The sequence below is a fragment of the Schistocerca serialis genome, chromosome 1, assembly GCF_023864345.2.
Source record: "Schistocerca serialis cubense isolate TAMUIC-IGC-003099 chromosome 1, iqSchSeri2.2, whole genome shotgun sequence".
Classification (NCBI taxonomy): domain Eukaryota; kingdom Metazoa; phylum Arthropoda; class Insecta; order Orthoptera; family Acrididae; genus Schistocerca; species Schistocerca serialis.
The window spans coordinates 145,401,719-145,473,807 of NC_064638.1; the positions used below are offsets into that span (position 1 = coordinate 145,401,719).

Sequence of the window (72,089 nt, forward strand, 5' to 3'; positions counted from 1 at the left end):
TATTAGAGGTACCGGCGTGTACGGTAATCTTGACGACAACCTCTGAAGGTCTCGTTGTAATGGTGGTACAGCATGCAATGTGTGGTTTTCATGAGCAATAAAAAGGGCGGTAATGATATTTATGTTGATCTCTATTCCTATTTTCTTTTCAGGTTCGGGAACTCTCATAACCGAGGTGATGCAAAACTTTATTGGATGTGTATATTTCTGTAGTCCTGTGCACATGTCAACTTCTTCCCTTTAAACTGAAACAGTTCGTATTTTTATAAAATCCCAATGGATACTGCGTAACTCCACAAATTGGTGATAATCTCCTGTTATATACAGAGTGTCCGATATAGAATCGCGACTGTTCCTCACGAGACCCAGAGGACTTTTGACAGCTTTAGGACTCGACGTCCCTTTTTGAATATAGAACCATTTATCTCTGCATCTGTCCTTAGCTATATATGTTTTTGCATTAAAATTCTCCAAACGATTGTCAAATTGCAATGCTGATACTAGAATCTTTTTTACTGATTAGCAAAACTGCGACTTTGTTTGAATCTGTGATCTAACTCGCCATGTTTTCGTAGTAGCTATCTATCATTGCTATCCAATCATATCAAGACTTTTGTTATTCAGGCAAAAATTCACATAATAGCTTTTTTTCATTTTTCACTATCTTACACAGAATGTATTTACTTACAGGGTGCCAAACGATACAACTGATTTTAAACCTCAAATTTTTAATGTTTCCGTCTGCAAATCTGGATGTTGGTTACAGGTCTTGTCGGAGCTACTGAACAGATATTTTTCCGACCTATGTCACAACTCTGTCAATACCATTACACAATAATTCTACAACGGCCATAGGGTAATTGATTGACTGTTCAGTGTACACCAAATAGAACAGTTCGGTTCATTGCCAGGAGATACACCAGTTAAAAAACAGGTGTGGTATGTAACTAGCAACCCTGGAAGATTCCGTAAACAGAATTTTAAATCAGCGTCACAGGAATGCTCGGGACATCAACTACACTAGTAAACAAAATGTTGAAAAAACTTTTTACACTACCTACGAACATGTGAACGTGGATATGCTAAGAGAGGATATACCTTATGGAATTAAATAAGTAGCTCGAATGTGAATTAAACTGCCTGACAAATAATGAAGTACAGAGAGAATATGTTCAAATGTCAACGTAACTTCGTACACGCACACACGTCGGCGGGTATGTAAATGAATAGAGCTCAATTCTCTGTGTAGAACGGACACCAGTGTGCATTAAAGTTAGTTATTTCTAGTGTTGTTTCCAGGCTTGGTAGGATATATTAGGATATATAGGGGCGTGAACAGCGTCAAATGTTGAGTGATCACTGTGTAGCATATTGAGATGGAGTGTACTCATGAGACACAGCGGTATCAGAAACACTTATAGATGGGTGTGACTTGATGGTGGGTCTCAATTTGGCCGGATGATCCAATCGTGCACTGCTTAGATTTGTGGAGCATTGGTATGTGACAGTGGCCCGATGTACACTACACGGAAACCTGCCGAAAGATACACTGTGTTGAAGTCCCGTTTCACCACTGCATCACCATATTGTGCAACAACCCCCTTCACATCAGCGCGTGTCATTCTAGAGGAAGTAATGGACTCGTTGCAATGTTCTGTATCAACCTGCACCACTGGCTAGAGACTAGCAGTAGGAGTTATTGCCCTATGGGCAGGCCGCCATTAAAACCACATCACAAACTGCTGAGTTTGAGCTCTTGGCCATGACAGGGTTGCACGGACTGATGATGAGTGGCGTCGCATTGTCTTCAGTGATGAATCGCAGTCCTTCATTACTCTTTATAACTATCCTGAGCGAGTTCAGTGGTCATCTGGCGGAGTTGGGGGGGGGGGGGGGGGAGGGGTCGCATTCCTTCCGAAGTTTGACCATGATGGCAGGACACGGCACATGGCATGTATGTTCAGCGTCCATATGTGTTACCTCTCATACAATAGTACCGTGGTGCCATTTTTCAACAGAGTAATGCTCGACTGTACGTAGCAGGCATCTCTGTGAACTGTCTGTGTGACGTCGAGGTATTCTCATGGCCAGCTAAGTCCCGGATCTGTCCCCAGCATATGACACACTTCCTAACCGAATCAGTGCATGCACACAAGCCATAGCGGGCACAACGTCATACTGACTGGCGTACTCATACTGCCAAGTTGTTAGTGAATTTTACTCTACTTTGTAATCACTGAATTAGCATCACACAGCCTCTCCACACATTAATTACATTTTGTTTCCTCCATCCCTTCTGGTCGTTTTATTTTCCTGTCAGTCAGTGCAGTAACAAAATTTAAACAGAGGAAATCTATGCACATCAGTGTCATGAAAATCTGATGCTCGGAAACATTCAATACCCTATTTTTTAATCCCGTTGAGGTATAAAATACCAGGAAGCTCCACACAAACTGTCGACGCACAGGCGGAGACGTTATTGTGCACTGCTGTTCCATTCTTCAACGGCCACTCTTCTTTGTCCCTTTCAGTATGTGAGGAGTCTCAACTGGTACCAATCAGATTCGGTCCTCTGGACGTCAGTAAATATCGCAAGCCATTCTATTCTTGTGGAGGAAGGCGTTCTTGAGGTTGCCGCGATGTGCTCGAGCACTATCGTGTTAGAAGATGAATCCATCGCCGAGGCATGACAGTAGGACTATCGCTTGGTGGATTCTGTCCTGATACTTCGCAGCCCTCTAACTGCCATCGACCGCCATGAGAGGCATCCAACAGCCCTGCCTGAAACCGTCGTGAAATGTAGCTGGCCGACCTTCCTGCTCAAACCTTGTAACTATTTGGGAATCGTCCAATCGTATTTAGCAATCTTCACACTCTTCTACGACTTTAGTGAGCCATCAGATAAATCCTGAACCACGCGAAGAAGGGAGAGTGATGTCAATGATACACCTGACGCACCTCCTTCGCGCACCATGGTGCTCGGGAGGGATTCGGGTTGTTACTCCTAATGGACACCAGAGACTCAATTGATTGTGTGCATACGGTTGTGTGCTATCTACGTCGATACAGCCCTCGCAGATCTTGCAGAAAGGCAGAGCAAAGTTATGTTGCATTGAAGACCTGAGACGTTTCTGCGATGTATGATTTACTTGCATATGTGGAGAATATCTGCGGCAGTATAGTCAGGTCCCCTATGAAGGAAAAATTTGTATTTAGTAGACTAATAATGTTTTAAATTACAGACTCGTACAGGAGGCGAAATTACGATTCCAGCGACACTACTGAATTAGTCAGAAAACCTAATAGGCAAGTATCAGTAATATAATGAGCTATCTTTGAATGATTTTACTTTTGTGTGGAACTACAGTCACGTAAAACAGTCTGAAAGAAATAACCGCCATTCGATTGTATAACAGGTTTTATTCCACAATCTAGATTTCGGCCTTAATCAATTATTAAGTATTACAACCCATTATACTTAAGCAGAGCACAATTCATTGTCAAAACATGCATCTTCGGTTACATAAATGAATTTTGTCAAAAGTAAATGCCAGAACATTTGTGTAATAGTCTAATTTACTGGCAGTTAGCATGGTTTCTTCACTTGGTACGTTTATGGAATAAAATAGATGATCAAATCATAAGTTTTAAACTTTGCTACACAGTATAGGAAAGTTTAAAACTTGTGATTTGGTGATCTGTTTTATTTCACAATGACATGTTTTGGTGATGACTTGTGTTCTACTCAAATCTAATGATTTTTACTATTTGTAACACTTGATAATGGTCTAAGGCCGAAATCTAGATTGTAGAATAAAACCTGTTGTACAGTCAAATGGCGGTTGCAGCTTTCAAAAAGTTATCTTTGACCTTATGAACCCACCAGTGCGATGCCTAGATGCCGGACCACTGGTAGGAGCGATTCAGTTTTAATATCAGCCGAATAATTAAACTAAACAAGTGAGAAGGTGGTGTAAATTGGGGAAGAACTACGCCGTTGCATTCAAAGTCGTTATGCAGACACAACAGTGTAGAACCAGATCGCTCTATCGCGGGGATCGGCCTCCTGGTGCCATTTCAGAAAGGCAAGCTTCAACGCCAGTGAGTCTTTGTCGCCCCTCCGGTGAAAATGTGTTGGAGTGGTCAGCGCTATCTCCCCAGAAAGGTTTGCTAAATAGAATAGTTTTGTTCAGGGAAGAAATGGCTCTCAGCACTATGGGACTTAACATCTGAGGTCATCAGTCCCCTAGAACTAAGAACTACTTAAACCTAACCAACCTAAGGACATCACACAAGTCCATGCCCGAGGCAGGATTCGAACCCGCGAGCGTAGAGGTCGCGCGATTCCAGACTGAAACGCTAAGAACCGCTCGGCCACAACGGCCGGCTTTGTTCAGGAGTGGCTGGCCGGGGTGGCGGAGCGGTTCTAGTCGCTGCAGTCTGGAACCGCGCGACCTCTACGCTCGCGGGTTCGAATCCTGCCTCGGGCATGGACTTGTGTGATGTCCTTAGGTTAGTTAGGTATAAGAGTTCTTAGTTCTAGGGGACTGATGACCTCAGAAGTTAAGTCTCATAGTACTCAGAGCCATTTGAACCATTTGTTCAGGAGTTCAGGAGTCGGCACTCTACTGTGTTTGCTCCGAGACAATAAAATCGTGGAGACCTGCTCTCCGAGCTCACTCTTAGGCAGACTTCGGACAGAGTCTGTTCATTTTGCAGATACACGACTGTGTTGTTAATTCAGAAGCATGGACGTCGCCGCCACCTATAGTTAACATGAAATGGTTTCCACTACATTGGAATCAGTCGTGTGTAAAATCAAGTATCTCCTTGCGTCGTGGGAGTATGTACAAACTTACCTCACCAGCAGAAATCACGGTCGCTTGCTTCTTACCTTCTGAGCATCCTGCACGTGGCTCGTTGATGTTGACAGGATAAGATGTGTCTCACTCATTGCTGTTTGTGTCCGAATCTCTCATCTCGCATTATCAGTCACAATTTCTACATTGTTTCTAATAATGGTTTATCGGGTTTCACTCTTAAGGAATTTTTTGTTCTGGCGTTTTCTCTAATTACTATTCAGTCCTCCAGAGGACGGTTAGTCGACTATTCGAGTAATCCAGACCTGTGCATTAATATCGTTGCACTTCTCACATTTAAAATTGATTTCGAAAGATTAATACACTGAGGTCATGGGGTAGCGATAGACACATATACAGAAGACGGTAGTATCGAGCTCACAGGGTATAAAAGGGCAGTGCATTGGCGTAGCTGTCATTTGTGTTCAGGTGATTCATGCTAAAAGATTTCCGAGGTGATTACGGCTGCACAACAGCAGTTAACACGGAATGGTAGTTAGAGCCAAACAGTTGGGTCTCTACAGTGCTAACATACAAGTAATACTGCGTGAAATAACCGCAGAAACCAATGTTGGCGGTATTATGAACGTATCCGTTAGGCAAGTGCGGCGGACTTTGGTACTAGTGGACTCTTGTAGCAGATGGACGAAGCGAGTGCCTTTGGTAACATCACGACATCGCCTTCAGCGCCTCTCCTAGGCTCGTGACTGTATCGGTTGGTCTCTAGACGACTGGAAAACCGTGACTTGTCAGACAAGTTCTTACGTCAGTTGTTAAGAGCTGATGGTAGGGTTAGAGTGTGGTACAGACCCTAAGCATCCATGGACCCAGATTGTCAAAGAAGCACCATGCAAACTGGTGGTGGCATCATAATCGTCTGGGCTGCGTTGATATGGAATGGACAGGGTCTTCTGGACATTTGGCCACTTGGAAACCATTTGCAACCATTCATGGACGTCATGTTCTCAAACAGTGATGGAATATTTATGAATGACAATGTGCCATGTCACCAGGCCGCACTTGTTCGCGATTGGTTTGGAGAACCAACTCGACGAAAGATCCGTACCCAAAGACTGGAAAGTTGCACAGGTCACGCTTAATGCAGCAATGTAACAACAGTCTTTAAAATAGTATCGAATGAGTAACGAGCGGGATTTCAAATGACGTGGTTCTGGAATCAAATAAAAAAACCGAAATAGTTAGAGAAAAGTGGGGAAGTCAAAAATTCAGGTTTTCATCTACATCCACACGATCACACTGCAATTCACTCTTAAGTGCCTGACAGAGGGTCCTTCGAACCATCTTCAGACTATGTTTCTACTGCTCCATTCTCTAACAGCGAGTGGTAAAAATTGAACACTTAAATCTTTCTGTACCAGCTCTGATTTCTCTTGTTTTATAACGAAGGTCATTTCTACCTAGATTGGGGAAAATAAAATATTTTCATATTCAGTGGAGAAAGTTTGTGACTGAAATTACGTGAAAAAATCTCGCCGCAACGAAAACCGCCATTGTTTTAACAACTGTCACCAAAGATCGCTCAATTTATGCGTGACACTCTCTCCCCTATTTCGTGATAATACAAAACGTGCTGCCTTCCTCGAGACGTTTCCGGTGTCCTCCGTCAATCCTATTTGGTAAGTATCCCATACCGCACTGCACTACTCTAGCAGACGGCGGAAAAACGTAATGTAGGTAGTCTCTTTAGTGAAATTGTTGCATCATCTAAGTGGTCTGACAATAGAAGGTAGTCTTTGGTTTGCCTTCCCCACAACATAATCTATGTGAGCTTCCAATTTCAGTTGTTCGTAATTCTAATTGCAGCCTATAAATTTGTGGGATTTATTGTGTGACCGAAATTTAAAGGATTCGTTATTCAACATGTGGATAACGTCACACTTTCCATTATCTAGAGTCAACTACCACTTTTCACACCGTACAGCTATTTCATCTAAATCAATTTGCAATTTGTTTTGATCTAGTGATGACTTAACTGTACAGTAAATGACATCAACATCTGCAAACAATCTAAGAGAACCGCTAAGGCTGTCTCCTAAATCACTGATTTAGAGCCGGGTGCTGGTGGTCAAGCGGTTCTAGACGCTTCAGTCTGGAACCGCGCAACCGCTACGGTCGTAGGTTCGAATCCTGCCTCGGGCATGGATGTGTGTGATGTCCTTAGGTTAGTTAAGTTTAAGTAGTTCTAAGTTCTAGGGGACTGATGACCTCAAATGTTAAGTCCCATAGTGCTCAGAGTCATTTGAACCAACTGATTTAGATTATGAATGGGAGAGGGCTTATAAGACTTCCTCGTGGAATATCGGATATCATTTCCGTTTTATTTGACGATTTTTCGTCGATTGCTGTTTACTGTAACCTTTCTGACAGTAAATCACGAATCCGGTCGCACACTAAAGCGATACTCTACAGACACGCAAAATGATTAGAAGTCTCTTGGAAGGAACGGTGTCAAAAGTATTGTGGATATCTAGAAATATGGTACCAAGTTGATACCTCTGAGGATTGCAGTCATTACTTCAACGTTATTGAAAGCTCTACAAAACAGTAGCTCGGGAAAAAAAGACCACCAGTGAATAACATAGTATGGAACACCATTGTCATTTTATTCTTGTAACTGTTATCTGAGAAGAAGTAATGGATTACTACATACTATGTAAGTCTCATGTGAAACATGTATTGTACTTTTTTCAGTAGTTAAATCCATGCAAAATAACTTAGTCACCTTTACTTCAACACTTTAACCTCACACAGTCTTATGAGCTACAAAACAGTATAAGAATAGAGTACGTTTCATAAGCTTAAAGTTTATTGTTTCGAGTTCTCGTAATTCTATTGGGAATGAGTGCAGTAGAATCTTAAATAATCTCAAAACGCTCAATCGCAGGAAACATCACTTTGTACTGAGCAATGTCTGTGTAGCTATACAGCACACGCAGTAGATATGGCGAAAGCAGTGCCATTTTCAGGCAAAGAACGTGGACCGCAGCACTCTGGTGACGTCACTGGCTCCCCTGCTGACTGTGACGTCACCCGCAAGCCGCGGTCGCTGCTGCGGGACGAACTGGTTCTCGTGGCGCAGTTACTCGCATCACGGCCCTGCAAAAGACAAAAACACCAGGGCATTACGTGAAGGCATTTGTGTAACGGCAGCTGTCCTGCCGAATACCTTGCTAAATTGTTCACAGTTAGATAATACAGCAAAGAAAAATATAATGGAATTTTCGGATTGAACCGCACAGTACTTGACCTGCTATGTCATTCAGCTGCGTAAGGTGAAAAAGCTGACCATAATACTATGCGACGGAAAGACAATCCTTGTAGAATGGCGTGATTTATTTGTATTCGACATTAGTAACAAAATGTGTTTATGAGTTTGAATGTATGAGAATATTTCTAATATTTTTTCTTTCCTGTCAAGTCAGTTATATTATCTTAAAGAGACATTGTCGTTATAGAATTGAGGGTGGAAAGCAGCAATCCAGGTGTTCTCTGTAAAAATGTATTGAAGCTGGACGGAAAGAATGAGAAACGACAAATGAAGAGTGGTCAGTTATATGAAGTAATGCTGGTTTACAGCTCTTTTCCACAAACTGCAGGATGTCACTTAAGTTTTATTCAGAAAATAGTAAGTATTTTACCTAAGTTTACAGCTTCCAACTTGTCACTGTTCAACCTGTCTATCAATGCGTCATTGTTTGTTACATGACCTATATCGTGAGAATAGCGAGGAAGAGAAAGTTCTCCTTGCGAAATTTTATCGCGCACAACCACAGACATACACACTTAAACAGCACAACCCTCAAACACACACACACACACACGCACGCACACGCACACACATACATACACATAAATGTGCGCTGTTGTCTGGGACGGTGTTCTCGCGGTTCTAGGCTCGCAGTCCGGATCCGTGCGACTGCTACGGTCGCAGGTTCGAACCCTACCTCGAGCATGGATGTGTGTGAGGTCCTTAGGTTAGTTAGGTTTAAGTAGTTGTAAGTTCTAGGGGACTGATGACCACAGTACTTGAGTCCCATAGTGCTCAGAGCCATTTGAACCATTTGGTTGTCTGGGGCAATGGATAACCCTGTCGCAAAAACAGATTTAAAATATTTCTTTGTCTAGTACATGCTTTATATTGGCGACATGCCATCCTTAACCGTTCATAGTAAACAGGAATAAATGACAGCTCCAGTTGAATAAAATACGTTCTCTAATGCAACCCGTTACGACGTTTAGAACATTCTCAGGTTAACAAGGGTTGTTGAACAGAATGTGTATCCACGAAGTTTAGGAGTGTTTTACACCTTCCTGCCTAAAGACGCCATTTGATCCCGTTTTTATGATACGTTCCTAGGACAGACAGGAATCCAAATCTCCAGGTGTGAATGCATTACAATCTACCATCCTTATCCGAATGGCCGAGCGGTTCTAGGCACTACAGTCTAGAACCACGCGACCACTACGGTCGCAGACTCGAATCCTGCCTTGGGCATGGATGTGTGTGATGACCTTAGGTTAGTTAGATTTAAGTAGTTCTAAGTTCTAGGGGACTGATGACCTGAGATGTTAAGTCCCATAGTGCTCAGAACCATTTGAACCATTTTTTGAATCTTGTCCGAAAACGTCTGCCGGAGATCGGTATGATGTCGACCAAGAGCAACATCCTTATCTGATGTTAGCTACACACCGATATCTCCAAGATAACATTGTCTGTAGCGCTAACAGCAGCCTCAGTACCTGAAAATTTCGTGCATACTGCAAAGCGACTGAGGCTCAGAGAAAACTGACTGGGATGTCACGCGTCCAGCGTGTTTACTCGCTTCTGACCGTGAATGGTCGGGCTCGATTATCGTGCTTATAATACCTGTAGCGGCTGCTGTGTAAGAGCACGAGGGGATGTGAACGCCGTAACTTTCGACACCTTGCACAGCTAGCCCTAGCCACTCATCTAGAGTTTTACGTCAGTGCTTCCAGATGGTAGTACACTGCGGCAGAATTGTATCCCCGTTCGCTCGTCATAAATCCCGCAACACGATAACACTCTCCTCAGATATGCTAATTCACTCACTATATACTGTAGTAAAATTGTTTCGGACGTCAGAATATGTTAAAGTTGTGACAGAAAAGCTATTTTGTGGGTTTCCGGATGAGTTTCAGCATATGAAGTTATGAATTTCATCAGTCCCATCTGAGGCGCTAAGAATCATAAGGACCTTAAGCACATCACCGTCGATTGTGAGACTGTAGCATTTATTCATACTTCTGAAATCTGTTGATCTTGCGGTGAGTCAGGTTAATCTGTGCTGTAGTCCCACATTTTATATAATTTACGAAAAGCTGTATCACTGGTTTCGCTGATACTCATTGAAATGTGGGATCGTCGGTGGCGTGCTTTTGGTCCTTGTGTTCTAATCAAGTGACCAAGTTGGTAGATGTTACTACTTGAGTTTAATCATTTGCACAAACGGCAGTTTGTGTTTGAAGTTGGCTGTTTACTGTGCGGGAATGGGCTTTCGTGTGCAGTGTAAACATGAACTATGTTGAATCTCACAAGTTAAAACTTCCGGGTTGAGAGGCCAAAATAGATCTGTAAAACTTCTTCTTCCTGGTGTTTCGTTGCCAACCGCGGGCAACGTCTTCCGAGGTGAGTCAACGACTCAAATTTTTAAAATTATTTTCAGTAATTAATAACAAGCATTCAAAAATCTCTGCAATTATCCACGCTCTTTCAAATCCGAACTAGATAGTTTCCTCATGGCTCACTCCTTCTATTAGGTCGACGAATTCCTTGAAAAATCAAGCTGATTCCTGTGTTATATTGTTGATTGCGTTTAAATAAACTTACCTATAGCTTGACGTCTTTTTATAATTCATAAACGTTTTATTTTGTCTGCCATTACTTTTCTGTTGTAATTTCGTGTACTGACACGTTCCATGACCACGGAGATTTGCTCGTCAGTGTGGACCTAGACGTGTAAAATAAAGAAAAAAATTACGGTTCCAAAATGAAGGTGCCCCACCACAACGCTCCGTTGATGTCAGGGAACATTTAATAGCGTTTCCCCCAGTCGGTTGATTAGGAAGGATGGACCAGTACTGTGGCCAACACCTCTCTCCCGACCTCACTACTACCGATTCAATTTTTTGTGGGGAAAAGAGGCTTTTGGTGTGTGAGACACCAGTAGACACTCCGGAAGAGCTGGTTGCCGGTTTGACTGAAGCTTCAGCCATTATTAGAGAAACACGTCCTTTTTGTTAGGGTATTAGACAGTCATTAGTATTCCGACGCCACATTTGCAGCAAAACCTCTAAAAAAATACTCATCGTACTAGAGTTAGAACACCATCTCTGAACATCACTAGCGTCAAAACCTTCATGAATCTCTTCATCGCGGGCCGCTGTGGCCTAGCAGTTCTAGGCGCTTCAGTCTGGAACCGCGCTGTTTCTGCGGTCGCAGGTTCGAATCCTGCCTCGGGCATGGATGTGTGTGATGTCCTTAGGTTGGTTAGGTTTAAGTAGTTCTAAGTTCTAGGGGACTGATGACCTTGTCCCATAGTGCTTAGAGCCATTTGAACCAACCTCCTCATCGTCGTTGGTGAGATGCGCCTTCTAGGCGCCGGTCCATGGCAATCTCACTGTTTGTCAAAGACGCTTAAGGCAGTAAATTTCAACAAGTGCGGCCCGTACCGCCGCTATTATGATTACCGATTCGTTTCTGCTTCACTTATTTACTCGTACACTATAAAATATCCACCACGAAGGAGTCATCCAAAAGGGAGGAAAGGCTGTAGACGTGGCGTAGGTGTGCAGACAAACAGATGATTACAAATTCAGAAAAAACTGAATGACTTATTCAAGAAAAAGAGGTTCACAAATTGAGCAAGTCAGGAACGCGTAGGTCCACCCCTTGCCCATATGCAAGGAGTTATTCGGTTTTCCATTGATTGGTAGAGTTGTTAAACGTCCTCGTGAAGAATATGATGCAAAATTCTGTCCAGTTGGCCCATTAGATCCTCAAAATCGCGGGCTCGTTGGAGGACTCTGCCTATAATGCTCCAAAGTTAGCTATTGGGGAGGCATCCGGTAACCCTGCTGAGCAAAGCAGAATTTGGCAAGCACGAAAGCAAGCAGTAGAAACTCTCGCCGTGTGCAGAAGGATTTATCTTGCTGTAATGTAAGCTCGAGATGGCTTGCGTCGAAGGCGGACAAAACGGGGCGTAGAATACTGTCGACGTACCGCTGTACTGCAAAGGTGACGCGGACAACAACCGAAGGCGACCTGCTGTGAAACTAAATGGCACCAAAGACCGGCTGTCGGGACGTGTGGCGAGCGACAGTCACGCTGGTATCCCACCGCAGATAGGGGCGTCTCGTGACACGTCTTCACTTCGAAGAGGTAATCATCATTGGTACTTTACATGCTTACCAACAAACAATGTAATACACTTTTACTGGTATGAAAGAGAAGCTTTCACCACGGATTTGACTGGGAAGATGACGAGAACGCAGCGGGTGAATTCAGTTGAGCTTGATGTCTTCAAAGGGACTGGGGGGGGGGGGGGGGAGGGGTGGAGGGTTCTCTAACACACGAATTATTACTATATAGCAATGGAAGTGTCACTTGTGGCTTGTGAATGAGAATGGCAGAGGATGAGCTCGCTAAGACAATGGCCGTCTTGGTAGTAAACATTCGGCTACACTTCCGTGACCTTTTCAAATACGCTCATGCTCATAAATTAAGGATAATGCTGATACATGGTGAAAAAACGCTCTTTTGGGCGATTTGCGGGTTTAAAACACCCCGGGGTAATACCATGCGGTGCATTTGACCTGCGGTCGTCGCACAGTGGCGCTGGCAGCAGTCCACATATGCAGAGGTGTGTTGATGCATATCAGAGTCCGGTGCAGCGAGAAAGACTGCAGACGTTTTCAGACGTGCTAGTGGTGACTGTCTGTTGAAAATGGCTCAAAGAACACATATTGATGACGTTATGAGGGTTAGAATAATAGGGTGACTGGAGGCTGGTCAAACACAGCAGGTCGTAGCACGGGCCCTCCGTATGCCATAAAGTGTGATCTCAAGATTATGGCAACGACTCTAGCAGACAGTAAACGTGTCCAGGCGCTACAGTGCGGGACGTCCACAGTGTACAACACCACAAGAAGACCATTACCTCACCATCAGTGCCCGCAGAAGGCCACGGAGTACTGCAGGTAGCTTGCTCGGGACCTTACCGCAGCCATTGGAACAGTTGTCTCCAGACACACAGTCTACAGACGACTGAACAGACATCGCTTATTCACCCGGAGGCCTGCAAGGTGCATTCCACTGACCCCTGGTCACAGGAGAGCCCGTAAAGCCTGGTGTCAAGAACACAGAACGTGGTCACTGGAACAGTGATCCCAGGTTATGTTCATGGACGAGTCCAGGCATAGTCTGAACAGTGATTCTCGCCGAGTTTTCATCTGGCGTGAACTAGGAACCAGATACCAACCCCTTAGTGACCTTGAAAGGGACCTGTATGGAGGTCGTGGTTTGATGGTGTGGGGTGGGATTATGATTGGTGCACGTACACCCCTGCACGTGTTTGACAGAGGAACTGTAACAGGTCAGGTGTATCAGGACGTCATTTTGCATCACCATGTCCGCCTTTTCAGGGATGCAGTGGGTCCCACCTACGTCCTGATGGACGATAACGCACGGCCTCACCGAGCTACCATCGTGGAGGAGTTCCATGAAAGAGAAGATATCAGGCGAATAGAGCGGCCTGCCTGTTCTCCAGCCCTAAACCCCATCGAGCACGTCTGGGATGCTGTCGGTCGACGTATCGCTGCACGTCTTGAAACCCCTACGACACTTCAGGAGCTCCGACAGGCACTGGTGCAAGAATGGGAGGCTATACGCCAGCAACTGCTCGACCACCTGATCCAGAATATGCCAACCCGTTGTGCGGCCTGTGTACGTGTGTATGGTGATCATATCCTATATTGATGTCGAGGTACATGCGCAGGAAAGAGTGGCGTTTTGTAGCACATGTACTGCGGGACGGTTTTCTCAACTTATCACCAATACCGTGGACTTAGAGATCTCCGTCGTGAGTGTTCCTTATGTGCCTATGTTATTAGCGACAGTTGTGTGCAGTGCCACGTTGTGTTGCACCACATTCTGCAATTATCCTTAATTTATGAGCATGAGTGTAGATCTGAAGATGGTAGGTAGTTGGTAGCCGCAATGGAGCTTGCACTAACGTAAAATTTCGATCGAGGTGATCAACTGTTCCACTGTGAAAGTGAAATACCGGTAACTCATCTGTTCAGTTTTCAACACGTCAACATGCATAAATCAGGGAAATGTATCGGATGGCAACAACAAGTAAAGATCTTGTAGTAGTTGTACACTACTAAAACTACTCAAAATTACCAAGAAAAATCATTAAAAATCAAGAAAGATGGACGTTATGTTAGAAATCAATAACTCCGAAAGCAGACTTAAGACTGAAAGGAATGGAGCACAACGAGAGACAGGACAAGAAGCCACACAAGAGGAAAACATCATTATTAATATAAATGGAAGGAGTACAAACGATGGTCACAGGCACCAGATATGTTTAATAATCATTTCTTAAATGTAGTAGAAAGTACTAAGAGAGAAATCAGAAGAAAAATGAATAGGGCGTGTTGAAATAGTAACTTACACGAAATTAAATCTTATAGATGTCGCACCCACTACTCCTTCTCAAATCAAGAAAAGCATTGTGGTCTCTCGAAGATAAAAGCTCATCTGGATTTGAGGTGTTCCCAACAGACTATTAAAGACTTGTTTCCGAAAAATAAGCACTGTCTTTTCAGAAATGTGTAATGCTTCACTAACTCATTTTCCAGACAGACGACACGTTTCACTACTGTTATCATTTCCCAAAATTTTTCAAAAGATCATGTGTTTTAGAATAATATCCCATCTCAGTAAGAAAACATACTCATATATGACACGGAAATGTAATTCTGCCTTGGGCAAACAATTTAATACCAAGACAGGTTTCGGAGATGGTTCTCATCTTGAGTCGGTTCATTTACAATGAGGTGACAAAAGTCATTGGATGCCTCCTAATATGGTTCAAATGGCTCTGAGCACTATGGGACTTAACTGCTGAGGTCATCAGTCCCCTAGAACTTAGAAGTACTTAAACCTAACTAACCTAAGGACATCACACACATCCATTCCCGAGGCAGGGACCTACTTTTGCCTGGCGTAGTGTAGCAGCTCGAGATGCCATGGACTCAACAAGTCGATGGAAGTTCCCTGCAGAACAATTGAGCCATGCTGTCTCTATAGCCGTCCATAATTGCGAATGTACCTCCGGTGAAACATTTTATGCACGAATTGACCTCTCGGTTATGTTCCATAAATGTTCGATGAGGTTCATATCGGGCGATCATGGTGGCCAGGTCATTCGCTGGAGCTGTCTAGAACGTTCTTCAAACCAATCGCGAGAAATTGTGGTCCGCTGACATGGCGCATTGTTATCCATGAAAATACCGTCGTTGTTTGGGAACATGAAGTCCATGAGTGGTTGCAGATGGTCTCCATGTAGTCTAACATAGACATTTCCAGTCAGTGATCGGTTAAGTTGGCCTATAAGACCCAGTAAATTCCCTATAAACACCACCCAAAACATTATGGCTTGCTCAGTGGCTTGTTGATAACTTTGATCCATGGCTTCGGGGATCTGCGCCACACTATAAACCGAACCTCATATGACCAGTCAACGATTTTCCAGTATTCCAGGGACTGTTAGCAAAGTCACTCGCGTCGGTCGTCTGCTGCCATAGCTCATTAACGCTAAATTTCGGCGCAGTGTCCAAACGGGTACCTTCGTCGTACATCCCACATTGATTTCTCCCTTTATTTCACGCAACGTTTGTTGTCTGTTAGCACTGCTAACTCTATGCAAACATTGCTTCTCTCGGTCGTTAAGTGAAGGCCGTCGGCCACTTCGTTGTCCGTGGTGAGTGGTAATGCCTGAAATTTGGTGTTCTCGGCCCACTCCTGACACTGGGGAGATCACAATATTGAATTCTCTAATGATTTCTGAAACTAAATGTCATAAGCGTATAGCTCCAACTACCATCCCTGTTCAGATTGTATAATGACCTTTTTCAGAAGGCCCTCTTTAAAACGCTGGGAAATATTCGTATTCTGCCTGAAAAAAGCCTGTAGATTATTAAATAGCTTACGCGAGTTCTTGCAAGTTCGAAACTGAATAATCAAATGTTTGGTGTGTGATATGTCCCTTTTCTGCAGAGAGTTCTGACATCGATGACAAAGGCGAACAATATGATTTTCGCGCACATTACGATCCACAAGAAATTTCTGTTGTCGCAGTGCTGGTTTAATTTAGTAGGAGCTACAGTAATAGACTGCTCTGTGATCAGAAGTAGTGGCACATTTGTTTCTACAACTTTAAATACATAATGGTAGGAAAATGTTACACTAGAGAAGTCAAGTGGATGACTTTGTTCCTCTATGGCAACTAAGCTAGACTCATATCTAGCTAGTAACATGGACGAGACACGTTGATTGTAGCTTTTTCATAACCTGTTGCTCGCCGTTGGTTGGAAAGTCGTGAAATAACTCGTTATTCTGTTTAGTGTTAAACAAGCGCTCTCTGATTCATAACTATTAGGCTGCTCGAAAGACATTTCTGATGAAATTGTATCTTTATTAATAGGAAACGTGTCGTCGTTGTTAATTTACAGCCGCTTGGAAATATACTAACCTCTCTTTCACATATGCTAACTGGATACCGATACGTAATTGCGCTTGCTAACGTTGTGTTGTATATCTCGTCCACGGTGGTAAAAGTGAACCACCTTTGCAGAAGGTAAAACGTGCAAGTACATGCAACAGAGGGAAGTATGCGCTCATAATGCAGCCCCTGGTGGACGTTTACGACGCCCGTTACTTATGTCTGCCCTTCCTGTTCGACTGGAAGAGTGCGAAGGGAGCAAAAATTAACGAAGTCGTGTTTGCAAATAGTGCATTACAAAAACACTAGAAACCTGAAGAAAGTTACGAGAAAATATTGAAAACATAACATAATAATTTTGTACGACTGCTGTGGCGAAAATTTATCTTAGAGACTGTACTGCAGCATTTTTCACAGTGTTGACATTTAATGTAGAGGCAGATTCTTCCTCATCGTCACAAAACAGAAGGACGCGTTAGTTCGGCAACACTTCTCTCTCCAGCGTGCCTTTGTGGCCACTCCTACATTCTCCCACCCCTCCTCCTCCTCCACCTCCTAACCGTGCTCAACTTGTGATTTAATGGCTCCGCTTATTTCACATCGTTTATTCAGTAAATGACGGTGTAAGTGTGTCTTAAGGTTTACGGGAGAGATAATGCAAGTATCCATAAATACGCTAGGTAGAGGTTCAAAAATGGTTCAAATGGCTCTGAGCACTATGGGACTTAACATCTGAGGTCATCAGTCCCCTAGAACTTAGAACTACTTAAACCTAACCAACCTAAGGACATCAGACACATCCATGCCCGAGGCAGGATTCGAACCTGCGACTGTAGCAGTCGCGCGGTTTCGGACTGAAGCGCCTAGAACTGCTCGGCCACAGCGGCCGGCCAAGAGAGAGGAAAAGGCAGAAATAATTAAATTTAGACTTCAGTTTTATGGAATAAGTCGGTTGAAAACTTTATAGCAAATGGATGAATTGGGACTGAACATTCAACAAGAGAGTTGTGGCTTACGTGCATGAAGAACCATTACTACTAAAGTGATGACCGTTAAGCGAGATAGGTTTTCATAAACGTTGTTTTTTGCACTGATGACATATAATCAACGATAAGGTTGAATCTAATTGATCGATGACTTGACGCCATTGTAATGGCATATAATGTGACTCAAAAATGACTTTACAACTTTGAAAATATATAGAAATTCATTGAGATAACATACAAAATCAGAACGTGTGTCATTTTTAGGCCGGCCGAAGTGGCCGTGCGGTTAAAGGCGCTGCAGTCTGGAACCGCGAGACCGCTACGGTCGCAGGTTCGAATCCTGCCTCGGGCATGGATGTTTGTGATGTCCTTAGGTTAGTTAGGTTTAACTAGTTCTAAGTTCTAGGGGACTAATGACCTCAGCAGTTGAGTCCCATAGTGCTCAGAGCCATTTGAACCATTTTTGTCATTTTTAGCAAACAACCTGAAGCTTGATTCACGTACGGCATCAATACAACCAGCGTAGTGCACAGTTGAAACGCCTCCTTTCACTGGCGCGGAGCGTGCTCGCAGTGTGACTAAACAGCACCAGATTTCTTTCTATGGACATCCACCGAAGACCGTGCGTATGTTCCTCCCCTGCCAAACAATTTAGCTGGCCTGCATAATTGAAGCTACGCTGCCGTTGCACAAGTTACGCCCGATTTTCTGCGACGAGCGATACACCAACGGAAAGATCATGTCTATTCAAATTTCACGCCAGTCCCACAAGAGTGGCGCAGGCAGCGCCACTATGCGGATACAAGTCAGGTTTGTTTTAAATACACGGTGTAACGGTCGAGAGCGTTAGTTACCTTTGGGACTAGACGTGGTGGGTTGGCGTTAGTCAAGAATGTCTTTAAGGGGGGGTAGGACGTCAAACGGGCCGACTTGGAGCGGGAGAGGCACCACAGGACATTACAATTTCCACTGTCTATACTTTTACAAATAAATTTATAAAACTTTGTCAGCATGACCAGGAAGGATTCAGAATTCACACTCTTAGCAGTGGAAGGTGGAAAACATTACGAATTATTTTTTTTACAAGTGAAATTTCATCATTTTTTTCACTTACTAATGGCAGCATTTGTTGCTATAGGTACAGTTTTCTTCATAAGTAAGAGAGATTCTTCGATGAATTTGGCACAGCATACAAACCACACTTAAAGGTGTATGAAACTCTAGAATTATCCAAATCTGTTATAAACTGTGGTAAAGATTGAGGTAATTAATTACAAAATTTGTGTTTTTTTCTAAACATGAAGTTTAAAATGTAACAGCTCTTTCGTTTTTTCATAAATTAAATAAATTCTAGACTTTCATACACCTGTAAGCATGGCATGTATGCTGTGCAAAATTCATCGAAGAATCTCTCTAACTTATGAAGAAAAGTCTACCTATAGTAACAAATGCAGCCAATAGTAAGTGAAAAAATGATGAAATTTCGCACGTAAAAAAAATTATTTTGTTATGTATTGGAACTTCCACTGCAATGGGTGTGAATCCTGAATCCTTCTTGGTGATGCTGACAAAGTTTTATGAATTTATTTGTAAAAGTATAGACACTGGAAATTAAAATGTTCTGTGATGCCTCTCCTGCTCCAAGTAGGCCCGTGTGACGTCCTACCCATCTTAAGACACGAAGACGTCATTATCTACACCTCACTGAGTTTGATCAACGTTGTATCGTAAGAATACCGGGTTCCGGATGGCAACGTGGCATTGCCGAGACGGAAGACCACCGTGTTGGCGTATGGCTCTGGCGAATAGTACTGCACCTGCAGCAGTAATTTCAACAGCTGTTGGCACCACAGTGACACAACGAAGTGTTACGCATCGGTTACCTCGAGAACAGCTCCTAGCCAGTCGTCCTGTAACGTGCATTGCACGGGCCCCAAACCACCGCCACTTGAGACTTCAGTGGTGTCAAGTGATAAGTCATTGGACGGCAGGGTGTCCGGTCTGTCTTCAGGTAACAGCTGGTTGTTTCTCAGGCCAGTGATGGCCGTCTGTTGTTGGTCAGGACGCCGTGCTAGAGACACGGGACCTACACCTGGAGTGATGGTCTGGGATTCGATGTGGTATAACAGCAGTACCACTCTTGTGGTTATCCGACGCATCCTGACTGCAAAATTGTACGTCAGTCTGGTGATTCGACATGTTGTGCTGCCTTTCAAGAACAGTATTCCAGGGGGTGTTTTCCAACAGAGTAACACTCGCCCACATACAGCTGATGTAACAAATCATTCTTCAGAGCGTCGACATGTTGCCTTGGCCTGCTCGATTACCAGATCAACCTGTATCTCCAATCGAGCACGTATGGGTCATCGTCGGACTACAATTCCAGCGTCATCCACAAACACATGTATTGACCGACCAAAGTCAACAGAAATGGCACTCCCTGCTACAAACTAACATACGGCACCTGTACAACACAATGAATGCACGTTTTCATGGTTGGATTCAACATTCTGGAGGTTACTTGGGTTATTAATCTACAACCATTTCGTATTTGCAATGGCTTATCTCCCGCTCACAGTAACCTGTAACCTTGCGATGCTCAACACTTAAATACGCTACCTAGACGAATGTATTCTCGAAATTTTTATTCCTCTACATTAATTAATATTTGGTTTTGCGTTTTTTTCCGTCATTGTGTTTTTATCGGTGACTGAGGACAGTGTACTGAACAGTATTACGTCGGTATTTACTTAACTTTCAATTATAATATAGCTATTAGGAGTAGTACCTTTTAGACTGGTTTATGCCTCCGAGTACAGTATCGCTGGAAAGTCTTCTTTAGCTGAACTAGTGGGTTGGTAGGCATTTATTTTATACGAAGAATCAAATCAAGCGATTGTTCAGACTGAGAACTACTTCACTACGTCGTGATTCCTTGTATTGGCTGCTGAGTGCAGGTAAGCATGGACTTTAGCCATAAAAAGTGTTTCCAAGGGGCTCATAAATATTTTGTAGAGTGAGAAGGCTGTAAGAAACTTAACTACAAACAAATCTACTTACAGGATACCTTAAACGAAAGATTATTTCGTAGATTTCATAAGAGCTGTCCTAACAGGCGTGAGTCGAGGCCGAACTCAGTCTTTCGTTGTGAAGGTGTTTGGCATCCCACAACAGCTTTTGAGTGTCCGGACGCAGCTGCGATAAAAAAAAAGGGTGGACGAAAGACAACACTGCGCGAAGTGATCGCAATCGGAAAACCACCGAAAAAGAAGATAAGATCATCCGTAGGCCGTCGATGGCTGATCCCAAGAAATATGCCAGGGCAACACGTGACGATGTATAGGTAAAACACTTAGTGAAGTTTAATGTTTTGACATTTATACATCGCTTAGCAGCTACAGATCTGAATGGCAGTCGATCTTCTCGAAAACCTACGACAAGTACGAAAAAGGCCAGACTACAGTTTGCTAAGAAGTATGCGTCATGAACCACTGAAAGTTGGAGCGCTAAAAGGAAGTTTTATCTCTTGTCCTCAGACGGATTACGGTACGTTTGATGGCCGAAAAACAAGAAGGAAGACAGAAGGTACCAAGTAGCCACAATTAAGCACGTAGGACGAAGTATCACAGTGTCGGCCTGTTTCTCACGAAGTACTTCACGTAAGATGAAATATGCCTCGCAATTGGCAATTCGAGCGTGACAACGATGCGAAGCACACTTCTGGCCATGTGAAGACAGTTCTGAAAGAATACAAAGCAAAGGTATTCGAATGGCCAAGCCAAGGTCCAGACTTAAACCCCATAGCACATCTTTGGAGCGTGCTAGATAGACTCTTTCGCCAGTGAAACTGCACCAATAAGGAGGATTTCTACAGAGAGTCGCGCGAGAAATAGAAGAAGAATCCTCAGGTGCGACTGATCAAACTCTTGGTTTCTATGCCATGCAAGTGTGCTGTAGTAATACACGCAAAGGACTGTACAATCAAGTATTAAGCTAAGAACATCATGGATCAAGTATCCAGTATTGTTTTTCTTCTGTTTAGTGTTATCAAAATACTCTTGAACCTCTGTAAGTTGCTCATTTGTGTTTGATTATTGTTGCAAAGTCAGAATTGTGTAACGTATGTAAGAAAATATAGTTTAATTATAAAGATTTGGTACTTTAGTCCTTTCTTTTTAATTTTCTCCTAAAGAATTTTACTTCCGAATTTATTATCTCTACAGATTACTTTTGAGCGATACTATAAGTGTGACAAAGGGACTTCAACTGCTGTGTTCGGATGCAGGCTGAGTTGGTATCCCTTCGCTCCCAGCTTCAGGCAGTGTTGGCTTCGGTCACACAGCTTCAGGCTGTTGCCAATGGGCATCACTGTGGGGGTCCGGATGGGGGTTTGTCGGGGACGGCCAGCTCGTCCCACGCATCCTCCGATCGGACTACGACTGTGGTTGCCCAGGATACTGCCCGCATTGAGGCTGATCCCTCACCTGTGGTAGAGTGGGAGGTCGTCCCAAGGTGTGGCAGGGGGCGAAAGACATTCCGGAGGGCTGAACGGAAGGCCTCTACAGTTTGTCTGACGAACCGGTTTCAGGCTGTGTCTCAGGCTGATACTGATCTTCGGCCTGACGTGGCTGCTTGTCCTGTTCAAGAGGTTACCCCTCAGTCTGCAAGATCCGGGCGGTCGCAGAGGGTGGGCTTACTGGTAGTTGGGAGCTCCAACGTCAGGCGCGTAATGGGGCCCCTTAGGTTGGTTGGTTGGTTTGGGGAAGGAGACCAGACAGCGTGGTCATCGGTCTCATCGGATTAGGGAAGGATGGGGAAGGAAGTCGGCCGTGCCCTTTCAGAGGAACCATCCCGGCATTTGCCTGGAGTGATTTAGGGAAATCACGGAAAACCTAAATCAGGATGGGCGGAAGCGGGATTGAACCGTCGTCCTTCCGAATGCGCGTCCAGTGTCTAACCACTGCGCCACCTCGCTCGGTACGCCCCTTAGGGATATGGCAGCAAGAGAGGGGAAGAAAACCAATGTGCACTCCGTGTGCATACCGGGGGGAGTCATTCCAGATGTGGAAAGGGTCCTTCCGGATGCCATGAAGGGTACAGGGTGCACCCATCTGCAGGTGGTCGCTCATGTCGGCACCAATGATGTGTGTCGCTATGGATCGGAGGAAATCCTCTCTGGCTTCCGGCGGCTATCTGATTTGGTGAAGACTGCCAGTCTCGCTAGTGGGATGAAAGCAGAGCTCACCATCTGCAGCATCGTCGATAGGACTGACTGCGTACCTTTGGTACAGAGCCGAGTGGAGCGTCTGAATCAGAGGCTGAGACGGTTCTGCGACCGTGTGGGCTGCAGATTCCTCGACTTGCGCCATAGGGTGGTGGGGTTTCGGGTTCCGCTGGATAGGTCAGGAGTCCACTACACGCAACAAGCGGCTACACTGGTAGCAGGGGTTGTGTGGCGTGGGCTAGGTGGTTTTTCAGGTTAGATGGCCTTAGGCAAGTAGAGAAAGGGCAACAGCCTCAACGGGTGCGGGGCAAAGTCGTGACATGCGGGGACCAAGCAGCAATCGGTATTGTAATTGTAAACTGTCGAAGCTGCGTCGGTAAAGTACCGGAACTTCAAGCGCTGATAGAAAGCACCGAAACTGAAATCGTTATAGGTACAGAAAGCTGGCTGAAGCAAGAGATAAATTCTGCCGAAATTTTTACAAAGGTACAGACGGTGTTTAGAAAGGATAGATTGCATGCAACCGGTGGTGGAGTGTTCGCGGCTGTAAGTAGTAGTTTATCCTGTAGTGAAGTAGAAGTGGATAGTTCCTGTGAATTATTATGGGTGGAGGTTACACTCAACAACCGAACTAGGTTAATAATTGGCTCCTTTTACCGACCTCCCGACTCAGCAGCATTAGTGGCAGAACAACTGAGAGAAAATTTGGAATACATTTCACATATATTTTCTCAGCATGTTATAGTCTTAGGTGGAGATTTCAATTTACCAGATAGAGACTGGGACACTCAGATGTTTAGGACGGGTGGTACGGACAGAGCATCGAGTGACATTATACTGAGTGCACTATCCGAAAATTACCTCGAGCAATTAAACAGAGAAGCGACTCGTGGAGATAACATCTTGGACCTACTGATAACAAACAGACCCGAACTTTTCGACTCTGTAAGTGCAGAACAGGGAATCAGTGATCATAAGGCCGTTGCAGCGTCCCTGAATATGGAAGTTAATAGGAATATAAAAAAAGGGAGGAAGGTTTATCTGTTTAGCAAGAGTAATAGAAGGCAGATTTCAGACTACCTAACAGATCAAAACGAAATTTTCTGTTCCGACACTGACAATGTTGAGTGTTTATGGAAAAAGTTCAAGGCAATCGTAAAATGCGTTTTGGACAGGTACGTGCTGAGTAAAACTGTGAGGGACGGGAAAAACCCACCGTGGTACAACAACAAAGTTAGGAAACTACTGCGAAAGCAAAGAGAGCTTTATTCCAAGTTTAAACGCAGCCAAAACCTCTCAGACAAACAGAAGCTAAACGATGTCAAACTTAGCGCAAGGAGGGCTATGCGTGAAGCGTTCAGTGAATTCGAAAGTAAAATTCCATGTACCGACTTGACAGAAAATCCTAGGAAGTTCTGGTCTTACGTTAAATCAGTAAGTGGCTCGAAACAGCATATCCAGACACTACGGGATGATGATGGCATTGAAACAGAGGATGACACGCGTAAAGCTGAAATACTAAACACCTTTTTCCAAAGCTGTTTCACTGAGGAAGACCGCACTGCAGTTCCTTCTCTAAATCCTCGCACAAACGAAAAAATAGCTGACATCGAAATAAGTGTCCAAGGTATAGAAAAGCAACTGGAATCACTCAACAGAGGAAAGTCCACTGGACCTGACGGGATACCAATTCGATTCTACACAGAGTACGCGAAAGAACTTGCCCCCCTTCTAACAGCCGTGTACCGCAAGTCTCTAGAGGAACGGAAGGTTCCAAATGATTGGAAAAGGGCACAGGTAGTCCCAGTCTTCAAGAAGGGTCGTCGAGCAGATGCGCAAAACTATAGACCTATATCTCTGACGTCGATCTGTTGTAGAATTTTAGAACATGTTTTTTGCTCGAGTATCATGTCGTTTTTGGAAACCCAGAATCTGCTATATAGAAATCAACATGGATTCCGGAAACAGCGATCGTGTGAGACCCAACTCGCTTTATTTGTTCATGAGACCCACAAAATATTAGATACAGGCTCCCAGGTAGATGCTACTTTTCTTGACTTCCGGAAGGCGTTCGATACAGTTCCGCACTGTCGCCTGATAAACAAAGTAAGAGCCTACGGAATATCAGACCATCTGTGTGGCTGGATTGAAGAGTTTTTATCAAACAGAACACAGCATGTTGTTATCAATGGAGAGACGTCTACAGATGTTAAAGTAAGCTCTGGCGTGCCACAGGGGAGTGTTTTGGGACCATTGCTTTTCACAATATATATAAATGACCTAGTAGATAGTGTCGGAAGTTCCATGCGGCTTTTCGCGGATGATGCTGTAGTATACAGAGAAGTTGCAGCATTAGAAAATTGTAGCGAAATGCAGGAAGATCTGCAGCGGATAGGCACTTGGTGCAGGGAGTGGCAACTGACCCTTAACATAGACAAATGTAATGTATTGCGAATACATAGAAAGAAGGATCCTTTATTGTATGATTATATGATAGCGGAACAAATACTGGTAGCAGTTACTTCTGTAAAATATCTGGGATTATGCGTGCGGAACGATTTGAAGTGGAATGATCATATAAAATTAATTGATGGTAAGGCGGGTACCAGGTTGAGATTCATTGGGAGAGTCCTTAGAAAATGTAGTCCACAACAAAGGAGGTGGCTTACAAAACACTCGTTCGACCTATACTTGAGTATTGCTCATCAGTGTGGGATCCGTACCAGATCGGGTTGACGGAGGAGATAGAGAAGATACAAAGAAGAGCGGCGCGTTTCGTCACAGGGTTATTTGGTAACCGTGATAGCGTTACGGAGATGTTTAACAAACTCAAGTGGCAGACTCTGCAAGAGAGGCGCTCTGCATCGCGGTGTAGCTTCCTCGCCAGGTTTCGAGGGGGTGCGTTTCTGGATGAGGTATCGAATATATTGCTTCCCCCTACTTATACCTCCCGATGAGATCACGAATGCCGGCCGGAGTGGCCGAGGGGTTAAAGGCGCTACAGTCTGGAACCGCACGACCGCTACGGTCGCAGGTTCGAATCCTGCCTCGGGCATGGATGTGTGTGATGTCCTTAGGTTAGTTAGCTTTAAGTAGTTCTAAGTTCTAGGGGACTTATGACCACAGCAGTTGAGTCCCATAGTGCTCAGAGCCATTTGAACCATTTAGATCACGAATGTAAAATTAGAGAGATTAGAGCGCGCACGGAGGCTTTCAGACAGTCGTTCTTCACGCGAACCATACGCGACTGGAATAGGAAAGGGAGGTAATGACAGTGGCACGTAAAGTGCCCTCCGCCACACACCGTTGGGTGGCTTGCGGAGTATAAATGTAGTTGTAGATGTAGAAGAGCAAGCCATTAACTTTTATTTTCCTCTAGGCAGCAGGTAAGGTGATACACAATAGGGACACATGGGCGGAAAACGGTTAGTCTATACTGACAGGCATAGTCCACTTAGTGGTGCAGTTACGACCATGCAAAAAACTTTAGATAGTAAACTAGGTGACGTATTTGCGGGTAGACTGTTATATACAGAAAAACACAATTAACACATTGAAGTGCGAACATATTAAAGCACCAATTATCACAACATCTCCACTTATATCCATAACACCCTGATTATATAACTCTTTGATTACATTGTCATCTAACTGGGCCTCAAAGAGCATCTCTGGTCCATGGTTGGGAGATGTGCTACAAGCATGACAGGCCAATCTGGCATACTTCGCTTTTGACGCATGGCACGCAAGACGACACTTCATGCGCCAGTGTGGTGCAAGATTGATAATCGAGAAAGGCCTGTACCTTGGCCTCCAAGATCCTCTGGATTTTTCTTTCTGGAGTCATCTCAGGAGTTAAGTGCACAGCACTCGTGCTGACACTTTTAATGAATTTAGCCACGTGTCTTACAGTTATGGTAAAATTCACAGGATCATTCTGGGTAGCTCATGGCAGAGGCGAGTGCAGTACTGCATCCAAATATGGTAACAACACGTGGAACACCTTCTTTAACCGTTCCTCACAAGCGTCTTCTAACCAAACTGAGTGCCTACGGAGTATCGCCACAGTTGTGCGACTGGATTCGTGATTTCCTGTCAGAAAGGTCATAGTTCGTAGTAATAGACGGAAAGTCATCGAGTAAAACAGGAGTAATATCCGACGTTCCTCAAGGAAGTGTTATAGGCCCTCTATTGTTCCTGATTCAAAACAACAACATAGGAGACAATATGAGTAACCGTCTCAGATTGTTTGCAGATGATGCTGTCATTTACCATCTTGTAAAGTCGTCAGATGATCAAAACGACTTGCAAAGTGATTTAGATAAGATATCTGTATTGTGCGAAAAGAGGCAATAAATAAAAGTGTGAAGTTATTCACATGAGTACTAAAAGAAATCAGCTAAATTTCGATTACGCGATAAATCTCACAAATCTGAGGGCTGTAAATTCAACTAAATACTTAGGGATTACAATTACAAATAACTTAAATTGGAACGATCACAAAGATAATATTGTGGGTAGAGCAAACCAACGACTGTGATTCACTGGCAGAACACTTAGAAGGTGCAACAGATCTACCAAAGAGATTGCTTACTCTACGGTCGCCCTATTCTGGAGTACTGCTGTGCGGTGTGGGATCCGCATCAGGTGGGACCGACGGATGACAGCCAGAAAGTACCAAGAAGGGCAGCTCGTTTTGTATTATCGCTAAATAGGGGAGATAATGTCACAGACATGATACGTGAATTGGAGTGCCAATCATTAAAACAAGGCGTTTTTCGTTGCGATGGGATCTTCTCAAGAAATTTCAATCACCAGTTTTCTCCTCCGATTGCGAAAACATTCTGTTGGCACCCACCTACAGAGGGAGAAATGGTCATCACGATAAAATAAGAGAAATCAGGGCTCGCAGAGAAAAATTTAAGTGCTCGTTTTTCCCGTGTGCCGTTCGAGAGTGGAACGGTAGAGAGACAGCATGAATGTGGTTCATTGAACCCTCTGCCAGGGACTTTATTGTGAAAAACAGAGTAATCACGTAGATGCAGATGTAGATGTAGAAACGGCTGACGAGTGTACAGTAAATTGTAATATAAACATGTTGAAGTATTCTTGGATTACTTGTCAGTGGAGGTTGTGGAAGAAATTTGAGCTCAATTAGTGGGAGTCAACTGAAAAATCTACAATTAGACCACTTTAGTAGTCACAACTCAAACTCCGCCTGGAGACCCTTCGGAAGGTTCAAGGACATCGAACGGAGTATGATCCTCAGGTGATAGACGTCGCTGGATATGGATATGGAAGGACATGTGGTCAGCACACCACTCTCCCAGCCTTTTCAGCTTTTCATGGCCAGGGCCACTACCTCACAGCCAAGTGGTCAGCACACCACTCTCCCAGCCTTTTCAGCTTTTCATGGCCAGGGCCACTACCTCACAGCCAAGTAGCTCCTCAATCGGTTTCACAAGGGCTTAGTGCACCTCACTTACCAACAGCGGTTAGCAGATCCAGACGGTCACCCGTCCAAGCGCTAGGCAAGCGCAACAGTCCGTAACTACGGTGATCTAAAGAGAACTAGTGTTAGCACAGCAGCAAGGCCTCTCTTGTATTAAATATTTTAATAATTCATATGGAGGTCAGTGGGGGTTGTAACCAACAGAATAGCTATTATATTTTTGCCACGCTTTGAAGTGTGCGTATATATATTGAAGTGTGCGTATATACATATATATATATATTGATGTGTGCATATACAGTGTGGTCAGAAAATGTCTGAAACGCTTGGAGGGATGTTGTAGGGCAGGTTGTACTGAAATATGAACGTTACAAAAAAAATTCGATACGTTGCGCCGTTTCGGATTTATTTAACATTGAAGTTAACCAATCAGATCGTCGCGCGCGTAAATTCAAGTTTCAGCTAACGAGACAAAGCACTCGTTGGGCAACACCGCCCCTGGCAGGCCGCTTGAGGGCAACACCGCCCCTGGCAGGCCGCTTGAATGCGTGCGCGCGACGCCCCGATTGGCTAACTTCAATGCTAAATAACTCGGAAACGGAGCAACGTATCGAATTTCTTTCTTAACATTTATGTCTCAGTACAACCTGCCCTGTAACATCCCTACAAGCATTTCACATATTTTCTGACCACCCTATATATATATATATATATATTATTATTATTCACGTTTGGGCCCTACTGGACCACGCGAAGTACAATCGCGGGGCATTCAGTTATTTTCTTTTAGACTTTCTCTCTGCCCAAATTGTTTTCATTCTCTCGGAATGAGCTCTTTTCCTTTCATCAGACCATGTGGTTCCAGTTTTCTTTGGTTTTTCAGCTTGACCAACTACCCAGTCATGAATTTTTTGCCTAAATAATTTTCTGTCTTGAATTTCATCTTGTTTTATATCTGCCTCTTTCATGTCCTCTTTTATAGCAGCAATCCATTTTATTGTCTCAAATTTAGCTTTACTTCGATTTTCGTAGAATTCCACCACTTGTTTAGTTAGTCTGGTAGCATCCATTCTTTTAATATGCCCATAAAATTTTAATCTGCGTTTTTTCATATCCGAATATATGCTGGTGTAGTGTTGAATTTCACTATTTGCTCTTAGCCTGTATGTTCCTACTTCAGTATATTTTGGACCTAGAATTTTTCTGATTACTTTTTTTTCTCTTTTTTGGATTTCTTGAATGTCCTTTTTTCTGTTTAAAATTAGCGTTTCAGCCCCATAAAGGCACTCTGGTTTTATGACCGTGTTGTAATGTCTCAATTTAGAGTACCTCAAGAGACATTTTTTGTTGTAGATGTCTTTTGTAAGTCTAAAAGCTGTCTCCATCTTTTGACAACGAATTTCATTTCCAATTTTTTCTAGACCAGTCTCTGAGATTGTTTCACCTAAATATTTGAATTGTGAAACTCTTTTGATTTTTCCATACTTAGTTTCCAAAAGTTTGGGTGCCAGTTTGTTGCTAGTCATATACTGTGTTTTTTCAAATGAGATTTGGAGACCTACTCTTTCTGCTGTTTCTTTAAGAATTTCTATTTGTTTCTGAGCAATTTGGATGTCCTGCGTTAGAATAACCAAGTCGTCTGCAAAGGCCAAACAGTCTATTCGAATATTTGTTCGTCCTAATTTCACTGGTTGGTCAATTTTGAACTCCAATTTTCGTTCGCGCCACTCTTGTATTACTTTTTCTAGAACGCAGTTAAATAGCAACGGAGAGAGTCCATCACCTTGCCTCACCCCTGTTTTTATTTCAAAGGATTCTGAAATTTCTCCTCTGAACTTTACTTTTGATTTTGTACCAGTTAGCGTGTCTCTGATAATTACCGTGGTTTTAGGATCCAGGCCTTGTTCTTTCACAATTTGGAAAAGAGATTCACGATCCACTGAGTCATAAGCCTTTCTAAAATCTATATATATATATATATATATATATATATATATATATATATATATATATATATATAAACACTAGTTCTCCTTAGATCACCGTAGTTGCGGACTATCGGGCTTGCCTAGTGCTTCGATGGGTGACCGTCTGGATCTCCCAAGCGCTGTTGGTAAGTGAGGTGCACTCAGCCCTTGTGAAACCGATTGAGGAGCTACTTGGCTGTGAGGTAGCGGCCCTGGCCATGAAAAGCTGACAAGACTGGAAGAGTGGTGTGCTGACCACATATCCTTCCATATCCGCATCCAGTGACGCCTGTCAGCTGACTATGACAATATATATATGCTAGGCGTTACCTTATTTTCGTCGTTTCCCAGTAAAACAGCAGCAATGCCACGGCTATGGTAAAAGGGTCACAGAAGGTGCCCATGGGAGAGCTGACCAAAGCACCGGTACATTAGTACACCAGGGGTACTAATGCACTGCTCATTGTTCACATGTCGCTCCGAGCCAGGGGACAGCGACTCAGTAACTCCGATAGAGCTCAAAAATGGGACCACTGTGGCATAGCAAAGCTAGTTACTACACTTCAGAGCTATGTGGTTGGAAGAAGTGCTTCCGCATAACAAGTAGCTGCCGAATCTCTATAAATACTCATCGTTTTCGGTAAAGGCATTTCAGTCTGGCAGCACCATCTACGAGAAGACGTTTATACTTGCCCATGGGGTAACATGGTTTTACAAGCAGCCACATTTGAACTTCGCCTGCAGCAACGACAACCCTATTGCTAGTTTTATCTTCACCAACGCGGACTTTGCGCCTTCTAGCTGGTGGGCCACCTGCAGGCTCACACTACCCGCAGCCAATCTTCTGCCTTCGATGGCAGCCATTCGAGTTCCAGGTCTGTGCAGCTGCTTTGTCATCTACACCTCCACTGATGCTGTACTCCTCTGCAACGTAAAAATGGTGGTTTACCCGGAGCTGTGGAGTCATGATGAGGGGGTACACGTGCTGCCACGGACTCCACGCGTCAGCATTCCTGCCCAGCCACCGGTGTCGAACTGGCCACTGGCTGCATGTTGCATCAGCGCCGCCACGGCCGCAACTGTCAGCACAGGCCCACCGGGACGTTGCCACTGCAGAATTTCGCCAAGAGTATTGTAGTTTGTTTGCTAATAAATGCATGCCTAGTAATGAGTCTTCCTTGAGCATGTGATCATCCTGGCGACAACCCACCGAGTCGATTCAACCGTTCAATCACAGAGATCATCCCTCCAAGACCACTATATTTTTATGTCAGATGTGGGATAGACGGCTACAGCTGGACCGGGAATCTTGTCTCTAGTGGTAACTGGAAAGGTCAACATGCACTGGGTTGAGTACAGTGCTTTTTATTTTCTTTTATTTTTTCGTATTGACCTGTTGGGACAAGGTAACAACTTCAATTCCTCTTCTTTCCTTGTTGTTTTCTGTTTTTCCAGCACGTCTTCATCTCTTCCCCCTGTTGTCTATTCCTGTTTCAGTCCTTGTTGTTCCCAATTTCTTATTTCCTCTGCATTGAAAGCTTTCTAAAATTTACGTTTATTATTAAATTTGTTTCTGTCTGTTATTTCCGATTCTTTGATGTTCTTTCCTTATGCATGTAATCCACGCAACTGTCGGTTTCTTTTTCATGATATACCGAATATTTCTTTCGTGATCCTCATCTCATCTACTTGATGTAGGTGTCCAAAAAAGATTACGCTTCTTTCAGCCATTACTTCTGATATTTTCTCTATACTTTTGAACTTCCCCATTTCCAGCCGGCTTATAGATCATCATTAGGCGTTCACATCCCTATAAACATTCTGGTCGCACCACGGTGTTCTAGTTTTGTTTTTGTAGATATGCATTTCTTGTTGTAAATATTCTTTCTCAAACCATATCTTCTTTCCATTTATTTAACTCTTACATCTACTCCAAATTTTTCTAGTCCATTCTGTTGTATAGTTTCCCCAAGATATTTAAATTTACTTACTCGCTCTGTTTTACCTGTTTGTATTGATGTGCACTTTGGTACATATTTTACATTTGTTTCTTCAGCTGAAATTTTGATAGCAGTGGTACTTGCTATTTCTTTCAAAAGATTTATTTGAATCACTGCATCTGTCAGACTTTCTGGAAGCATTGTAAAATCGACTGCAAAAGGCAGGTTACCTTAATTTTATTATTTTACCATCCTAGAATTGTTGGTGCAATTTGGTGATTTTTAGCTCCAAATTCCAGATTCATACAATTTTTTCTGTCCACGGCTCGTGGTCTTGTGCTAGCGTTCTAGCTTCCCTCGCAAGGGGTTCGGGGTTCGATTCCTGGCGGGGTCAGGAATTTTCCCGGCCTCGAGATGACTGGGTGTTGTTGTGTCGTCTTCATCATCATCATCATCATTCATCCCAATTACGGTCTGACGAAGGCAATGGCAAACCACCTCCGTTAGGACCTTACCTAGTGCGGTGGTGCGGGTTTCCCGCATCGTCCCGTATTCTCCTCGGAGTATTGGACCTCACCATCACAATATATTCTAGAACGCAGCTGAACAATAAATTTTTAAACCATCCTATTGTCTATCACTAGTTTTTATTAAAAAAAAGCTCGGATAGCTCTCCCATAAACTTAACTTCAAATATTATTTCTTAACTTTATTTATTTAACCTCAGATGAAGGGCTTATTTCAGTAGTGGTAGAAGTCCATTACCTTTACTTTTCTGAGCCGGCCGCGGTGGTCTCGTGGTTCTAGGCGCGCAGTCCGGAACCGTGCGACTGCTACGGTCGCAGGTTCGGATCCTGCCTCGAGCAGGGATGTGTGTGATGTCCTTAGGTTAGTTAGGTTTAAGTAGTTCTAAGTTCTAGGGGACTGATGACCACAGCAGTTGAGTCCCATAGTGCTCAGAGCCATTTGAACTAACCATTTACTTTTCTGTCTATAATGCTTCTGAAATTAATGAGCCAAACAAACAGAAAGAAAGGTTCATCTCTAGCAAGAAGCCATATGCTTGAATATTTCTGATATCTCGACTGCAGATTTTTCAGCGCTCATTTAACTTTAGGACTCTGTATCTCAATATGAACAAAAATGGACTATTAAAATAAGTCCTTCAGATGTCACTTATGTATTAATTTTTTGCTAGAGTGCAAGTGGCACGGTTAGTCAGTGGTTCTTTTTCCAGACATTAAATTGTATTTTTAGTTTCAGTATGTGGAAAGTAAACTCTGGCGCGTTAGGTGGACGTGTGAAAACAAATGTTAGTTTTCGCCTGGTTGACGTGGGCAGTATGTCGTATGGCGCGCAAAAAATAATTAATCAGGCAACGACGAGTAATCTGGTATCGTAATAGTAAACGGCCTGGACTACTGCTTCATAGTGGTCGTAAACTTCACACAACGTTAGTAAATAAATTCTTTATGATAGCGCATGATGTTCACCTTCATCCACGTCTAAGAAATGTATGACGTCATCCACTTTAGATAGCTGCATTAAATAACTGTGTTTGAAAAAGAAATATTTGCAAGAATCACGTTCACTTAAAGTTGTAAGCTAATCAAAATTTCCCGCAATTTCTTAGAAATCTACGAGATCTGTCACTCTACTTTTATGATGATAGTACAATATGATTTAGTTTGTAATCGTTGTATGTATCCTGGCAGCTAGTATATTATTCACGATCACCTGTTAAAGAAGTTGTTAAAGGTTAGACTTTCTTTCTTTTATAGACTTTCTTTCTTTCCGTTCAAAGAGAACCACTGCCGAAATTTTGCCGATTATATTTTTTATTCTAAGTATATAAATCATTTGTTGCTATCCATTCGCACCAATTTTAATCAGCTTGTAGAACAATAGTCCTGTATCCTTAGCAATTCCTGTTCTGACACGGGTAGCGTGTTACAAGCATAACGCAGTAACCTCAAAACAGTCCATCAGCTGCAAACAGCCCTTCTCTGTGTATATTGAGCTAGCTGGTTCGTGCCGCTCGAACGACCGACTTTTGCGGTCGGTTGAGAGATGGCATTACGAGAAGCCTCATGCCGCCATCTAATTTCGCGAAATTGCGCGGTTTTTGCTGTACTAGTTCCTTCACGCGTTGCTTCATTTTCTCAGGGCACCTATTTCATAAACGTGTTTGAACATAGACAGTTGTAGCTCAAACATTTCCTCTAACAGGCGATATTGCAGGCTCGTTTATGTCACACGGTTCGTATCATTTGTTTTATTTTTGTCCGTTCTATGTATAGCATTGCAGTGAAATGAGATTAATGGATACGTACATGACATGTGCTGCTCAAAGCAGGGCCGAAGCTATTCTACAGATGCAAAAGTCTTCTGTTTTTGCTGCAGGAAAATAACAGCTATTACCAGAAGCTTGCGTAATATTTCTTCCGTCGAATTAGTCTTGATTTGTATGCTTCCTTCACGTTCATTATTAACTCTTGCATGCATTAGCGGCAGATGTTAAAAGGCGCCGCGCGTTGTAAGGCTGACTGGTGGAAACACTCCCAACTGACTCGCAAAACCCAATGACCGCATTCCGATGTATCAAGAAGGTGCTCAGACAAAGTTACTCTACTGCTTCCTCTTCTCTCTCTGCCGATGCTGCGTCCAGGAAAGCGAAGTGAAAATAGTTAATGGTCTATACAAAACGAAATTTTATGTCATCGACATTTATGAAGCACAGTATTGCCCAAAATTGCTGATATTTTGTGCTAGGATGTTAATAGTTCCAGCGCAGAAACTGCTAACCTTCCTAATTAAAATTTTTGAATTTATTATTTTTTTTTAATTTTCGCACTGATCAATTAGTATCAAATAACAACTTCAGTTCCTCTTCTTTCCTAGTTGTTTCCCATTTTTTCTAATACTGCTTAATCTTTTCTCCTCATGTTGTCGTTTCCTTTCTCCATTCCATATTGTTCCCGACTGCCTATTTATTCTGCAGCCTTCTAAATTTGGTTTTTTATTATTAAAAATGTTTCTGTCTGTTATATCCGATTCTTTAACGTTGTTTCTCAGTAGTTCTTCCTTTACTTCTGTAATGGGTGTTACTGCCGAATCATTCTTACAGAAATATAGGAATATTTGTTTCGTTAGCCTGTTCTCATTCATTAGCTAGGGGTGTCCAAAAAAGATTAATCTTGTTCTGCCCATTAATTTTGGTATTTTCTTTGTATTTATGTAGATCTCATTACGTCTCATTTTCCAGCCATCTGTAGTTTGTATTGCACCTGTTATTTTTCTGACAGTCTATGTATCAAGTGTCTCCATTCTGTCCAGCTCGGCTTTCACATCCATACAATCATTCTGGTCGTACCACGGTGGTATAATGTTCTAGTTTTGTTTTATAAATTTGCATCTTTTGTTTCATGTATTCTTTGTGAAATCATATGCTCTCTAAATTTTGTTAGGTCGTATATCTACTGAAAATTTTTTTAGTTCATTCTGTTGTGTAGCTTATAGAAGATATTATAATTTGACTTAATCGCTCTATCTTACCTATTTGTGTGTCTATGAATTTTGATACCTTTTTATATTTTTGTCCTCGATATTGCTTTTTTGCTTAAATTTTGAGACCAGTTCTAATTGATATATCTTCCAGAAGACTTATTTGCTTATTTGGATAAGTAGGTCTGATTTTTTGAAAGTACTCCAAAATCGTCTCGAAACATTAGGTAGTTTACACTAACTCCATTTGTTTTCCTTCTTAGAATATTGGTTCAAGTTTATGGTTTTTTAGCTTCAAATTCCAGATCCTTACAATTATTGCTACAACGCAATTAAACGTCAGCTTTTCTACACCAGTTTTTGTTTCAAACAGCTGAGATATTCCTCCCATAAATTTAACATTAGGTGTAATATTTGTTACTGTTTCATGAATTATATTTGCTGATTTTGCTTTAAAACCAAGTTCTCTAATGTTTTTATCTATTGTTTCTGTGTTTACCGAAATGCTTTTTTGATATAAGTAGCTGATACTACTATATTATGAATTTTTATTGATTGGAGACGCGAGCATTTTAAAAATCAAATGCTTTCATTCACGCCAGTTGAGAGTGTAGTATGTGGATGACTCTTGTCAGACTTGAAGATATTACCTCCTGGTTTTAGAATCAATGCAAGGAAAAGAACTTACTGTTTCTACGCTACTAAACATGGAGAATTGTAGAAAACTTGTCATAGTTATTCATCATCTTAATAGTAACGAAATAACTGCCCCGTAAGTCGCAACGAACTTCTTCAACAAGTCCTGTAGAAGAAATTTTACTGTCGTTCAAGATCTCTTGAGGCCTCTCAGTAGGATTAGATCGAGTGATTTTTAGAAACATCTGCAGTTCCAAATCTATATTATCGGTAGCTAATACCAGTTTAGTATTGGTTGTACTCCGCATGTGCCTCCATGCACGCATACGGATTTTTATAACACACGTTACCGTTTTAACTTCGCTCCGCCTTTAATGACTTTTTCTTCGACGGAACACAGATACTTCCCCCCGTTTTAATTATAAGCGTATGAAATATCGCAAGGTTCAAACACACCGCATAATCAACGTTTGCTCGAATACGCTATTATTTGGAAAAAAGCAAAATACTTAGGATCTTGCTGAAAATATTTGTGTGAGAATTACAATTAGACTGGTACCGGAGAAAGTAAAGCGAAAAACGTGTGCAGTTTGTTAGGCTTTCTTAAAATACAGCGGTGTTTTCTTGACATAGTGCAAGTGATCACAATCATTTCATGTTTCTCTGCTAGTTGTGAAATGCTGCCACAAAAAATTACCTGGCGAAAGTCGTGAGCCAATTTAGCAAGTTTGTTTCTACTTTTTGCCGCTGTCACAGTTGACGTTAAGCGATGACTCACTGAGCGGACAAAAGAAAACGAGATACGATTGCGAGAGATCCGGGACGAAAGCCGGATGCGACTGAACGCCTCGGCCTGCAGTTTGAAGCTTTCAATGCGATGTACAAAACTCGAGAGTGCCGTCCTGTCCGCTGTAAACCAGGGGCGCTTCCTGATCCAGGCTTTAGATACACTTCCGAACATCTCTTTGTAGGCCCGGCTGATAATTACATAATTTCTTTGTAGACTAATGGAAGCATTCACCTTATTACCGACATTTTGACACGACGTGGATTACATCAACTTCCTTATCAGCAGACTTTGCGCCAATGTTGTAGAATAAATCGAAAACTTTTCGTGCCCTGAGGACAGACTCTTTGAAGTGATGCACCAGTCGAATGAAGACATTAAGAGGGGACGTTCATGAAAAATACACACACATTAAAAGATGCACCAAATACACAATTTTGAAGATACGGCAACGAAATTTTGTACCAAGCTTTAGATGAAATTAACATGTTTACTGTTAAGTTCCTTGGATTACAGATATCTAACTTTTTTATGGAATTTAAAAATTACATTTCAAAAAATTATACATCGATCTTTTTCTCAGAAACTATCAAGATATTTCTACAAAATTTTCTGTGTTTAATCTCTTTGCACATAGTAAACTTCTCTCATGATATTTGTCGATATATCGAACAGGAGAACTTAAATAATTTTTAGGTATAATTCTGAAAGCTTAACATAAAGTTCATACAAAGTTCCAAGCACTTTGGCAACTTATCTCAGATTACATTCAGAATTTCAAAATTCCCTCTTGAGGCAATATTTATTGGTTGTATATTCCAACATGTCCGCAGCTCGTGGTCTCGTATAGCGTTCTCGAGTCTCGAGCGCGGGGTCCTGGGTTCGATTCCCGGCGGTGTCAGGGATTTTTCACCTGCCCCGAGACGAATGGGTGTTGATGTGTCATCATCATCATTCATCCCCACTACGGTTGGAGAAAGGCAACGGTAAACCACCTCCATTAAGACCTAGCCTAGTACGGCGGTGCGGATCTCCCGCATCGTTCCCCTACGCTCTGTCAAGAAGCATGGGACTTCATTTCCACTTCCATATTCCAACATAATTGTCTAAAGGAGAGTGACTGAAATATAAGTTAAATGTTTGTTTTACACTACAGTAATCAAGCCATAGTTACAGTACATAAAATTTTTCTTTAAAAAAAGGGGTTACATTAGCTGTTCAAACGAACTACGTCATTTTCAAATGTAAAAGATCAGTTGGAGAATATATAATAGGAATTGTGACCATATACCTGACAACATTTACGAAAAATAATGAGATCAGCTAGCCGAAGCAATGGAGGCACAACCAAGACACTACAAGTTACACCGATGCTTGCCCAACCATTCATTCCACCTCCTAAAATAGAATAGATACAAATCACACAAGGTTAAAAATTTCCAAGGATTTTTGCAATGTGTCCCGCTGTGATACAACGATCGTAGTGTCAAATAAACATTTACTGGGTTTACAGAAATAAGTGTATAAACCTTCACAGTTACTGCTCTCATAGATTATGAAAAAAAGATACATAAACCTTAAGAAACATAATTTTCTGTAGAATCAATTTAAAGTACAACTTAATGCTTTTTATTTTCCATCTCTTCAGAACGCATCGGGTTTGTATTCGGGTCGTGTTCCCCTTCAAGGATTCTCTTTTGGTTCCATGTTTTATGCCTCAGTTTCTTTGTCAGGTCTTCAACTGACTTTTCAGCTGCAGAGAGCTATTTTTCTGGAGATGTCTTGAGTGAAATTTCCTGTTTTAATGCCCGTTCTCTGCAATACCTTTATCCTCCCTCCATTCCCATCATTAAATAGAAGAACTGCATCGTAAGTTTCAATTCTGATAATTGCAGCAGATGAAAATGTGGTTTGAGGGCGCGTTTCCATATGAGTGAATTTGGAGGCTAATTCGTATTCGACGTTCTGTCATTAACACACCTTTTAAGAAGTTCGGGAAACTCCAGAAACCCGTAAATGGGCTTCACAACATTCAGAATACAATTTGGAAGCCTCTCCTTTTGAACGTGGAGGTTGTTATACAACTGTGCCTGGAAATATTGAAATGTAGCTTCAAAAAGTGGGCGTGGTAGGAAGGTCATGACATGCACTTGATTATTTTTCAGGCACTTTGGATGCGATTTCACCACTGATACTTCGCGAATATGTTGTCATGAGTTCTACTAATAAACAAAAAATAAATTGAAATTTGACCTATTCGGTCAGTTTCATGAACGTCGCCCCCCCCCTTTCCCTCCCCTTAAGTTCAACGACCTTTTGGTTGCCATTAGAGAGGAGCGCACTATATGCCGTACATACAAGGGGACCGCGTCTACCAAGAAATCACCGATTTCGTCCACATTTATGGTATACGCAGGGCTTGGCCAGAAGTGAAGGTGACGGAAGTGGGAACTTCAGAGGGCCAAGCATTTAGAAAAATGTTTTGTCACCGTTCGCGCCAGTCGAGGACCATTTCTGTTTGCTTAGTTTCCAGAGAGCTGTTGGCGTAGAAGAAAGAGAAGGGTAAAGGTTGTTGCGTTGACGCGGAAAAGAGAGGACTTTCCCTTTTCACATTTGCTGATATGTGGCAGGACCAGTCTGTTAGTAGCCAGTTAGTAGTTTTTGAGGACAGGCGTGCTGCAAATTTTGTAGAAATTATGAGTGTATTCGCAAGTTTCACGAATGGATTTTCTCACCGACTGGCCGTGCAAAGCGTCTGAAATTTCACGAACATAGAGGAGTATTGTGATACGTATAATGGATACGAAAAAGGAATTAACAAAAAACCGAATGATGCAAGCCATAGACAGCTTCATGATAATGGCGTGTTTAATGCTAGTCAAACATTTTTGCACCGGAAACGCAAGGTTCGACTTGTTCACTACCGCTTTAGGGCAGTTAGCGCATCAAAGCAGTAGGAGAAAAGACGCAAACCTCAAACGGGTATCAGTTTAATGTGCGGTAATATCGCGCTTATAGTGTAATATAGTTTCTCCAAATGACCTACGTTGTGCTTGCACATTAAATACATCGTACCGAATACCTATAACCGGGCAATGAGTCGAGCTTCCCCTGTTTCTACGATGAATATCACATAGCGCGTGTAAAACATCAGCTGCGCAATAACAGAAGTATCTAATGTTGTGTACGAAGTTCTCATGTGCACCTTACAATTCATTCCCTGAAACAGATTTGCAATCCCAAATTCATCTTTGACTTTCCTCTTCTTGATTCTTACGACAATATTAATAATTACACAAATGAAATATATTTAGCAGTATTTCAGTTTATTTTCAATTATGTACGTAATGTAAAAATTTAAAGTAGAAGAAATGAAAAAAAATTTCATATAGGGACTCGACTGCACAACCCCTGGATTACCGTGCCGTACTCTGTCCGATGCGCCAACAGCTTACCCCTCACCCGACCCGCATGAAAAGATTTTTTTTCTCTAAGTGCTTGACCATCTGGAGCTTCAAATTTTGTCGCTTTCATTTCTGGCCAAACCCCAGATAGGCTATTAATTGGGACGAGTAAGCGTTGTCCTCTCGTGACCTCACACCCGTAACATCCAAAACGCAGCATCATACTTTTCAAGCACTTATCCCAGACATCAACAATACACATGTATTCTCTTGACATTTCATAACATCTAGGATGAAGACAGCGGCTAAAACACCCCTACTATGAACTAGGCCAGAAACACAATGCAGGGTTCAGACATCAGCTCCCAACGTTCATTTGCAAAGTATAGAGTTAATTTCAGCTTTTTCATATCCGTTGTGACCTGTGCTATCCATATTACAATATGATGCATTTGAACGTTTCAGCGTTCTCTGCCATAATAAGAGTTCTTACTTATAGAAAGTTTAGCAACACAGGTGCCAAATGATGTCTTTGATATCTCCGATGATGTTCTCGTCTGTTGTAAAACGAACTCAGTGGTTTCGACATTTTTTTATACCATCATTGCTGTGGAAATTCCCTGCTTCTTTTTCTGCTCTTCATAAACAGCGAGGAGTGAAACATCAGGCGTCATGCCAATCAGAAATAGAATCACTGTACTTAATTCTTCCAAAGTGTAGTATTATCTGTGACTCTGGAATTAGTGTCGCATCATATGTACAGCGATCAAGTATTTGCTTGAAAATGATGAACAGTTTCTTTACCTCTGGTAATGAAAGTCAGACAATTCAATATCATGTAAATATTTTTTATTTACTGTTATTCGTGTCTTTGCTTATTTGAAGTCCTTTGTATCATCGCCTTTAAAATAGTTCGGCTTATCCGACATTACACTGCCGCTAAGAATATTGAATGATGATGTGAGCAAGAAGAGGACAAGAATTCAGACTGCATTGCATGATCAGTGACGGATTACGAACTGAGGTTATTAAAGCATATCACTTATCGTCATAAAGATCTCAAATACATTAAAATGTAAACATCACGGTTCAGGATGTGGGATACAGCATTATATCGAAACAATCACTAACCCATTCTGTTATATCGATCAAACGAATACCCTGTGCCTGCTGATTGCTGCAAGCAGCATAGATCTGGGCTTTAGAACATTGAACACAGTATTAACTAAACATTACGTTTATTTACTTCGATTGCCTAAGATTGTAGGACAAACATTTCTAAATGGTTCACTTATCGGAAACTGTAAGTGATATGTTTTAGTGTACATGACTGTGGTGAATATATGTAGAGTGTTCTCTTGTTCAAAATCATCAGGGAAAAAGAAGAGAGTCAACTCCCGTACTGGTGCATTGATTATTCCTCTCGAACGGTAGGAATAGATTTCAAGGGCTGGACATTTGTATACGACTGACGGAACATCATTGGCAGTATGACACGCCCTCATTCTGCAAAAAAGTTTGGAGAGGTTTGGAATTTGTCTGCAACGTAGATGCATGGTCCAGTGAGGGGAACCTGTACGAAATTGTCTCTCCTCTCATTGCTACCACACCGAATGTTTTCTTCTGCTAGAATACGTGCAAGCCGAATGCGTGTCCAGTTCGGATTCCATTGAACAGTTAGCACGTCGTGCTGTTGTGGTTATCGCTACTGACTGTTGTTCGCAGGACACCGGCTTCGATTCCCGGCAGGGTTTGTGTGTCGGTTGTCATCGTCATCATCACCATCAACAAGAAAATCGCCGGAATGGCGTCATTAGAAAGTTCTGAAACAATGGTCGAACTCCTCAAGGAGGGACTCCCGGCAAAATATACATTAAGCACACACTTTTCCATGAAGAGGGTTAAGCTACGGTTGTCGACTTTGTAGACGGGTAGCTTGAAGCAAGTTTGATAGTTGAATTGGGGCGTTCCAATTTGTTGTGGTCTTCAGTCCTGAGACTGGTTTGATGCAGCTCTCCATGCTACTCTATCCTGTGCAAGCTTCTTCATCTCCCAGTACTTACTGCAACCTACATCCTTCTGAATCTGCTTAGTGTATTCATCTCTTGGTCTCCCTCTACGATTTTTACCCTCCACGCTGCCCTCCAATGCTAAATTTGTGATCCCTTGATGCCTCAAAACATGTTCTACCAACCGATCCCTTCTTCTAGTCAAGTTGTGCCACAAACTTCTCTTCTCCCCAATCCTATTCAATACCTCCTCATTAGTTACGTGATCTACCCACCTTATCTTCAGCATTCTTCTGTAGCACGACATTTCGAAAGCTTCTATTCTCTTCTTGTCCAAACTAGTTATCGTCCATGTTTCACTTCCATACATGACCACACTCCATACAAAGACTTTCAGAAAGGACTTCCTGACACTTAAATCTATACTCGATGTTAACAAATTTCTCTTCTTCAGAAACGATTTCCTTGCCATTGCCAGTTTACATTTTATATCCTCTCTACTTCGACCATCATCAGTTATTTTACTCCCTAAATAGCAAAACTCCTTTACTACTTCAAGTGTCTCATTTCCTAATCTAATTCCCTCAGGATCACCCGATTTAATTTGACTACATTCCATTATCCTCGTTTTGCTTTTGTTGATGTTCATCTTATATCCTCCTTTCAAGACACTATCCATTCCGTTCAATTGCTCTTCCAAGTCCTTTGCTGTCTCTGACAGAATTACAATGTCATCGGCGAACCTCAAAGTTTCTACTTCTTCTCCATGAATTTTAATACCTACTCCGAATTTTTCTTTTGTTTCCTTTACTGCTTACTGACCATTAAAATTGCAACATCACGAAGATGACATGCTACAGACGCGAAATTTAACCAACAGGTAGAAGATGCTGTGATATGCAAATGATTGGTTTTTCAGATCATTCACACAAGGTTGGCGCCGGTGGCGACACCTACAACTTGCTGATATGAGGAAAGTTGCAACCAATTTTTCATACACAAATAGCAGTTGACCGGCGTTGGCTGGTGAAACGTTGTTGTGATGCCTCGTGTAAGGAGGAGAAATGCGTACCATCACGTTTCCGACTCTGATAAAGGTCGGTTTGTAGCATATCGCGATTGCGGTTTGTCGTATAGCGACATTGCTGCTCGCATTGGTCGAGATCCCATAACTGTTAGCAGAATATGGAATCGGTGGGTTCAGGAGGGTAATACGGAACGCCGTGCTGGATCCCATAGGCTCGAACCACTAGCAGTCGAGGTGACAGGCGTCTTATCCGCATTACAGTAAAGGATCGTGCAGCCACGTCTCGATCCCTGAGTCAACAGATGGGGACGTTTGCAAGACAACAACCATCTGCACGAACAGTTCGACGACGTTTGCAGCACCACGGACTATCAGCTCGGAGACCATGGCTGCGGTTACCCTTCACGCTGCAACACAGACAGGAGCGACTGCGATGGTGTACTCAACGACGAACCTGGGTGCACGAATGGCAAAACGTCATTTTTTCGGATGAATCCAGGTTCCTTTTACAGCATCATGATGGTCGCATCCGTGTTTGGGGACATCGCGGTGAACGCACATTGGAAGCGAGTATTCGTCATCGCCATACTGGCGTATCACCCGGCGTGATGGTATGGGGTGGCATTGGTTACACGTCTCGGTCACCTCTTGTTCGTATTGACGGCACTTGGAACAGTGGACGTTACATTTCAGATGTGTTACGACCCATGGCTCTACCCTTCATTCGATCCCATCGAAGCCCTACATTTCAGCAGGATGTTGCAGGTCCTGTACGGGCCTTCCTGGATACAGAAAATGTTCGAATGCTGCCCTGGCCAGCACATTCCCCAGATCTCTCACCAACTGAAAACGTATGGTCAATGGTGACGAGCAACTGGCTCGTCACAATACGCCAGTCACTGTTCTTGATGAACTGTGGTATCGTGTTGAGGCTGCATGGGCAGCTGTACCTGTACACGCGATCCAAACTCTGTTTGACTTAATGCCTAGGCGCATCAAGACCTTTATTACGGCCAGAGGTGGTTGTTCTTGGTACTGATTTCTCAGGATCTATGCACCCACTTTGCGTGAAAATGTAGTCTCATGTCAGTTCTAGTATAATATATTTGTCCAATGAATACCCGTTTATCATCTGCATTTGTTCTTGGTGTAGCAATTTTAATGGCCAGTAGTGTATATATATTCAGTATTAATATCAAAAACGTTATGTACGGAATTTTAAAGCAGACTTCGCCTATTAACACTTTCAAAACAGTGTTACTAGAACAGATTCAAAGTGCTGGGATCAAACAATTATTGTAAACTGCTCAGTGTAGCTGGAAAAGCGAATAAATCTATGTTGTGCCAAAGACAATTGAAAAGAGAACAGTAGAATTAACTAATTTTCTGACAACGTCATTACCTACTTTCAGAGATACCATGAGATTGCCTCTGAATAACATCACAAAGCAATCTAGGAACTAATATCTGATATGTAGTCAGAAGACCACTGAGATAGATATGTGACTAGATATGTGACATGTCAGATTTACGCACTGCACAGATGCGTAAAAACGATTAATATGACGAACAGAAAAATTAATTCGTGAAAGGGAAAATGGAAATGTTTCGACATATTACTCTGCCATATCTTCACCTACAGCCGTGTCACTGCTCTGATTCCATACAACTTACTGGCACATGCTCAGCACTTGTTTTCCATGACTTTGGCGAGCGGTGTAGGCTCACGTGACCGCCTGGCACCAGTACAGCACCATCTATAGCTACCAGCGTCCTCTTTTAGGAGGGTGAGTAACATTTTGGTCAATGGGCTTGTAAATCAGAAAAGAAATCAGGCAAACTCTTCCGAACATGTGACTAGGCCGCCATGAGCGTATGGCATTGGAGGCCGGGAGACCCCTCGCGGGGCGGTTCGACTGCCGCTGCACAAGTTCTTTAACGCCACTACGGCGACTTGAGAGTGAATGAGGATGAATTGATGATGAAAAACCCACAACACCCAGTCATTTCGAGGCAGAAAGAAATCCCTAACCCCTCCGGGAATTGAACTCAGGACCCCGTGCGCGGGAAGCGAGAACGCTACCGCAAGACCGCGAGCCGCGGACGGAATCATTAGATTTCATTTCACATTGCGACATTGTCACATATCGATAACATTATAGCACCGATATAATAGGTCTTTGAAGTCTTTGTGACAGACTTTAAGGGGACTGATGACCTTCGCTGTTTAGTCCCCCTTAAACATCCTAACCACCACCACAGACTTTAAGGAGTTTTAGATCACGCCATGGGGAGTAACTTCTATTGGAGACAACGTGTTCGCTGATGCTTCCTAGTAACGTCAGGAGTTGCCTGAGATTGGTAACGACCCTGAAAGGCAGCAGGTCGGTTGAAATGTTTCAAATGGCTCTGAGCACTATGGGACTTAACTTCTGAGGTCATCAGTCTCCTAGAACTTAGAACTACTTAAACCTAACTAACCTAAGGACATCACAGACAACCATGCCCGAGGTAGGATTCTAACCTGCGACCGTAGTGGTCGCGCGGTTCCAGACTGTAGCGCCTAGAACCGCACGGCCACCCCGGCCGGCGCAGCAGGGTGCAGGCAGTCTCTGATGTTAATGGGCAATACTCGTTGCACATCTTCGAATAATCTTCTCGACGTCAAACACACTAGGCTGAGCAAAATCTAAGTTCCACATTCGCTTCTAAAATTTCATTTTCCGATTACAGATGTTAATTTTTATGGTTTTCTTGGTAACATTAATCGGCGCCTATTATACTACACACATGATCAGTATTCACTGCTGATATGATGAAATCTTGGCGTTTAGTCTCAGCGAGAATGTTGTCTCTTACATAAATTTTGCCCCATGACATCATCTGTCACTTCTACACGTTTGTTACAAGGAATTTCAAATACTCTGTATATGTATTTGCTCAGTAAGAGTCTTTATAGTATTATACACCACTATTAGCCCGTCCTGTCCGATTACACACACGCATGGGACGATCGTAAACGAGTTTCTGTATATCTCCATTCGCACCCTACTCCTATTTAATTCTCAAGATGTTTATGCGGCAGATGGGACAGGGACAGCATAAACTTTCTGTATTCCAGAACAGGTAAGGTTCCTTTACCCACCAGGATTTATTGAAAACAGCGTCATCTTTCTTCAATGATTGCCAGTATAGCTCCATGTGTTTCTGTGGGTACTTTCCCTGACCATCTCTGTTGCACTTTCGTATTCGATATGCCCATCTGTTATGGTTTTAGCGGTGGTCATCAGAAATCCTTCTATGTCTCGTGTCACGCCTGCTTGGCAAAGACACGAAAATTTGAAGCTGTGTTCTAGGATTGGTCGCACTAGCATCTATTATGCTGCTAACGTGTCAGATAGCTTGCACTTCCTCAAAAAATGGCTCTGAGCACTATGGGACTCAACTGCTGAGGTCATTAGTCCCCTAGAACTTAGAACTAGTTAAACCTAACTAACCTAAGGACATCACAAACATCCATGCCCGAAGCGGGATTCGAACCTGCGACCGTAGTAGTCTTGCGGTTCCAGACTGCAGCGCCTTTAACCGCACGGCCACTTCGGCCGGCTGCACTTCCTCAAAATACTCTCAAGACATATGTTACTCGTGTTTGTTCCCTTTCAATATCTCTTCGTTGTTCAGCACCTTTGAACCCAAATAATGTCTCAAGATAGAAATGTTTATCATAGTTTAGTAACTAGGCGCTGTAGAATATTATGTATTGTTATTTGCCTTTACCTTACATTTATCCGCAACAGAGTTGCTATCGGCACAGAAATTGTAAGTGGGACTACTGTTCACGTGGTTTCTGGTTTCACTTAAAAATTCCTCACTGTAACTATACCTGCGCGAGTTGAAGATAACACAAGTGACTGACTAGTCGTCCTGATGCTATACGTCGTGGGCGTCGTTGGAGCTAGGATGGAGGTGCATGCAGTCAACACCTAGAGTTCCCAGTCGTGGTCAGCTGCCCGACTTTGGAACCATTATTTATGACTCAATTACAAATCCGAGTTTGTGCTCTGTCTCTAATGACCTCGATGTCGACGGGACGTTTAACTCACTCTTCACTTTTTTATGATTCAGACGGCTCCTCAGTTTGTCTCACAAGGCTGAGTGGTTTCAGCAAGGAAACATTGCCGGCAATCTCAGGTACCAATCTCGAACCCTCAGCATCCCAGTTTACACAGAGGAGCGAGTTAGAAAGTATCCATCTACGATAGTTTGCTGTGATAAACAGCATCATCAGGTTGAAATGCGACAGTAGTGGTGATCCTGTATGGTAAAGAGTTCACGTGTACTGACAACGGTGGAGGTTGGAGCACACACGATGTTACCTGTGTTTATGTTGAACATTCGTACTGGATTAAAGCAAAAAAAGAGTCTTTAAGAAAATCAAAGACGTAATAGCTGATCTCGAATGTACAGAACTGCACGAAAAATGTGCTTGATCTAAACTGCTCTTATGAAAAACGGTGGTGTGGAGCATTTATATGTAACGCTGCTCGTCTTATCCCGAGAGTTAATTGAATGGACATCCATTCAAGGTCTAAGGGAGGAAGTTTGGTAACAGGAAAAAAAACAAAATATCGTGAACCAAAACACACACATTTCAATGTCTTCACTGTGTTTAAAGTAAGTATGCTATCTGAAGAACATACTTTTTCGCTACTGTCCTGATAATGTTGTACAGCTATTCTGTCCTCAAAGAGCAGCTATTGGATTTCAGTGAGGTGATAAAAGCAAAGTGGAACAGAACAGCACGCACTTCTGACTAAAGTCCCTTTTTCACATTCAGCATCGATTATGCAGGTTATGACACTGACATATGATTAGCTTCGTTGAGAAATGTAATTAGTGTGGCGTATGTAGGAGTGCGTGAGAGCGGAAGTAATGCTGAAAGTGAAAAAGTAGATTTAGTCGGAAGTTCATACTGTTGTTCCACTTTGCGTCGACGACCTCATTGAAATCCCACACCTGCTCAATAGCTGTGCAACACTATCATGTCAGGAGAAGTTAGAAGTTCATATAGCATAATTATGTTAAGCAGAAGGAAATATAGTAACAGCACACAGCATTGAAATATGTGTGTTTTTGGTCCTATAATGTCAATATTTTGTTTCATTGCGTTAGCACATTTCTTCTCTTAGACATTGAATTGGCAGTTGTGGTATCATAAATGCGTAAACCGTGATGCGTGCCGCCACGTGGCCGCAGATCACATGACATACAGCCCACGGTCAGCCGTTCTTAGCGCATGCGCAGCGCTGTGAGGTGGACAGCGTAGGAGCTTCCTATGCACCCTCCGCCGCCTGGTGCTTCATAAGCGCATCAGCATTTCACTGCAGGTCTCGCCTCGGACTTCACTGTCGCTGATACCGCGAAGCCACCCCATTCGATTCGCCATCTTCAGGATTACAGTCCCACTCTGGAACTGGACTACTCACAAGGGAAACTCCCCTTCTCCCCCCCCCCCCTCTGCCCCTCTCCCCACAGATTAAGTGATAACATAGCCCAGTAGATAGTCCGTCAAAAACTGAACACAGATCAAGCACGAAAACAGAAAGAATATGAAGCAAAATATAAACATGGAAGGTCCAAACTTAAGAAGTGCAACATCGAGCAAAGTGGAGGAGCGATGGCGTCATGGTAAAGCGACCACGGTGTTGGCTTGCAAAGCGGGCGAGCAGTGTTAAAAACTAGCTCGTGCCATTTATTTTTATTTTTTTCACAAAATTATGAACTGTCCGTCCTATAATTGAAATGGTTGTTCCCTTTCTGTAATCTTGGCAGTTGTCGTAATATACATTGGCTGTAGAATATGAAATGTTCGTATGGCATTGTTTGCCGGGAGGCTCCACGCGGGGGAGTTCGGCCGCCGTATTGCAAGTCCTTTTTAATTGACGCCACTTCGGCGACTTGAGAGGGGAAGATGATGAAGGACACACAACACCCAGTCATCTTGAGGCACAGAAAATCCCTGACTCCGCCGGGAATCGAACCCAGGATCCCGTACGCAGGAAGCAAGAACGCTACCGCAAGACCACGACCTGCGGACAGTCATGTGGTAATAACATATAACCGTAGCCAATTGTTCAAATGGCTCTGAGCAGTATGGGACTTAACATCTGTGGTCATCAGTCCCCTAGAACTTAGAACTACTTAAACCTAACTAACCTGACATCACACACATCCATGCCCGAGGCAGGATTCGAACCTGCGACGACCGTAGCGTAACCGTAGCAAGTAAATGTGATTGCACAGTTAGAGCGGGCGAGATACCATACAGACTTCTCAAAGGAATTCAACAGTCAAAACTTCCAAAATGGAAAGCAACTTTCAAAAACATTAAAAACGTACGTTGTGATAGAGCACAGGGAAAACTGCGAGACTGTGAAATTGCTACCTTCATTTGTTGCAGCTTATGTGAAAAACTAAGGAATGATCACATTCTTATTCATACCAACTCCTAAATCTGGCAAGGAGGCATCACTCACTCACCAGGCGTACAAGTTAGGTGGGTCGCTAAGAGATTTCTATCATATGACACAGGTACAGTCAATAATGGAGAGTATGATGTACCAGACGTATTTTCCGGTGGAGGACTCGGCTGACTTGTCATCTCGTCATCAAACGTTTGCGGTTAAAATTCGAAAGCCATTTCCTTTCGGCTGCTAATAGTGTAGTTGTGCCTCGCGGAAGGCCGCGTGGTTTGAGGCGCCATGACGCGGATTGCGCAGCCCCACCCGCCGGAGGTTTGAGTTCTCCCTCGGGCATGGGTGTGTGTGTTGTTCTTCGCATAAGTTAGTTTCAGCAGTGTGTAAGTCTAGGGGCCGTTGACCTCAGCAGTTGGACCCTTCGGAATTCAACACACGCCCAGTGTAGTTGTGCAGGGCCAACTTTCATTATAGGTTTCTCTCTTACATCTCGCTGTTGCAAACAAAGGTTACAGCACGACACAGACAAAAGTTTGAATACAGTAAAAAAAAAAAAAAATTATTGGTACGAGGTAGCTTTGAAGACGCCTCGCATGAAATGTAGGCTAACAACATGACCACTTAACCGCGACGTGGTAGCTCTTCTCGGTTCCTCTATGTTGCATTTCTAATACTTGGACCGTCCACTGTTTTTATTTTGCCTTTTTTTCGCAGTGCAGTACACCTTCTTCCTGTTTACATGCCTAATCTGTGTTCAGTTACTGACGGGCTGTCCACTGGGCCCTATTAATACTAAATCTCAGGAGAGGAGGGGGGGGGGAGGGGAGGGGAGGCTGCGCGGGTTTAGCCGAGCGGTCTAGGTCGCTGCAGGAATAGACTTTGCGGCTGGTCCCGGTGGAGGTTCGAGTCCTCCCTCAGGCATGGGTGTGTGTTTGCCCTTACGATAATTTAGGTTTAGTAGTGAGTAAGCTTAGGAACTGATGACCTTAGCAGCTAAGTCTCATAAGATTTCACACTTTTTTTTGGAGTGGAGGATGCGATGGGGTGTCTCCCTTGACACAGATTCTGCTTCACGGAACTCCAACCTCAGTGTCATCAACAGACTATGGTGATCGTGTCGCTGTGGCTGTTCTAGCCGTCATTGTAGCATTTCATTATTCGGATTTCGACTTTCCCTTAATGTCCCATAAACATGTTGTCTGCTCACGCCTGCTATTATTTGTTGTCCCCCATTCACGTACGCAACACATATCGTGATATTCTACTACCACTGATCACATCTTGGTGCGGTTCTGAGCATTCGACGTCACGCACTTTCCGTTCTGAGAAGTTTACTACTCCTCTCGCACTCACCAAGCGTGTGCAGCCGTTGTCACCGGGGCGCCAGGAATGCGTCATCCAGCAGCGGCGGCGGCGTCAGGCAGAGGTCCGGGGGCGGCCACGTGTCGTCGAGCGCGGGCGCCACGCAGTCCGCCCCCAGCGACGACGACGGCGTCAGCGACGGGGGCGGCGTCAGCAGCTGCTCGCAGCCGGCCGCCGCGTCACTGGCGAAGAAGCCGCCGCAGGGCGCGCTCTGCGGCAGGATCAGCGTCGACACCGGGGGCAGCGACACCGCCGCCGACACCCCCAGCTGCAGCGCCGCCGCCTCCCCGACAGTCTGCTGCTGCTGCTGCGGCGGCGGCAGCTGCTGGGTCTGCAGCGCGGAGTAGGGCACGGAGAAGACCTCTTGCTGCTGGCCGCACGGCGCCGGCAGCAGCGCGGGCGACGGCGGCGAGTACGAGACGGTCTCGAGCGCGCGCGTCAACTCGGTGATGTAGCGGATGGCGAGGCGCAGCGTGGCCACCTTGGTGACCTTCTCGCCGGCGCGCTGCTGCTCCTCGGACGCGTCGTCGTCGTCGGACTCGGGGGCGGCGGGTGCGGCCAGCGGCGGCAGCGCGCGCCGCAGCGCCTCGAAGGCGGCGTTGATCTCGCGCATGCGCTCGCGCTCGCGGGCGTTGGCCGTCCTGCGGCGGTACCTGCTGAGCGGCTGCGGCTGGCGGCGCCGCGCCCTCCTGCCGCCGCCGCCGCCGGTCCGCCGCCGCGCGCCGCCCCCGCCGCCCCCGCCCTCGGCCGCCGGCGACGCCTCCCCCGAGCACTTGCCGCCGTCCTCGTCCTCCGTCGAATCCTCCTGCGAGCGCTGCCGCCTTTGCGTCCGCGGCCTCAGAGAGTACTTGCTCGCCCCCGACTCCGCGGCGGGCGCCGCCTCCGCTTCTCGCTCCGTGTTTTCCTTGGAGCTGCCGTTCGCAGCAGCGCAGCCATCTTCGGTAACCTCGGGCGTATTATTATTCGAGTCGAAGATCGGCAGGGAGTTTAGGTACAGCAATCCGTCCATCTTACTGCTGGAGGGAGCAGGCGTTACTGGTGTGCCATCACTTGATAGCAATCTTTCTGATTTCAGTCATTCCCCATCAAACTGCAGACTTCGGTTGAATCTGTAAAATATTTTAAAAATGTGTGTTGATACTAAGAGGCATTCTAAATTAAACATCTGACAGTACACAAACGACAGAAATTAGTAAAATATCTTAAATAAGATCACGAATTTTTCTCCTTGTACACGAAATATAGAGGACAGAGGGAAAAAAATTAGTGAGACAAAATTACAGTTCCCATTAGAAAGTTATATATCATTCTCAAAAACATCTCCGACTTGGGAAATGTGTGCGAGTAATGCTCAAAGCATGAAGGAACAACATCGTAGATAAGATCTCAGCTAGGGAGGCCAGTCATCTTAGGTTCGTTGTTGAGAAGTCGATCGAGAAACCAGAATACAATATCTTACAAAATAGGTAGGAGAACTATCGGAAAACTGCCTACCTTAATCAAAAAATAAACTTGGTGTAGTTATATCTGGAACCGCGTGACCGCTACGCTCGCAAGTTCGAATTCTGCCTCGGGCATGGATGTGTGTGATGTCCTTAGGTTAGTTAGGTTTAAGTAGTTCTAAGTTATAGGGGACTGATGACCAGAGATGTTAAGTCCCATAGTGCTCAGAGCCATTTGAGCTATTTTTTTGTAGTTATATGTACGAGTATAACGTAAATAAATGCTGATAGGCATTCCTACAATTTTGCAAAAACAGAAATAATGTCTGATAGGTAAGCGGCAATCAGTGATTTTACAATGTTACTTATAATCCGTCTTGATTGCAAAATTTTTATTCATATTACCGGTTTCGGTTGATCTAGAACCATCTTCAGATCTGATATTTCGGTTACAGGAGTAACCCGTCCAAATCCAGTAACTTTCACATGCTGAGTCACATGACTGTAACCGAAATATCAGATCTGAAGATGGTTCTAGATAAACCGAAACCGGTCATATGAATAAAAATTTTGCAATCAAGACGGATTATAAGTAACATTCCCACCATTCGCTGAGGTGACCAAACTCATGTGATACCTTCTAATATCGCGTCATATCTTAGTTTTCCCAGCTTAGTACAGCATCTCGACGTGGCGAGGACTCAGTTTCCTTTCTTTCAGGAGTGCTATTTCTGCAAGGTTCGCAGAAGAGCTTCTGTAAAGTTTGGAAGGTAGGAGACGAGATACTGGCGGAAGTAAAGCTGTGAGGACCGGGCGTGAGTCGTGCTTCGGTAGCTCAGTTGGGCAGTCGGCTTTCAGCCGTGTTACCGTGCGGACGGGCTCGGCGCGCCGGGCAGTGCTCCGCAGGTGTTGTTGTTTACCCGCTAGCGCGCGGTCGCGTCGTTGTCTTGCCGTATAGTACCTGTACCGACCCGACATGGCGTTCTCATATCGAAAAGCTACAATCAAACTAACGTTCAACGCATCGTACACGAGACCGAAGGCCCATGAAATTGAACGGTTTCTACGAGACATCATGCACATCGAACCACAAGAACTGATAGGAATTCATCTGTCTATTGTAACCAGCACAGTGTACCTCAAACTGATTGACGAAGCGGCCTGCGACAGATTACTCCAACGATCTGCAAACGGCTTTCGCTTCTGTCACGCAGACGGTAACGTGAGCGTGGTAGGAGTTGACCATGCTGGTCTGGGGGTGCGTACCGTGCGCATATTTGAACTACCGTTCGAAGTCCCTGCCAACCTAGTCGTTGATGCGCTGCGGCCATACGGCACGGTTCTGAGCCACACAGAGGAGAAATGGAACACATTCGAAACGTACCCTGTCCTTAACGGGGTACGACAAGTGCGCATAGAACTTAAGAAGCACGTTCCATCGTATGTTTTCGTTGGTGGCTGCCGCGCAATTGTTATATATGATGGACAACCGAGGACCTGCTCGGGCTGCGGCCAGGAGGGCCATGTTAGAACTGAGTGTCTGCAGCGCCGCCTCGTTCAGGTGCCCCGCAATGAACTTCCCCAACGATCCACTATGACCTCTCTCCCGCTAACATATGTGGAGGCGGCACGACATGATGTGATGGATGATCAAAACCTGCTACCTCCTCAAGCCGCTGCCAGCTCCGTTGGAGAGTCAGCGCCGTCGACGACGCCGCAGCCCAACGGTGCAGAGGTTCCTACAGCCTCCGCCCACCGCAGCGTCGTGGGCACCCAGCCACCGTCACTGTCGGGATCAGACACAGGGGTTCCTAGCGACCGAGACTGTGTCGAGCCCCGCCCTCCAGTGGTTGTCGAATCTCGGACCCGAAAGCAAAAATCACCCAAGCGACACAAGAAGAGGCGATTGTCAGCTGACGAACAGGACAGGAATGTGAAGCCGGCGGAAGACATCGACTTCGTTGACTCGCCCACAATTGCAACGGACTCCAGTGGCATCATTCCGCAGAAGGTGCCTGAAGACAAGGAACACTCTCCTAAATCTGGTGGCCCAGAAAACGAGGCGCACTGCGTCGACTCCCAAAATGTGGGCTCCTGTGAAAGCGTCCAGCCCCCAATGACATCACAATCGTCTATTGGTGATTGGGCAGACGATATGGAGGCAGATGATGCACAGCAAACATCGCTATCTCCACCAGAGCCCATGGATGACAATGGGCCCGGAGGGCTCTGCCAGTCAGGGACTTCTACGGCACAGTAATGCACAGCATGCAGGTGGATGGCTGTGTGGTGTGTGATGTGTGAAATCACTGTGGGATTGCACCGGCACACTGCCTCCGCCACTTGATATGTCTCAGTCATACCGTGTGGGAACAGTCAACGTAAATGGTGTCCACTCCACTGTCAAGACCCGCATGTTACACGACATGATCAGAGCGGCAGACTTGGACATTGCCCTTCTCCAGGAGGTCCGTCCCGAGCTGTGTTTAGACCTATATGGCTACACCCCGTACAGCCTACCCGTAGGTGATGGCGCAGGAGGAACGGCCATACTTCTCCGAGATGGCATAGACGCGACGGACGCGACGTACTTGCCGAACGGTCGAGGCATCGCACTCACACTTGGCGCAGTGCGCCTCATTAACGTCTACGCTCCCTCCGGTAATTCACACCGCGGTGACAGGCATGTCTTCTATTCGGAGGAGTTGGCCCCACTTTTGCAAGGAAATATGGACCATTACATAGTGGGCGGCGATTTTAACAGTGTTCTGCGGCCCGAGGACCAGATACCGCATTACGTCCCATGCCCCGCTCTACAAGCATTGATACGTGACCTCGCGCTCCACGACACATGGCTCTTGCATCATGGGACCCAGAGTGGATATACGCACTTTACCAGCCATTCTGCCAATCGTCTGGACCGGATATACGTCTCGCGTGCCCTCCGCACAGCAACCCGTGATGCAGAACTCTGGCCGACGGCCTTCACGGACCATCTCGCGTACATCTGCACTGTCACCATGCCCCGACAACTCACAAGACGCAGCAGGGGCCCGTGGACGCTGAACGTCTCCCTCCTTCGCGAGGAAGCGTGTCGGCGAGCAGTCACTGACACGTGGCGTCGATGTATCAGGCGCCTGCCTATGTATGCTTCCACGTTGCTGTGGTGGCTGGGATGTGTCAAACCTGCCCTCCGAAAGACCTTGATGGCCTACGGGCGTGACAGATCGAACTGGCAAAGGGCAACATCGGAATTTTACTATACAGCGTTACGTGAGCTGGCGACGCAACCGCCGTCTCCCGAACGTCAGATGTCCGTACAACGCATCAAAGCTCGTCTACTTCGCATCAGGACAGAGCAGCTAGACGGTGTCCGCATCCGTGCGCGAGTGCAAGACTGTATCCCCAACGAAACAGCGTCAGTGTATCACATTGTGCGCGAGAGGCGCCACCGCAAACGTCAGCTCATTACGGCGGTAAACACGGAGGACGGCGGGCGCGCAGTGACACAAACGGACATCGCGCACACGTTCGCCAGACACTATGGGACCTTGTACATGGAAGATCCGCCAAATGTACGTGATTATGACGGGCTGTTGCACGATTTTCCCGCCCCTCGGGACGTGACACCCGATGATAGTCTGCTGTTGCCCATTACACCCGACGAGCTGACATCGGCCTTGGCACGCGGTGCACCGAACAAGTCGCCTGGACCGGACGGTTTACCCCTGGAATTCTACCGCACTTTTTACCACCTTATGGGTGACAAGTGGCTCCAAATGTTTCAAGACCTGATCCGCCCTGATTTCACTGTCCCCACAGAATTCACAGAAGGCATCTTGATCCCAGTTCCGAAACCGAATGGTGGTTGTAGGTGGCAGGATTTTCGCCCACTCACACTCCTCAACAACGACTACAAGATCTTCGCCCGTATCCTCCGCGCGCGTCTCCACACCGCTATCGGGAAAGCCATCCACACCGATCAGACATGTTTAGGTGGTGTCAGCAACATTCATACGGCGTTAGGAGCATACCGCGACGTAATTGCTTTGACGGCGGCCTGCAAAATACGAGGCGCCCTTGTCGCCGTAGATTTTGACCACGCATTCGACCGCGTCGATCACGGCTTCTTACGCGCAGTTTTGCATCGCATGGGCCTCTCTCCGGAGTCTGCACAGGTGGTCCTTCGACTTGTCCACGGAGCGCGCTCCCGCATGATGGTCAACGGTTATCAGTCTGGTCACATTGTTGTTGGACGGTCAGTGCGACAAGGGTGCCCCCTGTCGGGCATATTATTTGCTGCAGCACTTGAACCAGCTTTACATGGTCTACGGCAGCGATTAACTGGTATCTCCTTGCGGGACGTGACCTTTTGTTGTGGTGCATTCGCCGATGACGTGGTGTTCCTGGCCAGATCAGAGGATGAAATGCATATGGCGCTACAGTGGCTACGCCAGTACGGGGCGGTTGCTGGGAGCGTCATCAACGTGAAGAAGACAAAATACATGGATGTCGGAGGGCGGATTTCCCACACAACGGAGGTGCCCTTTGACAAGGTGCCCGTACTCAAGTGTTTAGGAGTGCAATTCTATAGCAATGTCCGCCGCACGGCGGCGGCTACGTACCGCCGGCTCCTACACCAGACACGTGCTCTGCTGCAGGACAACAAACTGCGTCGCTTGGATATGCTCCTCAGAACACGTTATGTCAACACCTATCTTGTCTCAAAACTGAACTATTTTGCGCATATCCTTCCCTTGACAGCTACGATGGCTGACAGATTTCAAGCAGCATATGGACATTTCGTAAGCACCGGTCTGGTTTTTAAAGTCCGATACGCCACCCTGACACTGCCGCAGCGGGCGGGCGGTATCGGTTTAATTCAGGTATATAACCGTGCGCGATCGCTTTATCTCAACACTATGCGTCGCACGTGGACCTCTGCCCACGCCACTCTGACGGGCACCCTGATAGCGGAAGTGGCACCACACTCTCTGCATCCGCCGGTTTCTGTAGGACACATTTCACCGGCACTCACCCACATCAGAGACTTCTTTATTGACTTCAGCTACTTACGTTCAGAACTTCCGACGACACGGAAGCCCAGCACAAAAGACTATTATCGCCTCTATCAGCAACGGCAACCTGTAAATACGGTCACCCACAGACACCCTGAAGTTGCCTGGAACACGGTGTGGCGAGCGGTACACACGCCTTTTCTACCTACGACGGTGCGTTCATTGTGGTACGTAGTTGTGAATGGGAAGTTCGCTACTCGTCAGAGGTTACATTCCATACATCTGACGGACGACCCCTTGTGTCCGACATGCTCAGTCGCTGACTCGGATGCACACCGTCTGACGTGTGCCGCGACCAGCGAGTGCTGGCTACTGACGCAGCGCATGCTGGCATTACTCTTGCGGCGATTGCCGGAGTCTATCTCCCCTGATGACGTATTGCGCCCCGACGTCGTATACTTTCCATCAACCAGAACGAACGCCGTTAACTGGCTAAAAGGCATGGCCGTTTACTACATATTTTGCGATGCTCCCAAAGGCACACTCGACTTTTGGTCCCTGTTGATGACGACACATGCAGCTTTCAGCCGCCACCCGAAGTACAGAACTCGTTTCGCAAATTATTTAGGTTCATTATTTGCGGATCCTCCTGCTCACTGGGGCGTTCCGGGTATGAGACGCTGAAAATGAAGAAGAATCCTGGAGCATATTGATCCTCTACGGACGGAATAGGGGGGAACCCCTCCCAACAGACGAGAAGACGACTCGGACGCTCGGCTACGGCAGTTGTAGGATCTTTCTTTGTAATGAACCAAAAATAAATCTATAATACAAAAAAAATGTTATAAAAATTACAGAAATAAATAAATAAAAAGAACAACATCGACAAACCCACTCCATCCTCTTCCTGATCCTTCGATCCTCGAACTCGAACACGTTGCTTGGGCGTGGCGGCGGGATGGCCAGGCTTCGGGTGTCGACCCCTGCCCTACCCGGCGTCCTGCTCCTGCAGCGGTTCATTAGGAAAAAAAAAAAAAAAAAAAAAAAAGTTGGTAGAGCACTTGCCCGCGAAAGGCAAAGGTCCCGAGTTCTAGTCTCGGTCGGGCACACAGTTTTAATCTGCCAGGAAGTTTCACTAGGCGGTTAAATGGTTGAACGTCCACGACTCTTCACAGAACGTGCGGCTAGGGGCATTGTCTGCTCTGTAGTGTAGGATAGATCTGTGTTTTAGAGCACAGCATTCACTGTACATTGTTGAACATGGAGCTCCGCAGCAGAGCAGTCCTACGTCTTCATGTGGTGACCAACGACATCGTGAATTGCGATTGCATTGGGCACGGGGCTATCGCGATTCGACCGTCGATCAATGGTAACGTGTCGGCTCTCCGAGTGAATCACATTTTTGCTACACTAGGTGGCTGGTCGTCATAGATGTAATTGGCAGCTCAGAGACGTACAATGCGCCACAGACGCAGGGTGGTGAGAGCAATATTATGCTATGGGAGACATTCTCCTGCGTTTGAGTGGGACCTGTGATTCGAATCGGGGACACACTGGCAGCTGCGGATCATCTGCATCCCTTTATACACGATGTCTTCCGCGACGGCATTGTCGTCTTTCAGCAGTATAATTGTCCGTGTCTCGGAGCCAGAACTGTGCTACAGTGCAGCAGTGTAGACAACTCACCTTGATGTCTTGGGGAACAGATTCGTCTCATGGAAATCCTATGGAACCGTATAGGCCGCTATCTGGCGCCTTCAACCGCGTACGCAAATCAGTGGCCCGTTATTTCCGCGAATTAGATGACCTTTTTGTAGACATCTAATGTCATATACACTACTGGCCATTAAAATTGCTGCACCACGAAGATGATGTGCTACAGACGCGAAATTTAACCGACTGGAAGAGGATGCTGTGATATGCAAATGATTAGCTTTTCAGAGCATTCACACAAGGTCGGCGCCGGTGGCTACACTTACAACGTGCTGACATGAGGAACGTTTCCAACAGATTTCTCATACGCAAACAGCAGTTGATCGGCGTTGCCTGCTGAAACGTTGTTTTGATGCCTCATGTAAGGAGGAGAAATGTGCACCATCACGTTTCCGACTTTCATAAAGGTCGGTTTGTAGCTCATCGCGATTGCGTTTCATCGTATCGCGACATTGCTGCTCGTGTTGGTTGAGATCCAGTGACTGTTACCAGAATATGGAATCGGTGGGTTCAGGAGGGTAATGGGGAACGCCGTGCTGGATCCCAATGGCCTCGTATAACTAGCAGTCGAGATGACAGGCATCTTATCCACATGGCTGTAACGGACTATGCAGCCACGTCTAGATCCCTGAGTCAACAGATGGGGACGTTTGCAAGACAACAACCATCTGCACGAACAGTTCGACGACGTTTGCAGCAGCATGTACTACCAGCTCGGAGACTATGGCTGCGGTTGCCTTTGACGCTGCGTCTCAGACAGGAGCGCCTGCGATGGTGTACTCAACGACGAACCTGGATGCCCGAATGGCAAAACGGCATTTTTTCGGATGAACCCAGGTTCTGTTTACAGCATCATGATGGTCGCATCCGTGTTTGGCGACCTCGCGGTGAACGCACATTGGAAGCGTGTATTCGTCATCGCCATACTGGCGTATCACCCGGCGTGATGGTGTGGGGTGCCATTGGTTACTCGTCACGGTCACCTCTTGTTCGCATTGACGGCACTTTGAACAGTGGACGTTACATTTCAGATGTGTTATGACCGTGTGCACAGAGCACAACATAATCATAACTAACACTTGGTTTAAGAATCATGAAAGAAGGTTGTATACGTGGAAGAACCCTGGAGATACTAAAAGGTATCAGATAGATTATATAATGGTAAGACAGAGATTTAGGAACCAGGTTTTAAATTGTAAGACATTTCCAGGGGCAGATGTGGACTCTGACCACAATCTATTGGTTATGACCTGTAGATTAAAACTGAAGAAACTGCAAAAAGGTGGTAATTTAAGGAGATGGGACCTGGATAAACTAAAAGAACCAGAGGTTGTACAGAGATTCAGGGAGAGCGTAAGGGAGCAATTGACAGGAATGGGGGAAATAAATACAGTAGAAGAAGAATGGGTAGCTTTGAGGGATGAAGTAGTGAAGGCAGCAGAGGATCAAGTAGGTAAAAAGACGAGGGCTAGTAGAAATCCTTGGGTAACAGAAGAAATATTGAATTTAATTGATGAAAGGAGAAAATATAAAAATGCAGTAAGTGAAACAGGCAAAAAGGAATACAAACGTCTCAAAAATGAGATCGACAGGAAGTGCAAAATGGCTAAGCAGGGATGGCTAGAGGACAAATGTAAGGATGTAAAGGCCTGTCTCACTAGGGGTAAGATAGATACCGCCTACAGGAAAATTAAAGAGACCTTTGGAGATAAGAGAACGACTTGTATGAATATCAAGAGCTCAGATGGAAACCAAGTTCTAAGCAAAGAAGGGAAAGCAGAAAGGTGAAAGGAGTATATAGAGGGTCTATACAAGGGCGATGTACTTGAGGACAATATTATGGAAATGGAAGAGGATGTAGATGAAGATGAAATGGGAGATATGATACTGCGTGAAGAGTTTGACAGAGCACTGAAAGACCTGAGTCGAAACAAAGCCCCCGGAGTAGACAATATTCCATTGGAACTACTGACGGCCGTGGGAGAGCCAGTCCTGACAAAACTCTACCATCTGGTGAGGAAGATGTATGAGACAGACGAAATACCCTCAGACTTCAAGAAGAATATAATAATTCCAATCCCAAAGAAAGCAGGTGTTGACAGATGTGAAAATTACCGAACTATCAGCTTAATAAGTCACAGCTGCAAAATACTAACACGAATTCTTTACAGACGAATGGAAAAACTAGTAGAAGCCAACCTCGGGGAAGATCAGTTTGGATTCCGTAGAAACACTGGAACACGTGAGGCAATACTGACCTTACGACTTATCTTAGAAGAAAGATTAAGGAAAGGCAAACCTACGTTTCAATCATTTGTAGACTTAGAGAAAGCTTTTGACAATGTTGACTGGAATACTCTCTTTCAAATTCTACAGGTGGCAGGGGTAAAATACAGGGAGCGAAAGGCTATTTACAATTTGTACAGAAACCAGATGGCAGTTATAAGAGTCGAGGGACATGAAAGGGAAGCAGTGGTTGGGAAGGGAGTAAGACAGGGTTGTAGCCTCTCCCCGATGTTGTTCAATCTGTATATTGAGCAAGCAGTAAAGGAAACAAAAGAAAAATTCGGAGTAGGTATTAAAATTCATGGAGAAGAAATAAAAACTTTGAGGTTCGCCGATGACATTGTAATTCTGTCAGAGACAGCAAAGAGAAGTTGAATGGAATGGACAGTGTCTTGAAAGGAGGATATAAGATGAACATCAACAAAAGCAAAACAAGGATAATGGAATGTAGTCTAATTAAGTCGGGTGATGCTGAGGGAATTAGATTAGGAAATGAGGCACTTAAAGTAGTAAAGGAGTTTTGCTATTTGGGGAGCAAAATAACTGATGATGGCCGAAGTAGAGAGGATATAAAATGTAGGCTGGCAATGGCAAGGAAATCGTTTCTGAAGAAGAGAAATTTGTTAACATCCAGTATTGATTTAAGTGTCAGGAAGTCATTTCTGAAAGTATTTGTATGGAGTGTAGCCATGTATGGAAGTGAAACATGGACGATAAACAGTTTGGACAAGAAGAGAATAGAAGCTTTCGAAATGTGGTGCTACAGAAGAATGCTGAAGATTAGATGGGTAGATCACATAACTAATGAGGAAGTATTGAATAGGATTGGGGAGAAGAGAAGTTTGTGGCGCAACTTGACCAGAAGAAGGGATCGGTTGGTAGGACATGTTCTGAGGCATCAAGGGATCACCAATTTAGTATTGGAGGGCAGCGTGGAGGGTAAAAATCGTAGAGGGAGACCAAGAGATGAATACACTAAGCAGATTCAGAAGGATGTAGGTTGCAGTAGGTACTGGGAGATGAAAAAGCTTGCACAGGATAGAGTAGCATGGAGAGCTGCATCAAACCAGTCTCAGGACTGAAGACCACAACAACAACAAACAATGACCCGTGGCTCTACCCTTCATTCGATCCCTGCGAAACCGTACATTTCAGCAGGATAATGCACGACCGCATGTTGCATGTCCTGTACGGGCCTTTCTGGGTACAGAAAATGTTCGACTGATGCCCTGGCCAGCACATTCTCCAGATCTCTCACCAACTCAACACGTCTTATCAATGGTGGCCGAGCAACTTGCTCTTCACAATACGCCAGTCAGTACTCTTGATGAACTGTGGTATCGTCCGGAAGCTGCATGAGCAGCTGTACCTGTACTCGCCATCCAAGCTTTGTTTGACTCAATGCCCAGGCGTATCGAGGCCGTTATTAGGGCCAGAGTTGGTTGTTCTGGGTACTGATTTCTCAGGATCTATGCACCCAAATTGCGTGAAAATGTAATCACATGTCAGTTCTAGTATATTATATTTGTCCAATCAATACCCGTCTATCATCTGCATTTCTTCTTGGTGAAGCAATTTTAATGGCCAGTAGTGTACCTTCACAAACCCACCAACAAACTGCCTGATCCCTGATACGCGGAATCACTGGTGTATTTCGTTCCAAACATGGACAAACAAGGTGGTTGTAGTGTTTTTCCTCATTAGTGTATGCTCTCAGGGTTTAATTTCGTAAACGGACTGATTAACTGGCAACCAACTGTTAACCAACGTCTCAGTCAGAGACGTTCGCGCGGGAGCGGGCTGGATGGCAGATTCAGGTGTGCCAGACTGCGCCGCCCCACAGGTGTGGACCCGCCTGTGCGCTGTCGCCGGCGGCTGAGTGTGCGGGAGAAAGTTCCGTTTTCCTTCCGCCTCCAGCGGCTACTGGTTGCCTCGCAACTGGCCGGCGGCTCAGTTCTACCATACATGGAAATGGAACTCTTCCTGTTCTGTTCCTTACGGTTTATTACCCATCCCATTTTTTTCTCAATGACTCCGTCAAGGAAGTGATTTTTCCGGTATTCCACATCGTAATGAAATTGTTTTGAAAACAGAGTAAAAGTGATTTCCATATACAAAAGAAAGTTAGTAAAAACGACGTACTTGAAGCCACAAACAAGTTGCTAGCTGTCAACAGTGCTCACTAACTGAGAAGTGCGTATGTACGATGGACTAATATGGAATGTGATTAATGGATCATAAGGGAGAGCTCAATGTTTAGACAGAAGAGACGCCTGCCGCATAGGCCCAGAGGGAGAGAGATGTGCCGTCACACAGTACCTACCCAAACACAGGGCATCATAGGCGACCGTTGGATTTGGGAGATGGGCAGTGAATGACACAATGGTGGGTCATCCAACTGCTATTGCAGGACCAGCCTGCGTTTTCGCCAGCAGTAGTACTGCATGTCATTTGTAGGACTGAGGAGCTCCTTAAAAAAGAAATGCAGCCTGCCATAACACCGGGAGGCGTTCCAAGTAAGCTTTTCGTAAAGAGTGTGCGTGTGGTTCTTAGTTCGGGAAAAGAAGGCATTGCGCGAAGATTACAAAATTTCTCGTTAAATAATTCGACTGCGGAGTAGAAAAACATGAGCTGGCAAATCAGATGTAAGGACACGAGCACTGAGATCCTTACAGAACACCAGGGGAGAAGTCATCGTAGTGAGAGACACTTTATTGCTGTGTGTGAAACGTGGGTTCATCACTTCGAACTAGAAACAAAACAGCGACCCATGGAGTGGCGCGACACCACGTCTCCTATGAAGAAAACGTTCAAAGCGACACCAACAGCCGGTACAGTCACGGCGACGATCTGTTCGGGTTCTGAAGGGGTTATGCCTCATTCTGTAACAATCGACTCGGAAATGTATTGTGCTAACCTTAGGAAATCGAAGAAATGACTTCACCGTGTTCGTCACCACAATAATGCAAACAACTTCTCCTTCTCCATGACAAATCAGGGCCTCACACAAGTCTGCGCACATGAGAGGAGCTCACAGAACTTTCATTGGACTGTTCTTCCGCGTCCACCCCAAACCCCTGATCTCGCACCTTCCGATTTCCATCTGTCTGGCTCAATGAAGGACGCCCTCCGCGAGAAGCTGTACATGGATGATGGGGAGATTATAGATACAACAAGACGGTGGCCCCGACGTCAACCAGTGGAGTGGTGATATGCCCGCATGTCATCCCTGTAGGGGGCGTAAGGCCGTCGCATTGAACGGAGATTACGTTGCAAAATAGGGTTTTGTAGCCTGAAGAGTAGGGAAGAATGTGGTCAACTGGAATCCTGAGTAAAACGAACCAGCCCCCATGGAAAAATATCTTACCTTACTTATTGAATGCTCCTCGTATAATAAAAGTAACTTTGAAAAATTCCATCACTACGTAATTTGCTTGCTACGTGCGACAGCAACTGTAAGTAAATTTCAAAGCCGGCATTGGCCGTTGAAGCGTGTGAGCAAATGTGCACTAAGATATCATTCGGAACAGGAATTCGACTAAATAATAGTTCATCGTTGGAGAATCTTCTCCTCAGAGATCATTTACACAGACACGAAGCAACGTGTACCATACGCCAGATTGTTAACTGAGCTCTATCTGCTTTTTCTTTCTTCTCACTTTTGTCGTATATAGAAGGATTTTAACGCATGGAAGATTGTTTCAAACCCGAGGCAACTTTTTACAGTGCTAATGAAATGGGTAATCGTAGCTATTGTTGCCAACCGATGAATACCAAGCCATTTCTATAATCCTCTGAGTCACTACTTTTATATTTTATTCTTGTCGAGTCTTATGAACTGGTGGTAAAACGCGTGAATGGAGACCGTAAGGTCGTAAAATCGATCCTCGGTCTGGCCATGAAGTATTTAAACCTGCAATTAACCTGTTTCCAGCTGTTAATGACGTAAATATTGGCCAGGAACGACATGTTGTTCGGCTTCCACGTCAAACTTTACATCGCTTCTCCGGAGAAAAGTTACTGGGGTATGCTATGGAAATGCAAATCTCCAAAGTTGTGTCCAATTGAAAGTCTTACACCAGGTAGTTGGTAGACATGGAATTATCATCATTATTATTGTTATTATTATTATTATGCTCCTGTTTCCACTGTACACATTCTGATTCCACCATGTAACATTATTTTTTTGCTGAACCAAAGCGATACCCATTCTAATAGCTGGAAAATATTCCCTCAAAGGCTAAATAATATTGTTTTTGAGATTTGCAGACAATGTTGCTCTTCTAGCCAATGACGTAAAAGAGATCAAAGAACTTTTAGAGACAGTCAACACTACCGGAAGAGACTGTGGAAATCGAGTAAACTTAAAGGAAACGATTATAACATCAATACGAGGGGAGAATGGGGTAAGGGTACTACTTAGTGGATTACAGGCAAGATATTGAGGAGCTACGAACTAGAATAGAAAGAAATTGCAGGTGCATCATAGTCATTAACTCAAAATGAGCAATGGCGAAATTTTCACTCTTTATAAAGAGGAGAATATTATGTAAAGGTGTCGAAACGAAAGTGGGGAAAAGGCTGATGAAGTGATTTTGCTGGAGTGTCCAAATGTTCTCTTCTTCTTCTTCTTCTTCTTTTGTCAATTGTTAGGCATTTGGCAGTTACGTCCCGTTCTTCAGTGCCTTTATTGAGTGTGGTTGGTTTCTGTGTGATCTCTCATCACTTTCTTGCATTAACTATTAATTTCTCGACTATTAGTCGATAATTATTTATTATTTAGACATACTATTTTCATTCATTCATGTGACTTGTTGTATCCATTTATTTCTGTACTCCTTAATCTGCAAATTTATGCTTTTAAGTCCTAGTTCTTGTCTCATTACCATAGCTTTTCATATCATACGGTCTATAGGCAGTGGCCATTCTTAAAAGCTTCATATCCTGATGTTAAGTCGCAAAATGTGGACCTTGAGGAAACAAGACTAGAGGCATTTGAAGGGTTTTTAAATGAGATCATGTCGAAGAACTCATAAAATAAAATGGGTAGGTAAAATAATGAACGAAGGGGAACTGTGGAGATTGAGTAGTTGTTGGATGTAATTAAACGAAGTAAAATAAACTGGAATGACCATGTACTGAGAAAGATTGACGGAATTTTTGAATGCTTTTTGAAACGGTATGTGGAAGGGAAGAGAAAAATTCGGAGAGATTGGTCGGATCTCGGACGATCTGCTTCATGGATGTTAACCAAACAGCCTGAAGAAGAAACTGATGAACCTCAAAATGAGGTGACGTTCATAGTATAGAAAACTGATAACTACGATAATAACCTAATGCGCGTGGTACATGCGTTCCCAATATTTTTCACTTCATGACATCGAGCCTAAGATTAGTGTTATTAGATGATACATACAGATCTAAAAAAATACACAGAATATCGCTTTTATTTATGATCAGCTGAAATTATGCCAAGTAATAAAACGGAGGAACCCAAACTGGCTGTCAATGTGATTAATAATTTTTCACAGTATATTTCTACTTCCTTCTGTGTTATTGTTTTACTGATGTCACAGGTGTATTCTTCCATTACGAATTATGATATAATTTGTTTACTGCTATAGTGAATTCGTATTCCGCTTATGATTTTTTCAATTGTCAACGTTCCAGATCTCGAAGTCTCGTTTCTTCTGTACTTAGCTCAATATCAGTAAAACATTCATAGCTACTCAGATGTAATTTGCTCTTAAGTAGATAGATTCTGAACTCTAGTAAAGAAATCTGTCATATTTACAACTTTCACTGCTAAAACTATTTCATATATTATTTACTCGCAGGTTCACTGCAAAGATGCACGTCTATACCTAGCTTTCCATTTCTGCAAGGGTAAGTGTGTTTAGGACCTTCAGTAAGCTTGGTTCGAAGGTCTCTGTGAAATTCCAATTACACGGGTCGCTGACATTCATGGGCACCTCGTGGCGAACTGTGCTCAACGTGTCTTCTCTAGTGCGGTCTGGAGGCCTGTTTGGTGTTGTCTGGTGTCAGGGACGTCACTGTATGGTAACTCGCTGTGTGGTTGTGTAGAGGATCAGCACTTCTGCGATACGAGTTTATCAATCATTCACAGATATTGTGCAGCATACGCGTACTTATTTTCTTGCTTTGCACGGCGAGGCTAGTACTGGAGAATTTCACCGAATCTTTCATGACTTCAAAGAGTGTGTTTCATGACTTCGACGCACGATACGGAATTGGTCTGTTAGTAATTAATCCGAATGGGTGAGCACTTAAATTCGTCTCACCATACTTACTGGCGGTTTTACACATATTCTTTTGTTTCAAGTTGCCAGGTTGAAGCTTTTTGTACCACATTTTCTGTGAACTTACGTTTCAGCGCCATCGTGGCTTGGTTATTAAACAGATATTTTACAATTTAAATTTGATTTCTTTCCCATCATTTTCCAATGCAGATGAATTTTAAGCCTCGCTACACCTTACGGTTAACATAGTGCCACTATGTGCACCATTTGGCCACCAGCAAAGACGGTGTTTCATAAAATCTTTTACGGATCAATCTCATATCTTGCACCAAACAAAGTGAACATTACACACGGTATGTCTACGCGTGGTTTTCAGAACACAAAGTAAGTGACGGGGTTCTTCACTCTGTCAAGTGCAGCTATTTTATTTTAAGTATTTGTGAACTATCCCAACAGTGTGGGTAAGTGATACCTACGGCACCTAACGCCGCAATAAGCACCGTTTTTCACGTATTTCCATATAACTTCAGGTGTGTGCTACGATTAATTGGTTCTCGTAAATCAGTTAACCGCTCGAAATGGAAATTAAAACACCTTCAGCCGTCTCTCTTGCATTTAATTTATTTACGCAACTAGTTTCGGTGTTCCGTTACACGGTCTTCAGACCCATCGACCAATGTAAATTGGGAGCAATCCAATCTCGTGTGCTGTCACAAGAGGAGCCAACATTAAATAACCAGTGTCCATAGATCTCTTGTTTACCTGACACTGTCCCTTGTTGCATCAACCGAGACCCCCCTGTCCAGTCGCCGATTACTCCCCGTCTAGTTGTCAGTTGATGAACGAGAAGTTGCTGTCCATGCATGAGCACGGCTTTAGAAAGTACCGCTCCTGCGAAACCCAACTCGCCCTTTTCTCACATGATATCTTGCGAACCATGGATGAAGGGTATCTGACGGATGCCATATTCCTTGACTTCCGAAAAGCGTTTGACTTTGTGCCCCACTGCAGACTCTTAACTAAGGTACGAGCATATGGGATTGGCTCCCAAGTATGTGAGTGGCTCTAAGACTTCTTAAGTAATAGAACCCAGTACGTTGTCCTCGATGGTGAGTGTTCATTGTAGGTCAAGGTATCATCTGGAGTGCCCCAGGGAAATGTGGTAGGTCAGCTGTTGTTTTCTATCTACATAAATGATCTTTTGGATAGGGTGGATAGCAATGTACGGCTGTTTGCTGATGATGCTGTGTTGTACGGGAAGGTGTCGTTGTTGAGTGACTGTAGGAGGATACAAGATGACTTCGACAGGATTTGTGATTGGTGTAAAGAATGGTAGTTAACTCTAAATATAGATAAATGTAAATTAGTGCAGATGAATAGGAAAAAGAATCCCGTAATGTTTGAATACTCCATTAATAGTGTAGCGCTTGACACAGTCACGTCGATTAAATATTTGGGCGTAACACTGCAGAGCGATATGAAGTGGGACAAGCATGTAATGGTAGTTGTGGGGAAGGCGGATGGTCGTCTTCGGTTCATTGGTAGAACTTTGTGAAGATGTGGTTCATCTGTAAAGGAGACCGCTTATAGAATGATGGTGCGACCTATTCTTGAGTACTGCCCGAGCGTTTGGGATCCCTATCAGGTCGGATTGAGTGAGGACATCGAAGCAATTCAGAGGCGGGCTGCTAGATTTGTTACTGGTAGGTTTGATCATCACGCGAGTGTTACGAAAATGCTTCAGGAACTCGGGTGGGAGTCTCCAGAGGAAAGGAGGCGTTCTCTTCGTGAATCGCTACTGAGGAAATTTAGAGAACCAGCATTTGAGGCTGACAGCAGTACAATTTTACTGTCACCAACTTACAGTTCGCGGAAAGACCACAAAGATAAGATAAGAGAGATTAGGGCTCGTACAGAGGCATATAGGCAGTCATTTTGTCCTAGTTCAGTTTGGGAGTGGAACAGGGAGAGAAGATGCTAGTTGTGGTACGAGGTATCCTCCGCCACGCACCGTATGGTGGATTGCGGAGTATGTATGTAGATGTAGATGTAGATATAGAAGGTATAGTGTCATGTAAATCAGATATCTAAGGACACAGGTTATTTAACATTGGCTCCTGTTCTGACTGCACACGAGACTGGGTTCTTCCCAACTTACGTTGATCAAGGGGTTTGAAGGTTGTGTAATGGAACACCAAAACTGGTTGTGAAAATAAATTATTTTAAAAAGTGATGGCCGCAGGTGTTTTAATTTTCATTTCATTTTGAGCAGCCAAAGTCTATGCACCCATCTATTACAAGGATGAGCGTACAAAGAATGAACTGTCTCGTTTGCCCGTTATAATCCGTTGCATGAAATAAGTGTCTATTGCTCCACGTCGTATTCTCTTAATATTGTAGTCAGATTGTGTTATTATATTGATTCGTGCGTCTTAACTTTCTATGTGAGAGGGAATTTCAATTTACGGCATATTTCGGACTTACTTTCGTAGGTAATCCGTATTCAAAACTGTCTAGGGAGGCCACAGTATCCCGCATGATTTAATGTTTTTAGAATGAAACTGCAGGGTAAGTATGACGTTTCAGAACTGTAACTAGGTGCTACCGAAAATACTTTACGATGTATAATGATGTCATCTACGTACCTGCTTGCCAAAATATACCCCGTGGGAACAGGACGCAGCGTAACGTTACACAGTACGTACATTATACACTACTGGACATTAAAATTGCTACACCACGAAGATGACGTGCTACAGATGCGAAATTTAAACGACAGGAAGAAGATGGTGTGATATGCAAATGATTAGCTTTTCAGAGCATTCAAATAAGGTTGGCGCCGGTGGCGACACATACAACGTGCTGACATGAGGAAAGTTTCCAACCGGTTTCTCATACACAAACAGCAGTTGACCGGCGTTGCCTGGTGAAACATTGTTGTAATGCCTCTTGTAAGGAGGAGAAATGCGTACCATCATGTTTCCAACTTTGATAAAGGTCGGATCGTAGCCTATCGCGATTGCGGTTTATCGTATCGCGACACTGCTGCTCGCGTTGGTCGAGATCCAATGACTGTTAGCAGAATATGGAATCGGTTGGTTCAGGAGGGTAATACGGAACGCCGTGCCGGATCCCAACGGCCTCGTATCACTAGCAGTCGAGATGACAGGCATCTTATCAGCATGGCTGTAACGGATCGTGCAGACACGTCTCGATCCCCGAGTCAACAGATGTAGACGTTTGCAAGACAACAACCAACTACACGAACAGTTCGACAACATTTGCAGCAGCATGGACTATCAGCTCGGAGACATTGGCTATGGTTACCATTGACGTTGCATCATCGACAACAGTGCCTGCGATGGTGTACTCAACGACGAACCTGGGTGCACGAATGGCAAAACGACATTTTTTCGGATGAATCCAGGTTCTGTTTACAGCATCATGATGGTCGCATCCGTGTTTGGCGACATCGCGGTGAATGCACATTGGAAGCGAGTATTCGTCATCGCCATACTGGCGTATCACCCGGCGTGATGGTATTGGGTGCCTTTGGTTACACGTATCGGTCACCTCTTGTTCGCAGTGACGGCACTTTGAACAGTGGACGTTACATATCAGATGTGTTATGACCCGTGGCTCTACCCATCATTCGATCCCTGCGAAACCCTACATTTCAGCAGGATAATGCACGACCGCATGTTGCAGGTCCTGTACGGGCCATTCTGGATACAGAAAATGTTCGACTGATGCCCTGGCCAGCACATTCTCCAGATCTCTCACCAATTGAAAACGTCTGGTTAATGGTGGCCGAGCAACTGGCTCGTCACAATACGCCAGTCACTACTCCTGATGAACTGTGGTATCGTGTTGAAGCTGCATGGGCAGCCATCCAACTTTGTTCGACTCAATGCCCAGGCGTATCAAGGCCGTTATTTCGGCCAGAGCTGGTTGTTCTGGGTACTG

At 44.3% G+C, this 72,089-nt stretch overlaps 1 protein-coding gene across 1 annotated transcript; it reads right to left on the bottom strand.

Moving 5' to 3' along the window:
• Positions 1-7,482: 7,482 nt before the first annotated feature.
• LOC126457024 (mesoderm posterior protein 1-like) lies at positions 7,483-52,092 on the bottom strand (the record flags this gene model as incomplete). Its single annotated transcript, XM_050093040.1, has 2 exons — positions 7,483-7,976; positions 51,396-52,092. A coding segment is annotated over one exon (678 nt), but the record flags the coding sequence as incomplete, so codon positions are not given.
• Positions 52,093-72,089: the final 19,997 nt, after the last annotated feature.